Genomic DNA, 72089 nt, shown 5'->3' with positions numbered 1-72089 from the left:
CCTCATCTTTGTATTTTTTTTAAAGATTTTATTTATTTATTGGAGAGAGAGAGTGAGAGAGAGAATAGGCAGGGCCAGAGGGAGAGGGAGAAGCAGACTCCCCGCTGAGCAGGGAGCCCTATGCAGTGCTGTATCCCAGGACCCCGAGATCATGACCTGAGCCGAAGGCAGATGCTTAACCCAGTGAGCCACCCAGGTGCCCTTATCATTGTATTTCACTAATTAAAAAAAAAAAAAAAAAAAAAAACACCTTTAATCTCTAAGAATATTATAAGGAAAATCTCTAACATTTAGAAAATTTGTATTTTTTCTACTTTCTTCTCGTATATAAGCTTCCATCACAACATATATATTTGTAGGGTTTTCTAGATTGCCTTCTCAAACTTTTCCTGCAACAAATATAAATTGGAAGAGTTTTAAAAAAATTTCAGGTGAGCATAATTACAGTTATTACTAATATATAATTAAGCATGATAGGATAAATTTAAGTGTTGATAATTATTAAACCTAAAAAGTAAAGTTGCATTCAAAAAGTAGATATTGAAGGGTGCCTGGGTGGCTCAGTTGGTTAAGCGACTGCCTTCGGCTCAGGTCATTATCCCGGAGTCCTGGGATCGAGTCCCACATCAGGCTCCTGGCTCAGCGGGGAGCCTGCTTCTCCCTCTGACCTTCTCCCCTCTCATACTGTTTCTCTCTCTCTCTCTCAAATAAATAAATAAAATCTTTAAAAAAAAGTAGATATTGATGAGATGGATGAGGATATATTTATTTTAGAGTGATACAGGATTCAGCATCAATTTTATTTCTTCTACTCTAACAAACACATAAATATGTAGATAGAAATGGCAGGTGTTTTGTCAAGGCAGTAACAAAATTCCTTAATTCCTTAAACTCCTCCCCTGTCACATGCAGACAGTCACAATGATTGATCATCAGAAATGTTTTAATGGTCTAGTAGTTGATGACTGGTTTAGATACTCCTATATTGCGGTAAGAAAGAACTGAAAACTACTTGATTTGTAAAGTGAGTGTTACTCATTCATTAGAGCCCATTCACTTGCTTAAGCAGTATTTTGACTTGTCCTGTGGCTTGATGCTCCAGAGGTTTTTCAAATCATGGCATTGTCCCTCGGTAAGACTAGGGATGAGTGAGGGACATGCATTTCACTTATAAATTGGGAGAAAGGTGATTATGTAGAGGGAGTGGGCAAGGAAAACCAGCATCATCTTCAGCCCCAAGGATGTCTTCAGGTAGAACTATTTTAGGAAATACTACATATGAAATAAGAGAATCTGGAAATCATGTGCACCGTGAAAAGTCTTAATGTAAGCCAGTTGGAAGATCATTGTCCTAACTATCTTAAAATATGGGCTTTTCTCACCTCTGGACCTTTGAAATCAATTGAGTTAAGAACATGTGAGGAACACTGAAAAGTATACAAGCCCCAGATTTCATTTCTAATTAAATAAACATATTGTTTAAGGCTCAAGGAAGACTTTTCTTTCTCCAAATCAATGTATTAATTCATACCTTCTTTTAATTCTTATATTACAGTAGATATGATTTTGTAGTCTACATTTCAACTGTTTAAACATCTTTAAATGTTTGGTAGAATTCACCTTAGAATCTGTTTGGTCATTGACTTTTGTTCGGAGTTTTTTGATTACTGATTCTATTCATTACTAGTAATCGATCTGTTTAGATTTTGCATTTCTTTTTGACTCAGTGTTGGAATATTGTATGTTTCTCGTAATTTATCCATTTCTTCTAGGATTTGTTGGCATAGGATTGTTTGTACTATTCTTGTATGATCTTTTATATTTCTGTAGTATATTTACAACTTTCCTTTCTTATTTAATTATCTGGGTTCTTTCTCTTTTTTTTCTTGATGAGTCTGGCTGAAGGTTTATCAGTTTTGTTTATCCTCTCAAAGAACCATCTTAGTTTCATTGATCTTTTCTGTTGTTGTTTTTAGTCTCTATTTCATTTATTTTTGCTGTAATCTTTATTATTTCACTCCTTCTACTAAACTGTGTCTGTTTCTTTCATCTGATTAGGGAAATTTTCATCCAATATTTCTTCATATAGTTTTTCTCTCCCTTTTTCTCTCCCTCCTTCTGGGACTCCTATTATGTGAATGTTAGTACCATTGATGTTCTTCCAGAGTTCCCTTAAGCTAGCCTCTTTTTTTTTTCATATTTTTCTTTTTGCTGTTTTGATTGGGTGATTTCCATCAGACTGTCTTTCAGATCACTGATTGGTCTTTCTGCGTCATCTAATCTGCTATTGATTGCCTCTAGTGTATTTTTCATTTCAGTTTTTGTATTCTTCAACTCCGATTGGTTCTTTTTTATAGAACTGTGTTCATTAATTCTTTTGTTGAGGTCAGCGAGTATCTTTATGACCATTACCTTGAACTCTTTATGTGATAGGGTAGCTTATCTTGGTTTTAATTCTTGTTCTGAAGTTTTTTTCTTGTTCTTTTATTTGGAACATATCCCTGTGTCTCCTCATTTTACCTAAGTTTCTGTTTCTTTGTGTTTGTTAGATCAGTTATGTCTCTCCATCTTAAAGGAGTGACTTTGTGCAGAAACACGAATGGGTTCAGTAACACAAACCCATCTTGTAACCTGAGCCAGCTGCCCCAGGAGCCCCTGTTTGGGCTGAATGCACCTTCCTGTTGTGGCTGGGTTGTGATTGGTGCAGACTCACTGTTGTGTAGGACTCTTCTGTCTGTGCAGAAGTGTGACAAAATTAAAAAAATTTCCTAAGACACTAAATGAAGGGTTTTATGATCTGCAATGTTTGTGAGGTTTGGCCTGATAGCTATTGGGCACTAGTAATTGGGGCTGGACCCTGGCTTCTCTCTCTGAGAGGCCTGGCTGCAACTGTTGTGGGCCCACTTGGATGTGGTGCTAACCCTTGGTATAGCTGGCTACAGGCCTGGCTGTGACTACTATAGCATACTGGTGAGCAAGACAGGCCTCCAGTGGCGCTTGCTACGAGGTCTGGCTGCAACTCCTGTAGGTGTTTTAACGCGCTGGGCTGGACTCTGGGGGCACGGATGTTTAGGAAGTGTTCTGGTGCTGGCTGAGGCCACCTGCTGGGAATGGTAGGATGATAAGCCACTTTAAAAGGGCTCTGGTGATGGCCATGGGTGCCTGTCAGGTGTGGCAGGGTGGTGAGTTGTTTAGGAGGGGCTCTGGGTCACGTGGGTGGGATGGGCCAGTGAGTCCACAGGGAACTCTGGGGCAAGTAAATAGATAGTGTCCGAAACAGCTCCACGAGATCCAGGCCTGCTAGTGCTTTCATCCTTAGAAAACTTTTCAGCAGATCCCCATAATATATCAAGTTCCTACCTATACTTGGGTCAATTTCTTGCCTTTATTCTGTTCACTAGTTTATTTATTGTCATGGTGCTATATAAGTTATTGATACCTGGTAAGACCTGTTGTTTGAACATTTTTTTTTTGAAAATAATTTTCTTTCCAATATAACCTATGACACTGATCTTTTTTGGTTTTAAAGTCTTCACAGCTTAAAAGGTAGCAGGTGTATAAATACCAGTATGTAGTTTGGTCATTCATCTGCCCTCAGACAAAAGATTTTAGCAACTGTGTATTGAATAGCATTATTTTGCATAGTTTTACAAAATTGTGACGAAGTTTACAGGAACAGTCACTGTGCATGAAACCCTTTAGGACTATATGCCACCATAGACAAGTGTTTTAACAAATAATGTACTGGGACTGGTGACAGGGGATCAATTTTCCAATAAAGTTCACTTATCTTCTATTCGTCACTCTATTTAATCACTTTTTTGTCGGCTGCTTGTGCAAAATCATTACATGTCTAGATTTTCTTGCTCTAGCTTGTTCAGATTCACTTTCTGTATTTACAGAGTTCTAGGAACTCTGGAAAACTAAAAATCTAAGAGCAGAATTAAAGATACTACTAGGTGTTTCACACCCTATTTATATCTACTTTTATTATGAATCACAGTACTTACATTACCATTTTCATCACTCCTTTTAACCTTTAATGAACTACTTCATGCTATGGATATGTTTTCTTTGAATTAGGATGATAATGAAAAATTCAAATTTAACAAATTTAAATGACAATACTCAATTGACTTGAAAACACCATGAACAGACAATATTTCAATGTAGCTGAATGTTAAGCAAGATTTTGTGATCAGTCCAAATAGCACATGTACAACTCTAAAAGTTTAGAAATTGTTAGAACATAACGAGATTTTAGCAAAAATAAAAATTCACCTTAAATTTCAAATTTGTGAAATACATGCAAACAGTTGTAAGCATTAAAAAAAATGTTTTAATTGCCAAACAGATGGAGGATCCTTCATAGATTCAGGAACTGCCCAGGGTCTGAGGAAAACACTTTGAAACACACTGTCCTAAGGCATTTACTTCAGAGATTAAAAGCTCCATATTGTGTTTCAGAAAAGCAGAACTCAAACAATCCAAAGACACGTAAGTTGACAAAAGACTTGTACTAACAGCCTCAAATGTAGACAGATCTAGATTCTGACCAGTACTACCTTAAATTTCACTTTGTTACCCAGGAAATCCCCTATGATGTATCATCATTACTATCCATATGTGTTCTGTGAAGAATAGCCATTTATCAAAGGCTAGTCATTTTTGTGATCTGAAAAGTTTGTGTAGATGTAGTAATTGTATTTTTCAGTTTTTAGGATAATCATGCTCCTGTTTTAAAAATTTTCTTAAGGAAAGGCTTCAAAAAAACCCCACACAGTTCCCATGACCCTCATACTCAGATCCCACTCTTCAAAAGCAACTACGTTAAACTGTAAGATTTTGTCCTGGCATTTACCACTATATTTCTGTATATTTATTGCTTTCTCATAATTCATCAATTTTAAGTATTTTTTTATTTTTATAGCAGATAATAATTTTTGCCCTCTTATGTCTTTCATCCACCTAATTTTTCCAATATGGTGCAATCACAAGTTTTAGTTAAATTCATGTAGTGTTTCAATTAGTATGCTCAAATATTTCTCTTAAATGGACCAGTAGTGCACAGTGACATTTTTCATATGACTTTGCCCAATTTCCCTACCAGGAGTGGTTTCATGTTTTATTTGCTTTCATTCTGCAGTCTTTTTTGTCTTTTCCAAATTATTTTTTAGTTCAGTCTTTCTGCCACTGCTGGGAGTCAGTGTTCGCATCCAGGTTTGATACTCTAAATAAAACCAAACCAAACAAAATAAACCTTTTCTCTCTTGTTGTTCGTTAGTTTTTCTGTTCTACCTTCTTGATGATTTCCTAGACTCACTTTCCAATTCTCCTAGTAGTATCTTTAATTCTGCTCTTAGATTTTTAATTTTCCAGAGTTCCTCGTTCTCAGGATTTTAAAAAATGGAACCTAGTTCTTTGGCTGTGGTTGTGAAAATATTTTCCCTGCATTTTTCTTTTCCCCTCACTTGCTCCCTCCCCAGCACCTTTTAAGCTCAGGGTAGGGTTGGGGGGTGGGTAGGATAGAGGTGGGGGTTTGGTTTCCTTCATGAAGTGTTGTCTCCTCCAGGAGTAGTTATCTATAGGTTCTCTGGGCCAGTTTTTGACTGGAGACCTGGGTTCTTACGGCTTCATAGGTAATGAGCCTCTATTTAGTTGCCAGAATCACTCAGGCTTCTCTTGATACCTTGTTACTCCCATTCCTGAGGCTTTCAGAAATGCTTCAGGGCAAATTGACTTGCTTTCTACTGTATCTACCTTCACCTGCATTGGATGTTTCTTTATCTGGTAAATGCATGACCATTCCATTATTCACTTCTGATTTTAACATGGTTTAGGGAATGTGAATTTATTTTAGTGTCATCAAAAATTGACTTTCTCTTTGTTTTGTACTCATTCCTGGGCTGATTTTAAAGGGAATAAGGAGTCAAAAAATATCTTCTTTGCCATTTTGTTCTCATAGTGGGATTAGTCTTGTCTGAGCCAATAATGCCTCTGCTGAACTGTCCAGAGTTAAACTCAAGGGCATAATTTCAACCCAGGAGAAGAGGTGATTTGGGTATAAAAGACTCATTCAGATTTCTCAGCTAATTAACCCAGATGTCCCATGATTTTTAATAATTCAAGGAAGTATTCACAGTATGCTGCACTAAAAACCTCAAAAAGAATCCTTAAAATACTCATGGAAATTCTGTTCCTGGGTTCTCAGAACTTTTTAAGACTTGGAATACTTATTCTCAGGCATGAACAGCACTATTAAGCTGTGAATGACTGAGGCCATTCACTAGGGCATGTATAGGCACCATAGACTTCTTTTCTTTTCTTTTTTCTTTTCTTCTCTTTTTTCTTCCCTTCCCTTCCCTCTTCCCTTCCCTCCCCTTCCCTTCCCTTCCCTCCCCTCCCCTCCCCTCCCCTCCCCTCCCCTTCCCTTCTTTTTTATTTTTTATTTGAGAGAGAGAGAGAGAGAGAGAGTGCACGAGAGGGGGAAGTGTCAAAGGGAGAAGCAGACTCCCTGCTCAGTGGGGCGCCTGATGCGGGATGCTATCCTGGGACTCTGGAATCATGACTTGAGCCCAAGGCAGATGCTTAACCTTAACTGACAGAGCCACCCAGGGGCCTAGGCACCGTAGATTCCTAATAAAGAAGTGGGAAGCACATCCCTCAGAAGGCCAGGAGGAAGTATTCTCTGAATCATCAAATCACTGATTTCCCACCCCAAGATCTTTGATTAGATAAGGGTGTATTTTAAGGGCCTCAAGAATCCAATAGGCACTTTAAAATCATTTGAATTTAAGCATTGTATCTATATCTCTGGTATATTTGACCCTGCTGGGAAATAAAGGTATGTATCTGTAAGTGTATTTTCCAGTTAACTTTATTAATTGTTTATAGATTGCTATATATTTTCTTGTTTTCCAAAAATATTTTATGTAGACTAAAAGATCTATATGATAACCAACCTTTCAGTGTCTCAGTTTTTAATCACCTCTAAGTGTATATAATAGTACCTACTGCATAGCATAATTATGAGAAATAATTGAGTTAATATTTGTAAAGTTCTTAGAACAGCATCTAGCACGTGGTAAATTCCATACAAGTTTTTAAAAATAAAACAACATAGCAAAAAGAGATAAAATAAGTGAGGATGAGGCACCTAGAAAACAAAGGGTTTGGAAACAAAATCCAGTACACAAAAATATGCCCATGAAATCCCTTACCATTACTAAGAAGTGGAGGGGCACCTGGCTTGCTCAGTCTGAGGAGCATGCAAACCTTGATCTCAGGGTCACGAGATCAAGCCCCACGTTGGGTGTAGAAAATACTTAAAGAAATTTTTTAAAAGTAGTGGAATCACTAGTTAGTTTTGAGCTTTGTGTAAAATAGGAAAGGCAATCAGTTATATGATTCATAGAGCCCATAATTTAAAAACCAGAGATAATACTGTGCCTTATATTAAGAGCAGAGAGGGGCGCCTGGGTGGCTCAGTCGTTAAACGTCTGCCTTGGGCTCAGGTCATGATCCCAGAGTCCTGGGATCGAGTCCCGCATCGGTCTCCCTTCTCAGCGGGAAGCCTGCTTCTCCCTCTCCCACTCCCCCTGCTTGTGTTCCCTCTCTTGCTGTGTCTCTCTCTGTCAAATAAATAAATAAAATCTACAAAAAAAAAAAAAAAGAGCAGAGAGAAAAGTACATCCCCAGGTCCTAATATCTATCGTTGCCACTAAGTTTCTCACAGTTACTGAAGCAGTAGGTTTTACTGGGCTGTCCTTTTCTGTCACGTCATAAACAGTCCATGGAGAGCAGCCTGGGGGTGTGGCAGACCTGCAGAAGGGAGAAAGCTGTGGGCTGGTTTGGTGACATACTATCTTTACGTCCTGGCTTAGTCCAGGATTAACTTGGAGAATATCCTGAGGATCATAGCTGATCTTCCAGCGCTCAGTTATCTAAAATTAAAAACAAAAGGCAGGGGGTGGGAGTGGAGCTTGGCACATGATAAACACTCAAAATCCATTTAATAAAGGAATGAATGAAATCCTTTATTTCAGCTATTTTTATTGGAAAACATTACATAATGGGCAGTACAGATTTTGCCTTCTTATTTGGTGAACTCAAAATATAATTTCACCTATTCTCGAGGACTCGGTTCCACTGTCATGAACATCCCAGATACAGAATACAGTATTATGCTGAGTAAGCTGTCAGAGGGAGAGCTTTCTTGTAAAATATTTCAAGAGCAGGAGATTGCAGAAGTATTTCTGGGAAAGTCCTCTTGTTAGACATACATAATAGATTAGTTAAGCAAGAGTTCCAGGTAAGTGGGGACTAGATAAACCAGACCGTAGCACCGAGTCATCCAATGTAGGAGACAGAGGTGTTGAAGGCTTAGGGCTTAGAGATTGAATGTTCTAGATACCTATCTGTACCCATTTGAAACATTGCTTGCCTGTTCTTAGAGCAAGTGTTTGGGGTTAGACATTGCCTCTCTTTATCATTTTCATATTCTATGGGTAGAGTAAAAAGAACGCTCCTTGATTCTCTGAATTTTTGGTATATTACATCTGATTTTCACTTAGCAATTTCATTGTTTACCCTTATCATTTTTAGTTACCTAGAGATTTTTCGGAATGGCACAACAAAATGTGTAGACAATAAAACAATATGACCTTAAGGAATTCAATTTTAGCATGATAAACAAGAGTAACTGAAATCAGTTTAATTTTATAAGTGCATCAGTGTAGTTCAGTAAACTTAAGAAGCAGAGTAAGATTCTCAAGAGAATAGGGATATATAGTCTGTAATGAAGAAGTAAATCCTTGAGATTTTTTTTTTTCTGGCCAAAGAAGTGTTATGAACATATTATTGGCACAGTCAGAAAAGAATCCATTAAGGGTATATTAAAATCTTATAAAATTTAGACCACATTTCTCACCTATTTGGATATATTATTTTTCCCATTTTAATAATTTGCTAGCAATTAAGCTTGTTGATGCTCCTGCCAACTTGATTAATGAAATGGAGTGTTGGGAACACTGACACATTTATTCCTCAGAAAACAAATGCTTTATCTTTGTTTCTGCAATTTCTTTCCACGCTTCTACCATCTTGGTCCCTATCAAGTTCTACCCAAGACCTAAATGCATCTTTCCTGTAAAAAATGGGCTTCATAATGGGTGATCATTGCATTATTAATGGGCTTGTTCAATTTACTTTAAAGTCATGTTATCACTACATTATCCCAACTATAAATAAATTGCTTAGATTGAGGTCAAAGGTAGCCCAAGGAAGTAACCTTCTTCAGTGAGCCACCTGAGCCCACTCCCAGCATTCATTGACCTGCATACCCAACACATGTTAACAATCGATTCAAATTGCCCTTCAGTGAAACAGCCTCCTGCCTCTTTCTTCCTAACCTCATCATTCAGAGAGCTTGGGAGCCCTCAGGACTCTCTATATTGATAAATGGCAGCAAGGCTTACACTGGGGATGGGAGCTAGGAAAGAAGACTGAATTTTTGCTCATGGAGAATAGGAGGTGTATGGACTTCTCTCCATTGCACCAAAAAGTGAGGCAGGAGGAAGTTCTTAGGAAAAACTGCAATCTTCTAATATGCTTTTCTTCTGGCCCTAGAAGAACCCATATATTTACCATCTGGGATTTTCTAAGTCCCCACTAAGGTAAATTGTCTTTATAAGAATACTAAAATATATAGTGACCTAGAAATTTTTAAGCATCAGGAGAATATTTTGGAGTTTTCCAAGTCTACCTAATGACACTATTAAAAAATGAAGAGTTGAGAACAGTTTCACCAAAGTTAATTTGTTTTAGTTACTGTAAAAATGATTCACATTTCTATTTTATACAGAGCACTATAGAAAAATGTTGAGATTTTTACAGTAATCTTGCTATTGATGAACAACAAGAGATGCTTGAAACTGTTTCTAAATTAACACAGGTTAAAAGTCCACTCAATTCTGTATTTTGTGCAACTTGTTTTGGTAACCATTTGGGAAAAAAAAGCCAAAAAACTAACAGTGATAAGGGACACAATAACTGTTGTTAAGACTCATCATGAAGAAGAGATATTTTTCTGCCCCTTGACATAGGTTGTAAATTCCAAGAAGACATGATTATACAGTCTGAAACACTTAACAGTCTCATCTAAATGATTTCAGTAGATTAATTTCAGTTGGAATTGATGAAGAGCTGAAAAGATATGACACTGTAAGATAAGCATGTAGATTTATAATCAGTGAAAGTTGTGTTTGGATTTATGATCTTGCCTTGCATATTGAAGACTTGTGTCTGTTCTATGTGGGGTGTGTGTGTGTGTGATGTACATGTTAGACATGAACTAGTACTTATCTTACTATTTGAAGGGAGTTCTTTCCCCAAATGAGGCATTTCTTTCTTTCCCTTAGGAAAGTGTAGATAGGATAACTTTGCTAGCTAGATGATAATTTACTGCATTTAAAGTTTTAAAAGTAAGTTAAAATAATTTGAAATAAAATATTGGTCAAAACAATGTTTTTTTATCTGTCAGATGGTGTTTTCCAAAGATATCTAAAGATAACTCTAATCCTACATGATCGTCTACATACGATTTTGATACTCCCTCATCAAGAGATGGTTTATTTCTCCATTTCCTTATATTTGGATAAGCCCTGTGATGGCTCTAACTTATGGAATGTAGTGGAAGTAAGTGATGCTCTGCTGGTTTCTGGTATAGACCTTAACTCCATTTGATTGATCTTCGCTGGGCATTAGGAAACTGCTTTTGTACTCTGCTCACTCTTTTTTTTTTTTTTAAGATTTTATTTATTTATTTGATAGAAGTGAGAGAGCACAAGCAGGGGGAGCAGGAGAGGGAGAAGGAGAAGCTGGCTCCCCGCTGAGCAGGGAGCCTGATGCGGGACTGGATCCCAGGACCCTGGGATCATGACCTGAGCAAAAGGCAGACACGTAACAAACTGAGCCATGCAGGTCCCCCCAAGTGAGCATTTAGATTACTGTATTCCCAGGTGACCCCTAACCACCACTGCATGAGAGAGCTCAAAGAAGAACCACCCCGCTGGGTCCAGCTAATCCATAGAACCATGACAGAAAGTACTTTACATTATTGAAACTATGAATAGACAGTCTAGAAATGAAATGTTGCTATATGAAAACTGTGTTAGCCCATTTAAAAACATTTCCTTTTTAAAGTTGAGCACTAAGGGTTGCACATAATATTCCTCATTGCTAGACTTTAAGTTTCTCTAGGTAAGGAAATAAGACTATTTATCTTCGAATCTCTAGCATTCGACAGTATTTTGTAGTTAGTAGGTACTCAAGAAATGTTTGCTATCTGAGTAACTCTTCCCTTTAACATTACACTCCATCCAATTCTTCTACTCATTAGGATCCCTCTTCCATTGCAGGGAGTTACTTTATAAAGTGAACTTATAGTCCTATCCCATGATTGCCAAAGAATGTGGTTATGACGAGTTGACAAATTTCAACATGTTTTTGTGAGGTGGTTAGTAATGTTGATATTTGTATAAGACTTTATTTTTTGTAATGATTTTACTTATTTGAGAGAGAGAAAGAGTGGGGGAGGGGCAGGGGGAGAGGGACAAACAGACTCCCTGCTGAGCAGAGATCCCAATGCAGGACTCTATCCCAGGACCCTGGGATCATGACCTGAGCCGAAGGCAGACGCTCAACCGACTGAGCTACCTAGGCACCCTTTTAATAAGATTTTATTGATGTTATACACATACATGGGTTTATATCAGTATTTACACAGAGAACAGCCTAAATATTTTTAAATTTTGACCCTGTTGATTCAAACAGGGATGGTGAAGTTCATTTTTATAGTAACTGACCAAAGTATTTAAGTAAGATTATAGATATGTGATTTACCTTCTTATGACAACATCCTCAAATATTTTAGATGCAAACAAAATAATTTGTAATATTTATTCATAAAGGAATGATTTTAATAGGCTACTTATCTAGACTTTCTTAGCATTTTCTTTTAAGTAGGTGCTATAATTTAATGTAAATCATATAGCAACAGTAAAACACAATTGGACTGGAGCATGGTTTCACATGGCAAGCATGGACTTTAGAATCTCAGTGAACCTGGATGCTAATGTAAGCTTCACCTCTCACTGCTTGGTGATCACACTCTAATTAGTCAACCTCTGTTCATTTTCCTCAAACCACATAGAGTTTGCAAGTTGCTTGCACTGACATAATAGATGATCAACAAATCCCTTTGCTTCCCCTCTGCTGGGTGTAAGATCAGCCCATTTCTAGTATTAACTTCATCTCTTTCACACAGCCTCCATCTTGGTAGTCCTAATAGGTTAGTGTCAGAAAAAGTGGTTACCATGAGCCTGGAGTCTTTATGATGATAATGGTTACATCTGTCACCTTATTCTTCACTCCTTCCTCTTTTGTTTCTTCTAATTTCAGTCCTAGTTCTACTCTTGTGGCATCACTAAGTTGAATTTAAGCTTGTTTTCCTCCCTCCCTTTTTTCCTTCCTTTACTTCTTTTCCTTCCTTTCCTTCCCTCCCTCCCTCCCTCTTAGAGCCTGAAAAAAGTGGGCACCAATGTCCTAGAGCTCTAAAATCCCAAAACTTTATGGAAGTCTTTGATGAAGTGAAGGAGAGGCTGCCTGCCCATTTTGTGTTGTTTCCCTATCTGTCCTAAGCTGGGCCAGAGAGATTGCTCCTAGGGATGTAAACTCTCCATGGGTAGCTGGAACTACAACTTGGTGAGGTGGCCATGTTCAACTAAGAGTTCCTGTGAAGTAGAGAAAGCAGCCTGCAGAGTGAGAGTGAAAAAAGTACTTGTAGAATCAAAAGCAGAGATGAGACCCTAATGACTTTCCAGGTACTCTTCAGCCTTATGGGCCTGACCCCACCCTGCCCTTGGGGTTCTGTAAGCTTCCTCTGAAACCTTAGAAGAAATCTCCCACTTCTCCCTTGGTGCTTGCAGTAGCTCAAATTGAATTTTGTTGAGGAAATCATAGAGTCTTGATCAGTTATTACCCTTTCCAATGCCCAAGGCAATGTATAATAAATTTTAAAAGCAAATATATAAAAGGAGGATGTGATGTTTAATTTCATATGTCAACTTGAGTGGACTAAAGATGTCCGGAGAGTTGTACAACATTATTTCTGGATGTGTCTGTGTGAGTGTATCTGGAAGAAATTAGCTTTTGATTCAGTAGAACGAGTAAAGAGATCCATCCTCACCAATGTGGGTCGACATCATTTAATCCATTGGGACCTGAATAAAACAAAAAGATGGAGGAAGGGTGAATTCTCTCTCTTCACGCACTGGGACATCCATCTTCTCCTGCCCTTGGATATTGGAGCTGCTGGTTCTTGGACCTTCAGAGTCTGGGACTTACACCAGCTGTCCCCTGGTTCTCAGGCGTTTGAACTCAGACTAAATTCTCCCACTGGCTTTCCCAGTATTCTAATGTGCAGATGGCAGATGGTGGGACCTTTCAACCTCCATAACTGCATGAGCCAATTTCTATAACAAATTCCCTGCCCACCCCCCAAACCCCCAACACCTAACATTTGAACAACGCAGGGTCTGGGGGTCCCAACTCCCAACACAGTAAAAAATCCTCATATAACTTTGCCCCAGAAGTTAACTACTAATAGCCTACTGTTGACTGAAAGATCATGATCTGAGCCAAAGGCAGAGACTTAACCAACTGAGCCACCCAGGTGTCCCTATATCCTGTATTCTTAAGTGAGAGAAAATGTTAAGAAAATCCTAAATGGACCCATGCAGTTCAAACTTGTGTTGTTTAAGGGTCAACTGTAGATATTTACATATATATAATGTATGTATACACACACATATGGCCATATATGCAGCACATCTATATCGATTCATATTTATATATGTACATGTGGTTATTCCATTGGTTCTATTTCAGGAAGAACCCTGACTGATACAGAGGATATCTGATTATTCCAAACCACTGCTTTTCTTCATAAATATCTCTGGCCTTCCCTACATTCCCTCCAGTCCACGTCTTTTTTTTTTTTTTTTTTTTTTTTTTTAGCGGTATACAATTTTTTCAGTCATGGCTCCTATACTGTTTACTTTCTTGTCACTTTCTCCTTCCCAATGCTATTATTTTTGTAGTCCTTTTAACATCTTTTCATTAACCTTTGTCCATGTTGCTTTCTTATTGAGTCTGTGTGCAGTTTCTTACAACTCCTCTCCTCTCACTTGATATATTTGAAAAAAATTCTAAGATCAGAGAATGGGAGGACTTGCTCAGTGGCCATGGTGAGCCTCTTGCCTTTTGTCATTCTCTACTATCAGCCATTCTGAAAAGTTAAGAATGCTTAACTGGGCTAGTCTGGAAGGGATCTACAGACAAGAGCTAAGGGTATGATGCAAGCATCGCAGGCCCTGTCTCCAAACCCTCTAAGTGCAACCCAGTCAATGAAAACATTTTAGAGTGTCCTTTCCCAAAGTTGGATACTCCACTGGGACTCTTATTCGCTGAGGTGTAGAATACAGGACCAGAAGTCTGTAGCAGTAATTTCCACTGGTAGAAGCTTTGCTTCAGAGTTTTTCCTGTCCCTCCAGGTCCTTCCAGGCCACTCTTAATTCCTGAAGTTCTGTCCAGGGCAAATGGTTGCTTGCAAGTCAGGATTACTCTCTTAGTAGGGGCCTTGAGATTTCTGGGGCAGCACAGTGAGGAGGCAAGCCAGAGTCACCTGGTATACACAACCTTTGCATTTGGTCTCACTCCTTCTTCTAGGAGACATGAGTACAGAATTCATCTCCCTTATGGGATTCTGGAATGTTCACAGGGGCATAAATGCAAATTCAGTTCTAGGAATAGCTCAAGGGTTTGCCAGTTCCCAAAGATGAACATACAATTCTCCATCTCAGGTACATTTTTGAGTAACCTGTTGATTGCTAGGTCTATACTTGGTAATGTGCTAAGAACTTTAGATGTGGTAACACATTTAACTCTTACAATGAGTGTTTGAGGTGCAAAGTTCTAATAGGATCTCTGTTTTAAAGATGACGATATAGTTTGGCATTATCTAAGCTGTATAACTAGCAAAGTTGGTGGATTTGAGTCCCACACTATGTGATTCCAGAGTCTATAATCTTGACCACTATGCTATGCTATTTGTTCTACTTTAATGTAGTGTGTATAAAATAAGCATTTCCACACAAATGGACCTTTAATAATGGTCCTGTGGCCTAAAATGTCATCAATATCCATTCCATATTTGTCATTCTGGTTTGTGATCTCTTCCTCTACTCTTGCCACCCTCCCTTCCAGCTCCCCAAATATACTTTGACCTCTCTTTCGACCTCTAAATGTCAACCAAATTTCCAATTTAACAGAACACTGACAATCTTTATTTTGTGCCATCCCAAGTTATTTTACTACTCTTTCTTTTTCCTTCCCAAGAAGGAAGATGAACATTCATGTGGTAATTCTGGCTTAGAATTCATCCCTTGTACTTAGAGTGAGCAAATGATTAGCTTTCTTCTCAGTCTTCAGTGCACCAGTGACCAACAATGTATTAATGGCATTGCTTTTTGGCATGTCACAGGAAGACCTTGCTAGAAAATAAATTTGTTGTTCCCTTTAGTAATTACTACCTTGCTGTTTCCCATGTGAAATCTTTGAAAACCTTTTGTGTCATCAAGTAGCCCTGTTGCCCTTGGCAGTGCCAAATTATTTTATTTTTATTGATGTATAATTGATATACAATATTAGTTTCAGGTATACATGATAAGTGATTTGATATTTTTACATTATGATATCCTTATGATAGGTCTATTTACTATCTGTCACCGTACAAATTATGATCATACTATTGACTTTACTCCCTGTGCTGTTATTACATCCCCATGACTCATTTACTTTATACCTGGAAGTTTGTGCTTCTCAATCTCCCTCACCTATTTTGCCTGACCCCCAGCCCCCTCCCCTCTCTGGTAACCAACAATTTGTTGCCTGTATCCGTAAGTCTGTCTTTGTTTTGCTTTTTAGATTCCATATAGAAGAGAAATCTTATGGTATTTGTCTTTCTCTATCTCACTTATTTCATTTAGTGTAATACCCACTAGGTCCGTGTCTGTTGTTACAAGTGACAAGATTTCATTCTTCGTATGACTGATACTCTGTTGTATATATATATATATACTACATTCTTCTTTATCCCTTCATCTATTGAGGAGCACTTGGATTGCTTCCACACCTTGGCTATTGTAAATAATGGTACAGTGAACATAGCGATGTATATATCCCTTTGAATTGGTGTTTTTTTTTTTTTTTTTTTTTAAGATAAATACGCAGAAGTGGAATCTCTGGCTCTTATAGTGGTTCTATTTTTAATTTTTTGAGGAACTTCCATATTGTTTTCTATAGTGGCTGCACCAACTTCCCACCAATGGTGCACAAGTTTCCCTTTTCTGTACATCCTTGCCAAACTTTTGTCTTTTTGGTAATAGCCAATTTGATAGATGTCATGCTATATCTCACTGTGGTTTTGACTTACATGTGCATGATGATCGATAATATTGAGCACTTTTCATGTACCTGTTGGTCATCTGTATATCTTCTTTGGAAAAGTTCTCTGCCCATTAAAACTTTTGTTTGTTTGTTTAGTATTAAGTTGAGTGAGTTCTTTGTATATTTTGGATTTCAACTCCTTATCATGAGTATGATTTGCAAATATCTTCACCCATTTAGTGAGTTGCCTTTTTGTTTTGTTCATGGTTTCCTTCACTGTGCAAAAGCTTTTTAGTTTGATATACTTCCATTTGTTTATTTTAGCTTTGGTTGTCCTTTCCTGAGGATACTCGTCCATAAAAATACCACTAAGTCTGGTGTCAAAGAACTTATTGTCTATGTTTTCTTCGAGGAGTGTTATGGTTTCAGGTCTTACATTCAAGTCTTTAATCTACTTTGATATTATGTTTCTATATGCTTTAAGAGGTGGTCCTGTTTCATTGTTTTGCATGTAGCTATCCACTTTTCCCAAGATCATTTATTGGAGAGACTCTTTTTCCCCCATTGTATATTTTTGCTTCCCTTGTCATAGATATATTGACCACATAAGCATGGGTTTATTTTTGGGCTCTCTATTTTGTTCCATTGGTCTGTGTGTCTGTTTTCATGCCAGGACCACACTGTTTTGATCACTATCGTTTTGTGCTATAGTTTGAAATCAGGGAGAGTGATACCTCTGGCTTTGTTCTTCCTCAAGATTGCTTTGGCTAGTTGGAGTGTTTTGTGGTTCCACACAAATTTTAAGATTATTTGTTCTAGTTCTGTGAAAAATACTATTGGTATTTTGCATTCAATTGCATTAAATCTGTAGATTGCTTTGGATAGGAAAAACATTTAGCAATATTCTTCCAATCCATGAGCACAGAATATCTTTGTATCTATTTGTGTCCTATAGTTTTTAGTATGTAGGTCTTTCACCTTCATGGTTAAATTTGGTCCTAGGTATTTTATTTTTTGATGCAATTGTAAATGGGATTGTTTTTCTTCTTTTCTGTTGTTGTTGAGGATGGATTGCTCATCTTTATTTTTATTTTTTGGTATCTCCATGTTTCATTTTGTTTAAATACAATTAACAGTATTATTTTAGTTTCATGTATACAACATAATAATTCAACAATTCTATACATTAGTGCTTACCATAATAAGTGTGTCACCATCTAGCACCATACAAAGTTATTACAGTATTACTATATTCCCTATTCTGTACTTTTCATCTCTGTGATATACTTATTTTATAACTGGAACTTTGTACATTTTAAGCCCTGTATCTATTTCACCCATCCTGCCAGCCATCTCCCCTCTGACAACCACTTTTTCCTCTGTATTTAAGAGTCTGGGTTTTTAAAAATCCTTTAAAAAAAGGGGTGCCTGGGTGGCTCAGTTGGTTAAGTGTCTGCCTTTGGCTTAGGTCATGATCCTGGAGTCCTGGGATCAAGCCCTGCATCAGGCTCCCCTGCTTCTCCCTCTCCCTCTACAGCTCCCCCTGCTTGTACTCTCTTTCTCTTTCTCAAATAAATAAAATCTTAAAAAAAAAGTCTGTTTTTTTTTCTTTGTTCCTATTGTGAATATGAAGATGTCCTTTTTATGGCTGAGTAATATTCCATTGTGTGTTTGTATGTATATGTGTATACTTTGCAGTGTATCTTCAAATCAGGGATTGTGAGACCTCCAGTTTATTTATATATATATATATATATATATATATATATATATATATATATATATCACAGCTGCTTTATTCATCTGTGGATGAACACTTGAGTTGCTTCCATATTGTGGCTATTGTAAATAATGCTACAATAAACCTAGTGGTACACCTATATTTTTGAAATAGTGTTGTTGTTATTTTTAGGTAGATACCCAGTAGTGGAATTACTGGACCATGTGGTATTTCCATTTTTAATTTTTTGGGGAACCTCCATACTATTTTCCGTATTGGCTGCACCAACTTATATTCTCACCAGTGGTGCATGAGGGTTCCTTTTTCTTCACTACCTTGTTATTTCTTGTCTTTTTGAGTTTAGCCATTCTGACAGGTATAAGGTGATATCCCATTGTGATTTTGATTTGCTTTTCTTTGATGGGTAATGATGTTGAGCATCTTTTTATGTGTCTATTGTCCATCTGGATGTCTTTAGAAAAATGTCTATTCAGATCCTTTGCTAATTTTTTTCCCCAGAGCCCACTGTGGCTTAATCCTGCTGCAGCCACCTGTATCATAAGTTAAGTTGATCTCCAAGTGTATTACAGAAACATCATGGCAATATCAGTAAATTGCCAGAGTGGATTTCCCTGTGGTCATGCATTTAGTTAGCCAAAAAAATGGCCTTGTTTCCAGCAGTTAGCAGATGTTATCAGGTGTAGGATTTGCTATTTTTTTTTTTTAAAGATTTTATTTATTTGTCAGGGAGAGAGCAAGAGAGAGCACAAGCAGGGGGAGTGGCAGGCAGAGGGAGAAGCAGGCTCCCCACCAAGCAGGGAGCCGGATGTGGGGCTCAATCCCAGGACCCTGGGATCATGACCTGAGCTGAAGGCAGATGCTTAACAGACTGAGCCACCCAGGTGCTCAAGATTTGCTGTTTTTTAATTGGATTGTTTTGTGTGTGTGTCAAGCTGTGTAAGATTTTTTATGTATTTTGGATTTTAATACCTTATCAAATATATCATTTGCAAATATCTTCCCCCATTCTGTAGGTTGCCTTTTCATTTTGTTGATCATTTGCATTGCTGTGCAAAACCCCAATAGTTTATTTTTGCTTTTGTTTCCCTTACCTGAGGAGACATATCTACGAAAATGTTATGGCCAATGCTGAAGAAATTACTTTCTGTGTTTTCTTGTAGGAGTTTTATAGTTTCTAGTCTCACATTTAGGTCTTTAATCCATTTTGAATTTATTTTTGTGCTTGCTGTAAGAAAGTGGTCCAGTTTCATCCTTCTGCACATAGCTGTCCAGTTTTCCCAACACCATTTGTTGAAGAGCCTGTCTTTCTCCCATTGGATATTCCTGCATCTTTTGCCATAGATTAATTGACCATGTAAGTGTGAATTTCTCTCTGGGCTTTGTATTCCGTTCCATTGATCTATGTGTCTATATTTGTGACAGTGCCATACAGTTTTGATTACTGTAGCTTTGCAGTGTATCTTGAAATCAGGGACTGTGAGACCTCCAGCTTTGTTTTTCTTCCTCAAGATTGCTTTGGCTATTCAGAGTCTTTTGTGGTTCCATACAAATTTCAGGATTATGTGTTCTAATTCTGTGAAAAATGCTGTCGGTTTTTAATAGTGATTGCACTGAATCTGTAGATTGATTTGTTTGTTTTTTAAGATTTTATTTATTTGGCAGAGAGAGAGAGAAAGAGAGAGAGAATGAGTGGGAGGAAGGGCAGAGGGAGAAACAGACTCCCCACTGAGCAGGGAGCCCAATGGGGGATTCAATCCCAGGACCCTAGGATCATGACCTGAGCCGAAGGCACATGTTCAATTCATGAGCATGGAATTTTTTTTTTTTTTTTTTTTTAATTCATTTGAGACAGAGAGATGTAGAGAGAGAGAGCACGAGCAGGGGGAGGTGCAGAGGCAGAGGGAGAAGCAGGCTCTCCACCGAGCAGGGAGCTGGACGTGGGACCCGATCCCAGGACCCTGGGACCATGACCCGAGCCGAAGGCAGAGGCTCAACCATCTGAGCCACCCAGGAGCCCTGGAATGTTTTTTATACGTGTGTCATCTTCAATTTCTTTCATTGTTGTTTTATAGTTTTCAGATTACAGGTCTTTCACCTCCTTGGTTAAGTTTATTCCTATGTGTTTTATTTGGTGCAATTGTAAATGGATTGCTTTCTTAATTTGTTTTTCTGATAGCTTGTTATTAGTGTATGGAAATGCAACCAATTTCTGTTTGTCCATTTGTTTGTCCTGTGACTTTACTGAATTCATTTATTCTAGTAGTTTATTTTTTTGTTTGTTTTTTTAGTGGGGTCTTTAGTGTTTCCTGTATATATGATTGTGTCATCTGAGAATAGGGGTACTTTTTTTCCCTTGGCAATTTGGATGCCTTTTTTTTTTCTTCTTTCTTTTTTGGCTAAATACTACGGCTAGAACTTTCAGTACTACACTGAATAAAGGTGGCTAGAGTGAGTATCCTTGTCTTGCTCCAAATGTTAGAGGAAAAGCTTTCAGCTTTTCATTATTTAGTATGATCTTATCTGTGGGTTTGTCATAAATGGACTTGGTTATGTTGAGGTACATTACTTTTATACCCACTTGAGAGTTTTTATCACAAATGAATGTTGAACTTTCAAATGCTTTTTCTGCATCTATTGAGATGATCATAGAACTTTTATCCTTTTTGTTATTGTGGAGTATCATGTTGATTGATTTGCAGATGTTGAACCATCCTTGCATCTCTGAGATAAATCCCACTTGATCATGGTGTATGATTCTTTTAATGTATTGTTGAATTTGGTAATATTTTGTTGAGGATTTTTGCATCTGTGTTCATCAGGATTATCGGTGTATAGTTTTCTATTTGGTGGTATCTTTGCCTTGCTTTGGTATCAGGATAATGCTGGCCTTGTAAAATGAGTTTAGAAGCATTTCTTCCTACTAAATTTTTTGGAATAATTCGAGAAGGATAGGTACTAACACCTAAATATTTCGTAGAATTCACCTGTGAAGCTGTCTGGTCCTAAAATGTTATTTGTTAGGAATTTTAAAAGTAGTGACTTAATTTTGTTTCTTGTGTGGGTTTATTCGGGTTTTTTATTTTTTGTGATTCATTCTTGGAAGGTTATGTGTTCATAGAAATTAATGATTTCTAAATTTTCCAACTTGTTGGCAATAATTGTAGTAACCACTCATGATCCTTTATATTAGTTGTAAGTTCTTTCATTTTTTTTTTTTTTTAATTTATTTGGGGCCTCTCATTTTTTCTTGATGAGTCTGGCTAGAGGTTTACCAATTTTGTTTATCTTCTCAATGAACGAGCTTTTAGTTTCATTGATATTTCTATTATTTTTTTAAATCTTTATTTTTATTCTGATCTTTATGAATTCCTTCCTTTTACTGACTGTGAGCTTTACCTTTCTTTTCCTAGTTCCTTTAGGTATAAAGTAGATAATTTGAGATTTTTCTTTATCCTTGAGGTAAGGCCTGTATCACTATGAACTTAGAACTGCTTTTACTGCATTACATAGATTTTGATAAGTTGTGTTTACATTTTCATTAGTCTCAAGGTATTTTTTGATTTCCTTTTTGATTTCTTCACTGACACAGTAGTTGTTCAGTTATGTATTGTTGAGTCTACATATGTTTGTGTTTTTTGTTTTGTTTTGTTTTTATCTTGCAATTAATTTCTGCTTTCATAATGTTGTGGTCAGAAAAGACGCTTGATAGGATTTCGGTCTTCTTGAATGTATTCTTCTTTTGTGGTCTACCATGTAATCTGTACTGGAGAGTGTTCCGTGTGCACTTGAAAAATAGGTCTATTTTGCAGTTTGGGATGGAATGTCCTATATGTATCTACTAAGTCAGTCTGGTCTAATGAGTCATTTAAGGCCAATGTCTCCTTACTGATTTTCTGTCTGGGTGATTTATCCATTGATGTAAGTGGGGTTTATTAAAGTCCCCTACTGTTACTGTATTACTGTCAATTTTCCATTTATGTCGGTTAATATTTGTTTCACATATTTAGGTGCTGCTGCTATATTAGTGATTGAGATGATAATTTTTTTTAATATGTCATTTATGGCAAGTGCAGTTCCTACTTGGTTAATTTGTGTATGGTTTTGTCTTATGTATTCCATCTGGTAGCAGAGTGCCTTTTTCTTTTCTTTTTTCCTGGAGTTGGGAGTTTTCATTATAATAACTTAAAAAAAGTTGGAGGGTCATTGAACTGTCCTCCATGAAGAACTCTCAATTAGAAAACTTGGCTCCATTTTCTTCTTGCTGGAGTTTGATGGACATACTTTAATATATGTTAGCTGACCAGACTGGTTTGTTCACTTGGTTTGAACATCATCATAACCAGGGAAGGGTGAACATTCCACTTGTGTAGGATCTGTTAGCGTATCCTCCTGGGCTGTAGATGCCCCCTCTCCTTATACATCTACATGTTACTCATAAGAAACACAAACACTTCTGCACTCCAAGCATGCTTCATATTTTGGGTACAGAAGGCTGTATATCCTATTATTTAGTTGATAGTGTTACACATCTTGTTTACTTGGTAGAGTAGTAAGTTTAGAGGAAAATAGTTTAAAAAATAATGTTGTGAATATGCCTTTTCCATTTGGAAGACAGAAAATGAATGAAAGGAGAAACAATATGGTGAGCTAGGCAGTCAGATAAGGAACCACGAACTGCTTTTTCTTTTTCTTTCTTTTGTCTTTCCTTCCTTCCTTTCCTTTCTTCTTTCTCCTCTCCCATTGCTTCCGTTTTCCCTTCCTCCCTCCCTCCCTCCCTTTTTCTTTCTCCCCTCCCCTTCCTTTCCTTTTTCCTTTCCCCATTCCCTTTCCTTTCCTCTCCTTCCTTCCTTCCTTCTTTCCTTCCTTGCTCCCTCCCTCCCTCCTCTTCCTCCCCCGCTTCCATCCCCTCCCCTCCCCTCCCTTTCCCTGCCCTCCCCTCCCCTCCCCTCCCCTCCTCTCCTTTCCTTGTCTTATTTATTACATTCTCTGAGGCAGGGAGATGCTCCTTGGTACACATGCAAAGACCTTGCTAGTTTGTTCCTGCTGTTCCCAGAAACAAAGTATCTTTTCTCAGAAAGGACTGCTGCAATCTAAGACTGCATTAGTCCAACTGCCTTCAGGCAGTAGAATGCTAAATGTTATGGCTACCAAAAAAAAAAAAAAAAAAAAGAAAAAATAATCAGATAACAGGATTCTTAGGGTTTGTTAAAGTCTCCGTTTGCTGTTTAAGACAATAAAGACCTCTTCGTTAGGTTTTTAGGTAGTCACTTAAATTTCAATCCCTGAAAAGCTGGGGTTCTGGACAGAGTACACTGCAAGAGAAATTTTGACTTCTAAGCATAGACTTCATTTTGATGTGGATTATTTCTTAGTATTCATTTAGTACCAGCTTATGCATTAGGTAGTCAGTGGCATTATCACGGTCATCTAATTTTGTGTTTCAGATGACTTTTATTTTTAATTCTGAACTACAGATAAACACTAAGAGTATGGATTAAACCTTCTATTTAAGGAATGATTATGTAGGTTTCCTCCAGCTGGAATTTGTCCCATTTAGTATTTGACTTAGTAGCAATAAATGATTTCCTTTGCCTTAAGTTCGGGTTTCTTTTTCAAGTTTTGCTACCCTTTGGCATGTTTCTTTTCTTTTCTTTTTTTTTTTTTTAAAGACACATTTATTCAGCGTCATGATCAGACTATTACATTTAGCAATCAACAGCATGGGTGCAAAACAAAAAAAAATCTACATTAAAACCCTTTGTTGGAATGCTTTACACTTTCCACAGAACAGAAACTAAAATAACCTGTTATACAATTAGTCACAAATACAGTCCTCGAGTTTTTTTGCCCATACACATGAGTATTGTCTAAAACATGTCTTCTTTGTAGCAGCTAGGCCCTGCCACCACTGTGCTTCGCTGAGTTCACAAATCTGTTGTAACCTGTAGCTTCCCTGTCACTTCTCTGGCTCTCCTCTCCTGCTAAGCTTTGTTTCCTGGCAGTAATTAAAACCTTCGGCCACTGCCATAGCTACTGCTCTGCTGGAACCACCATAGCCACCTTGGTTTCGTGGTTTGGCAAAGTATCGGCCTCCACCACCGTAGGGGCCAGAGCTTCTGCCTCCAAAATGTCCTCCTTTCATGGGTCCAAAATTTGAGGATTGATTGTTGTAATGGCCAAAATCATTATAGCTTCCGCCACCTCCAGAGTTGCTTCCATCATTACCAGATCCATTATAGCCATCCCCACTGCCACCATAGCCACCACCGCCTCGACTGCCACCAAAGCCACCTCGCCCACTGAAGTTCCCTCCACGACCAAAGTTGTCATTCCCACCAAAACCACCTCCACGACCACCACCAAAGTTTGCAGAACCACTTCGACCTCTTTGGCTGGATGAAGCACTAGCCATCTCTTGCATAGATAGGGCTTTCCTTACTTCACAGTTGTGGCCATTCACAGTACGGTATTTTTGAATGACCATCTTGTCTACAGAGTCATGGTCATCAAATGTTACAAAAGCAAAACCTCTCTTTTTGCCACTGCCTCGGTCAGTCATGATCTCGATCACTTCAATTTTCCCATACTGTTCAAAATAATCTCTTAGGTGATGTTCTTCAGTGTCTTCTTTAATGCCACCAACAAAAATCTTTTTCACAGTTAAGTGGGCACTAGGTCTTTGAGAATCTTGAGACAGCCCTCTTTGGTTCCACAACTCTTCCATCCACCTTGTGTGGCCTTGCATTCATGACTGCATTCACCTCCTCCACAGTGGCATACGTGACAAACCCAAAGCCTCTGGAGCGCTTGGTGTTTGGATCTCTCATTACCACACAGCCCGTAAGCGTTCCCCATTGCTCAAAATGGCTCCTCAGACTCTCATCGGTTGTTTCAAAGCTCAAACCTCCGATGAAGAGCTTCTGCAGCTGTTCAGGCTCTTTGGGAGACTCTGACTTAGACATGATGGCGGTGGGAGGGGAGACTTTAACGATGCTTACTCTGCAGCGTCCAAGGGCAGAAAGGCCCCTTCGGCATGTTTCTTGCACAAAGAGCAAGTTGAGATCTTGTGATATCTCTTTTTAGAACACCCGAGAAAAGGAGATTTACAAGTTCCCAAAGCCAAAAAAAAAAAAAAAAAAAAAATCGTGCCCCCAAGTCTTTCCCACCAGAGGGAAGTTGTTGCAGTCCACGCTATCTTAAAAGAACTATAGTGCAGTTCCCATGTCTGCAAGTCACCAAAACTATTACTGAAGACAAGACCTTTGGGATGATACCAGTGGACCAGTTTCACAGCCATTGATTTATTTGAAATTGCTTTAAACTTAAAAATGAAAAACTACAAGAAAGATGTAGTTTAGAAAATAAGTGAGTTTATGGGCAGGTTGTACAATGTGTTGTTAGTAATCGCCAAGGGTTTGGCACAAACACACCCTCGCTCCCTTTCTTCTGCTCCTGTCTTCTGCAGCTCTTCCAGCAGGCGTCACTATAATCACAGAACAGACATTCCACAGCATGGTATGTAACTTTATTTTTCTAGCATAATAATTTAAAGTATTTACACACCGCACACTCACTGTTTTACACAGATACTTATTCATATGCCTATGAACCACATCTAAAGGTTTCTTTGCAAAGACTCGACACACTGGGAATTTCCAAGCATAACAAAGAGAAGAAAAGGACAAAAAAAAAATGTTCTGAGTCTTTTAAAGACAGCCATGTGGAGCATCTGTGAAAACCAGTGTTTTCCCCCAAGTTTTAAGCTCCCCCAGGAGACCTTTGAATAGTTACAGCCTATCCACATGTTGGTATAACCTGAATCTCTGTGGACTAAGGAGGATTTAAAGAACCAAAATGTACAAGTACTATTTTCTCTAGAAGTCCTAGAAAAGAAAAGGAAAAATAACCTGGTCCTTCTCTAGAGAAGCATCTGTATTTGTCAGTTATCTGTGGGGACTGTAAATGTGGTACAGGGACACTGATTGTAAAGGGACAATAGCCAAATACACTGGTACAAATACTAGTGCTACAGAACGCTTTTAAGTGGCTTTCCCAGCTCTATGATGCGGCCACACAGCCTAAGTGTCTTTCCCCAACTATTCCCTGAAAAGGACAAAGGTTCTATTAACCATATACACTCTAAAGCCAGGTACTGTAGAAATTTCTACTGCTTTTACTTCACTTTTATACTGTTTGCACAAGAATAGTGGTTATAAGTACTCTATTTTTCCTCCTTTGTTCTACTCAATTACATAACGAAGTTACTAGCTAACTCTAGCTTCTGAACATGGCACACGGTTCCATAGGTGAACAAAAACAGCCCCAGTTCAGAGACGATGGCAGGTAGGCTCCAGTCCAGTTTTTATAAAAAGTTAACCGGTTTAGGTTTCAATTCTCTGGTGTTACATCTTTATCAAGTAAGTGGCAGGATGCCTTTGTGATCTTCCCAGACTTGCCATGATGATTCTCACACCAGAAAACGAGAGGAGGGTTGCCACCTGTAGACGAACCCACAGCTCCATCCTGTGATCGGATGATAGCTCAGTTCACTGAGAAATAGAATTTCACAAAACGAAATCCTTTTTTCCTGCCAGTCAGGGCCTCTGGCAGTAAGCCTAATCAATGGGACATGGCAAAAGGCAGAAATTACGGGGCCATCTAAAACTGAGCACAGTCTGGATCCAAATTGCTGTGGTATTTAAAGTTCATTGACTTTTCCTTGCACTTAGGTAAGGTACAAATTGTATCCTTTCTCCTTGGTACCAAACATTTACATAGATAGAAGAGAAATTTACCTACCCTAGAACTCACTTCCTCATGGTGCTTGCATTTTGTTGGTGGTGCTTTCCTTTTGCAAGGGGATGCAACAGTGAAAGGGACGAGGCAAGGAGAGACTTTAGAGGAATTTTACCAGTTACGTGAGCAACTGACAAAATAATACTACAGATGGTAAGAGGGAGAGTGTCTGATGAAAGAGAGAGACCGCCTGGGGAGCAACATTGCTTAGTGAGAACGTCTGGATTTACCAGCACCCAATTAGTCGCATAGTGGGTTGGGCCAGGAAAGCGTTCCTGTCGTCTAACACCCTATTCATTCCATCATGCAACAGATACATCGGCGACTGTGAGGAAGACCGTGGTGTGGAGGGCAAGGAAGAGTGGCACACTTTGTGACGGGAGCTGGGCCTTGATATGAAGCAAGGATCCAACAAACCCTAATCTCTGGGTTCATAAGGTGAGATTAAGGAAGCTTTATGGGGGGGGGGTAGAGACAGGGAACAGTGTGTTTCTGAGCGCCAGCAGCCAAGGACTGGAAGGCTAAGAATAAGAACTTGGGTTTGCACAATTAGAAGAGCAACGTGTGATAGTTTCAACAGGGACATGGGATGAGGGCAAGTCTGAGAGCTCCTCGGGTCTAGCCACACGCCTGGTATTTATCTGTGAAATTGCCACCTCTAGACCCTTCTGACCGATCAAAACAGCAGTTTTGTCTGCCTCAACCCCACATACGGTAAGTGCTCAGATAAAACGATCCTAGTTCATAAAGCTGTGGTAATATTCTCCCTGCCCTCTGACAAAGTGACAGCTGTGGAGGAGGAGGGTGAGGGTGCCTTCGAGATGCAGTTTCACAAGAGCCCAAGCACCTGTCGGGGGAGTTCGCGGTCCGTCCACCTCGAGTGAGGGCAGGAGGCGGCTAAGGACACCCCCTGCCTCACAGGAAGGATGCAGCTGCCCCCAGAAGGTGGCGAGTGAAAGCTGTGCCCCTGGGGTGGCAGATCAGTAGCCAGGGGCCGAGGCAGGATCGAGCGGCCAGGAACAGCTCCACACACCGTCCCTGGTCCTCGTCGAAGGGAGCGCTGCGTCTGGTGTCTGGGTATATGTACTATACGTACTGACCAGGTACACACATAAATATTTAATATATAAAAAATAAAGTGCTTTCTAACAGGTCCCCAGGCAGGGACGTTATAAAATATTTCACAAAACGGCAAAACAAAAATCAATACAATCAAAGAACACTACATCCAACATCCACGAAGACAGTCGAACACAATATGTACACTCTGGTGGGGGCCCCCGGACACACACCCTGTCATATACATGGTATATACATATATATAGATATATATACTCTCTTACTCAATATATTATGACAATATATATTTTAAAATTCTGTTATAGACAAGAAATAAAAAAAACACAAGACGCCCCCTACAAAAACACAACGAGGATCAAGCATGGGAGTCCGAGAGCGACAGCCCCGGGGCCGCCTCCGTGGGGCACCCCCTGGCTGCCGCTGGGGAAAATGTGCCAGCGCTCGCGGCGCGGGTGCAGAGCCTCCACGTCCCCCAAGGCACTGTGCGCAGCGGCTGTGAAGTTGGCGTCCCCAGTGGTGAGCAGGTCGAAGACGCAGGACTGGAAATAGATGTCCTTCACGGGCATCCTCTCGTGGCACTGAGCACTGGCAGCCTCCAGGGTGTAGCCCGGCCAGGCTGGTGCCAGAGAGGTGTGAGGCGTGCTGGGCCCCAGGATGGCAGACACCTGGCCCTGCCCGTCATCGATGCGCTCGCTCAGGGGGCAGCCGTTGACACACAGCTGCAAGTCCTGGCTTTCCTCGTAGGACATTGCCAGGGCCTCGGGCATGCGGATGGCGAGCGTCAGATAGCGGCCCAGCTGCCGCACGAACACCGTGGTCCCGATGTAGCGGGCGTGCATCTCCACAGAGCGGCCACTCTCCCTCTCCACGATCAGCAGGCTCCTGGGGTCGCCAGCCCCGCCGCTGGTGCTGCCATCCACAAAGGCCGCCGGCAGGTCATCGGTCACAGCTTGGTACACTTTCTGCTCTGTACACTCCCGGTGAGCTTTGAAGATGATGGTTATCTGCGGGCAGGGACACACACAAATTTAAGCAGGCGGGCAGGGACACAGCCGGTGCTCCCCTCCAGTCTGGAGCCCAACGGCTGGAGACCATCACTAACCTCAGCCCACAGGCTTGGCCTCACCAATGAAAGGTGTCTCTGTTAAGGAAAAAGAAAAAGTCCTCTAGGTTTAGAATAAAAATTTGCTGCAAATCTAGGGAATGTACATCAAGAAAAATTCTCTTTCCTAAAACAGAACTATGTATGCTGTTGGGGTACAGGTAACTTTTACTGATAGTCTGGTGTCTTGTCTTCTTCCCCGGACAGACGAGTGGTGGTACAGCTCCAAGAGAAAAAGACTCCAAGTCATGTAGAAACGTTAGGGCGTAGTTAATAATATACCCATTGGAACTTTGATTTCTAAAAAGATTCTTCATCTACAAACATTCTGACAAACGCTGGGGAGCGAAGCAGAGTCGAGGAGGGGGCCATCCCTCCCACAGCCACCAATCACGTGCCTCAGCCAAGATTTCTCTAAGTCTCTTCATCAAATGTCTCACATGACTGGCTAATCCCTGTGACTGGGAAATCACTTGGCAAATACAGCTCCCAGGCACTGGCAGAGAATAAATACCCTCAACCTAGTTACAGCAAATGTTTTCCCCAAACAGCACCACGGCCCTTGAACTTCTCAAGTTTTTTTTTTTTTTTTTCCTCGAGCCAACTCTCAATTCTCCAAATTAAGCAGAAAAAACTGATACTACAGAAGCTTTCCTTGAGTCAACCCATTTTCCTTCCTTATTTAGAACAATTAGAAGACACTGAACCTTCCCCTCCGACATACTCCACACCCTCCGGTACGCGTGGTGCAAGGGAAGAGGGCTATGCGGACAGACGGGGCCTTCTGGGTCACACAAGGTGGGAAGAAAGACAACATTTTGAGATTGGGGTTACTGTCAGGAACTGAGGTGATGGCTTATTTTTCCTTCTTCTTAAAGAAAAAAAAAGTCTCAGTCAAGGAAGAAGGCAGGCAGGCCACTGTACAAACTTCCCTGGATAGAGGAAACCTCCTACCTCCTGCAAGGGAACGGATCCAAACAATAGACCCTTGTTACAAAGGCCAGAAAATGCTCTGCCTGTCCCCTCCCCACCCCTCTACAAGTCCTCACCACCACCCTCCAGCTTACGTCTGTAGTTTTTTTTCCTCAACCAGGCCACCATTTACTCACACTATTTAACTCCACATGTTCCCACTGGTGTTACTTGACTGGAATTTTCCAGCCATTTCATTTTACTTCAGCCAGTTATAAAGCTAGATCTGAACCAGCTGCACGGGAGCAACTGGTTTAGTTCATACCCGTTGTTTGCAGCTGCAACTAAAAGCCAGACAATGTACCATGAAAATGCTGGGTTTTCGCCCTTCCTAATTACCCTGACCCACAATTTCATTTCACTACCAGCCGTCTCGCATTTCAACACCTTCTTAACAACCCAAGGGAGGTGGACCAGAGATGACTGCAGGAAATTTGTTGTGCATCCAACCATAGGACCTTCCAGAGTGAATGGGATTTTGAGCGAGATATCTAATGGGACTATAAAATAGATTTATTTGGTGGCTCTAGAGACAGTTTGACACGTGCTTTTTTTTAGGGCAAGCTAGGATCCCTTGGAAGTGAAAAGATTAATTCAACTAAATTCTGCACGTGAAAGACTTGAAAGCGAACACAGATGGCTCCAACAAGGGCGAATAAGACTTCTCATATAATCGTCCTCATTTTCAACTGGGGCATTCACACTCAAAGACTGTCTTTCTAGCCTAACAAACCTCAAATTTAAACTAAATTCACACTACTTGTAAGAATTAAGTACTTTTTTGTTCATCTTAGGAAAAACAAAGAGGAACTAGTTTTGTTGAGACAACAGATCCGATTCCAAACAAGTTCCCAAACGGAGCAAGGGTCGATATGAACATGAGTGGAATAGCTCCACATGCCTTACCAAGCCTAGTGCTTTCACAAAGCACACCAATTCCAACTCAGGAGTCATTTCAAACACCTCATGCATTACTGTCCTCTGTTAGGCCTGTACCACTAACACTAACTCCCATCCCTCTAGAAGATCGAATAGCACTCAAAGCTTGAGTTCTGCACCAGGATCTTCACCGACCCAAGATCCCAGGTTACTTAACAGATTTTTGTCCAGTTTTCTAGGAGTCATTTTCTCTATGAGACAGTGAAGCTGGTGTTTCTTTTTGTCTCTCTTCTGGGTGAAAATTCTCACGCAGAGCAAGTAAATGTACACAATTAGCCCTTGCATCAAAATACTGAGGGTGAGGATGAATCGATCTCAAACCACAGAGAGGGGTTTCCTGAGTGGTCCTCTGTAGTTTTGAGTATGTAGTGAAGAGGTATCTAGGGATACAATGTAGGTAGAGAAAACACTAGGCAACAGTTGTACCTGACTTAACATTCTGTAATGTTAATTTCATTCCTCATACAATTACAACTCAAGCTCTTAAAAAAAGGCATTCAGCCTCAGCCAGATAGGGCCAGAAATTCATTTTCAGAAAAACAAAATTTGTTCATTATTAAGTCTTAAAAAAATCAAAACTTAAAATTTTTGGCAATTCTAAATATTTTCTCTTTATGCTCTGATAGCAAAGGAGGATATTCAAAACTGTATTTTAATGCTTTCAAACTGATAATTTAAAAACACCAGCCATGCTGTTTACTTTCCCCTTCCATGAACTGATCCATATGCTGTAATAACTCAATTTGGCACATCTATTCTATGCCACACCATTTATTATTGATGGATGCCATTTCTGTGCATTTAAAACATCAATGCCTTTTGTTAAACCTTTCCCACCAAGTCCCTCTCAACCCCTACCTCAGACAAACTACTCTAGTTCTCCTCATTCATTTTTAATGTTTCACTCCCTGAGATCTTTACCACCCACAAGGTCTATTAGGAAGACAGAGCAGCTACAAATCAATCTTTCCACATGTGATAGAAGGATTTAAAGTTCACTGTGAAAAATAAAAGTTTAGACGCACCTGCCTCTCCTTTCCACCATGCAAAGAAAATGCATTAAAAAAGAAAATGAGGTAGCCAAGGAAGGAAAACCAAGGCACTGCTTTGCCAAGAGACAGATGCAGCTTCCCTAGGGCTCGACAGCTTTGCAAAGTGCTGGGCATAGGTTTTTCAAACAGCAGAATTCCCCGAAGGCTGTACGCTTAACTACTTGTGCTTCTTGTATTTTGGAAGAAACAATTATCAGGGTTCAGTCAGACTATTTGGCGCTGCATGTGCAGGACCTCCCCAGGGTCGATAGGAACCTGAGGATTCACCAGAATCCTCAAATTCCAGATCAAGGGACTCTTAGCTCTTGGATTAAAATGGGCCAACAAAAGCAAGCTGAAATAGTCACAGAAATTAGGTTGGAACAGAGAGAAACACAATTTTGATAGTACCTGGTTAAAATTCTGCTTGTGGTAAAGGAAGCTAAAATGAATTCTATTTCATATAATTAGGTGACATGTCTACTGCATCAGATCCTCTGGTGTGCTAGTAGGGTGCAGTTATAGGTTGGAAAAAAATAAGCACCTCTGGGAGGCTGAGAGAATACTGCTCATAGCCCCTTTTAGGTCAGTGGCATCCAGCCTCTACAGTAAGTCCCCAAGTGTGAGCAAAATCAACCACTCCAGTAAGGCTACATGCTTCAAAGGAAAAAAATTCACATGCTCTATCGCTAGGTCTAGAACATCTCGTCTTTACTTCTGATGGTCAATTTTCTCTCATATCAGGAATAAAATAAAGATGTCTACTTTTGCCACAGCAATCAGACAAGAAAAAGGAATCATTCCAAATTGGTAATGAATAGGTACAACTGTCACTATTTGCAGATGACACTGATACGACTTCACCAAAAACCCTATTAGAATAAATCAGTAAAGTTACAGGACACAAAATTAATATACAGAGATCTGTTGCCTTTTTATACACTAAGAAGCTATTAGAGAGTAATTAAGAAAACTATCCCATTTATAATAGCACCAAAATGAATAAAATACCTAGGAATACATTTAACCGACTAGGTGACACACCTCTACTCTGAAAACTATAAAACAATGATGAAAGAAATTTAAGACACAAATAAATAAATAGATGTACAAATACTGAAGATATACCATGCTCATGGCCTGGAAAAATACTGTTAAACTGTCCACACTACCCAAAGCAATCTACAAATTAAACGTAATCTCCATCAAAATACCAACAGCATTTTTCACGGAACTACAACAAATAATCCTAAAGTTTCTATGAAATCACCAAAGACCCTGGATAGCTAAAGCAATCTTAAGAAGAACAAAGCTGAAGGCATCACAATCCCTAATTTCAAGCTATAGTACAAAGGTGAAGTAATCAAAACAGTACAGTACTGGTACAAAAACAGACACACAGATAAATAGAACAGAATAGACAGCCCGGAAACTCACTCATGCTTATATGGTCCATTAATCTATGACAAAAAGAGAACAAGAACATACAATGGAGAAAAGAGTCTCTCCAATAAATGGTGTTGGGAAAAGTAGACCACTTTCTTACACAATATAAAATCAAAATGGATTAAAGACCTAAATGTGAGACTGGAAACCATAAAACTCTTAGAAGAAAACGTAGGCAAGAATCTCTTGAATATTGGACTTAACACTTTTCTCCATATGTCTCCTCAGGCAAGGAAAACAAAAGCAAAAATAAACTACTGGGCCTACATCAAACTAAAAAGGTTTTGCATAGTGAAGGAAACCAACAAACAAAAAGGCAATCTACTGAATGGGAGAAGATATTTGCAAATGATGTACCTGGTAATAGAATTATTTTCAAAATATATAAAAGACACCAAAATAAATCCAGTTTAAAAATGGGCAGAGGAAAGTTTTTAAAAATACAGATTCAAAGGGGGTACATGCACCCCGATGTTTACAGCAGCATATCAACAACAGCCAAACTATGGAACTAGCCCAAGTGTCCATCGACCAATGAATGGATAAAGACGATGTGCTATGTATGTATACATCGGATCATTACTAGGCCAACAAAAAGAATGAAATCTTGCCATCTGCAGCAATGTGGATGGAGCTGGAATGTGTTACGCTAAGCAAAATAAGTCAGTCAGAGGAAGACAAATATCCTATGATTTCACTCATACGTGGAATTTAAGAAAAATAGATGAATGTTTGGGAAGGGAGAGAAAAGAGAAGGGGGGAGGCAAACCCTAAGAGACTCTTAACAACAGAATGAGGGTTGAGGGAGGGATGGTGGGTGGGGGATGGGTTAAATGGGTGATGGGTATTAAGGGCACTTGTGATAAGCACTGGGTATTATATGTAAGTGATGAATCACTGAATTCTACTCCTTAAACCAATATTACACTCTATGTTAACTAACTAGAATTTAAATAAGAATTTGGAAGAAAAAAAAATGGGCAGAGGACCTGAATAGGCATTTTTCCAGAGAAGACCTACAGATGGCCAACAGACACGTGAAAAGAAGTTCAATTATCACTAATCATCTGGTAAATGCAAATGAAACCACAATGAGAGATTACCTCACACCAGTCAGAATGGCTAGTACCAAAAAGACAAGAAATAACAAGTACTGGTGAGGATGTGGAGAAAAGGAAACCCTGGTGCACTGTTGGTGGGAATGTGAACTGGTGCAGCCACTTTCTAGAGCCGCTGTGGAAAACAGCATAGAAGTTCCTCAAAAAATTAAAAATAGAAATAGCAAACCACCCAGTAATTCCAGTGCCGAGTCTTTACCCAAAGAAAATAAAAATTAATTTGAAGAGATACATGCATCCTGATGTTTATTGCAGCATTATTTACAATCAACAAAATATGGAAGCAACCTGTCTATTGGAAGTAGAATGGATAAAGATGCGCGCATGCGCACACACGCGCGCACGCACACACGGTGTTGCCATTTGCAAGAACATGGAGGGATGTAGGTGTTGGACTAAGGAAGTCAGAGAAAGAGATACCATATGATTTCACTTGTATGTGGAATCTAAACAAACGAACTCAAAATACAGAGACCAAACTGGGGGTTGGGGGCTGGGGGCCGGGGGGTGGGAGGATGGAGGAAAGGGATAAAGGGGATTGAGAGGTACAAACTTCCAGTTATAAAGTAACTCCTGGAGATGAAAAGTACAACAGAGGGGATATAGACAGGAAGGCTGTAATAACACTGTACAGTTACAGACTGTCTAACTGTGGTGAGCATTTTATAATGTATGGAATTGTTGAATCACTATGTTGTACACCTGAAACTAATGTAACATTGAAAGAGGATACCTGAATTGAAAAACAAAACAAAAACATACTTATATATACAGTATTTAGGGCAAAGGTTGCGATGGTTACTAACTGAAATGTAATTTTACAATTATGACATAACCTATACATCAAGTATTCACCTACAGGAAGGCTGAACTTCAGACCTAGAAAAGTGTATTTTGTTAGACGCTAACAGATAGTACATGTGTTAAAGGGGAGGGCAGCAGATGAAAAATCTTATCCTAGACTCCTCTTAGGCTGGAATGAGCCCTTAAGGGCCTGATACCTCCAAAAGAGGTCTCAAAGTAGGTTTCTCTACCCTCAGAATCTCTGCACAGAGCTCTGTTCTAGGAGCACTTCCAGGATTCCAGAGAGATGGAATGGATCAGCCTTATTTAGTCTTCAGTGTTGCCCCAGGTAATACATGCAGGAACAAGGGCTGCCTTGGCTGCTGGAGGGCTTCTTGGCAACAGACAGAGAAAGAAGAAACCAAAGCAGAGGCGAAGGACACCCACGGCTGAGGCTCCTAGGGTGGTCCAGAGCAGAAGCATGAAGCTCACTGGCTGGAAAGAAAATGCAAGAGTGAAAAGGAAGCAGGCCCAGGGACGATACATGAAAGAGGCACAAAAATGTCAACTTCCAAAGAGTAATTTCTGTAGACAGAAGACAAGAAAGGCTGGAAGTATAAATAGGCTCTGAGACAGTGAAACTTGCCAGCTTCCTTGTACAGACCAGAGCCATGCTGCGCTGGGCATGCGGAGGAAAGGCCTTGAGTCCTCGAGTCTTAGCCACTCAGAGGACTCAACACGGAACATGTCTGTTTGCTGTGTTCAGACTTCACATTGTAAGGAGGCCGGCACGTGTAGGGACTCATGATGCTTCTAGATGGGAAGTTGGGTATGTGTGGACAGTATTACAGGCCTCAGCTGCCACTGTGCTTCTGACCAGAGGCCAGAAGTATTTTGAAAGGTGAGAACCAGGGCTGGAGGCAGTAACTCTAGGGGCCAGAATCTGCCCTAGCAGGTCTTGCCTTCAGGGATCCCCTGGGGGAGGGGGCAGTGCCACAGATCCCGAGGCCCTAGGAGCAGGACCTCTGGTAAACAGCTCTAGGCCTTGGTTCAGCATAGCTGTTGCCCGAAGCAATGGGGATTAGGAAATCACAGCCTCCGATCACTTTAAATCACCTCTCAAAACTGAAAAAAGTAAAAGGGCTTGAGGGTCTTTACAGTACACTCACACCCTACCACTTCTAGGTTCAATTTCAAGTTCCCAGGGCTATTAAAAAAAAAAAAAAAAGCCCATTCAGGAAAGAGGAGGTTAGAGGCAATAACCCTCTATTTTAAGCCAGTTAACTGAAATGCTACAAAACAATATCCTCGGTCTTCATCTGCCTGAGGCAGCGAGAGAGGAAGACAGCAAGAGCACACAAGCACAGAGGGCGACACAGGGACGCACTCTCACACGCCTTTCGGTGTAGACGTTAAACACGGACGCCGTATATTTCAGGAGCCAATGCAGAGCAGAGGAGAATTGAGTGTTTAAATGCCGTCCTATCAATCTATCCACGGTACACAGACTGTGTTCTAACACTCAAACAACCCCACCAGAATTAGCCAAACATTCTTTTGGCTTCCACTCCTAAAATAACCAGCTAACTTGGACACAAAGAACTCCTCTCGCCACAGACCCAGTTTCGCCGAAAGCTCTTTGTACAAGCAACAGTGCCGTGTTTTCACAGTTCAAGTCTGCACCTTAGATGTGTGTTGCTATTCTTGTTAGTTATCACTTACAAGTTGAGCAGTTTAAAAAGTCCTTCCGTTACCCCACCCACGAGAACACAAAATTCAAAACAGTGGAAGAGCAAGTTCTACTGCAGTGCGAACAAATCCGACAGAATGGGGAAGGTAGATTGCGCATTGTTCACTACTGTAGGTCACTTTTTACGGGCCACATGCTGCGCTGGCAAAACTGTCTGGTTAGCATTAATTGAAGCCAACAGAAATGTACCAACCATCCAATGTTTCCTTCTCGCCCCTTCCTCTCAAAATGTTGACTCAAAGAAAATATAGCAGGGCAGAGAGAGACACTGGGAAATGTGACAGTAAAAGAAGTCGAAACGCTCAGCTGTGTATCAGACTGGGCCTGTGCCGCTGGTTTCAACCATGCAGGAGAGCATGGTTGAAACCAGCAGAGCATGCAGAGCATGACTCTGTTTTAAAGAGGCCCACCAGCAGGCAGGCGCAGCGATGGAAACTTGCCTGGCTTGGACAGGAGATGGGTTATTTTCATTTACAAATGCGGGATATTCTGAAAGTCTCCTCCTCCTCCTAAACCACAGCTGGGACAGAGGGAGTGGCACAGTGAAGGACGATTCAAAATACAGAACTTAGTAGATACACAGATATAAACTGTACATAATTTTAGATGGTTTCTACTAACATCTTTAAGTCTCTTCATTCTAGAGAATGAAGATGGTAAAAGACTCATTAGCCAGGGTATTTAAATGCACATGGACAACATGATGATGTAGCCTGTACAGAAAAGTACAGTATAGCAGCGTCTGGGTGGTTCCGCTGGTTAAGCATCTGCCTGAGGCTCGGCTCAGGTCATGGTCCCAGGGTCCCGGGATCCAGCTCCACGTTGGGCTCCTTGCTCAGTAGGGGGTGTGCTCTCTGCCCCCCAGCACCCTGCTCATGCACGCATGCTCAAATAATATAAATAAAACCTTAAAAAAAAAAAGTACATCATAAACAATAACCAAGGTAGGACCATTTATCTTACAAAATGATCTTTCATGCTTCGGGATATACCATATAGCTAATAATTTCTCCTCCATTTTCTGCCCCCCCCCCCCCCCCCCCATACTTGGAAATCCTTTTACCTCCACAGAAAATTTGCTGAACCTGTATGAAACAAAGTTAGGTAGTTCCTGAGCCTAAAACCTTATACCCAATACAAACAGGAGCTATGCAGGAAATGGAAAAGGTTAAAATAAGAACATTACCACCTGGATTTGGAGCTGACTTCTCTTCTAAAAACTTTTCTTTACTGTTTCAATATTGTTTCTACAATAAGTAAATTCAGGGAGGAGAAGGTCATTGATGACATGCTTTCATGCGTTTTAAAAATGAGACAGGACCCAGAAAAATGAATTTAAGAATTGGAGACTCTGACAGTCAAATTCTAGAAAGCTGTTGGTATTAAAGACCAACAACCTTTTAAAAGTGGCAGTCAGGTTCTAGACCCTGCTGGAAATAAGGAAATCTAGGTGTAAGCAAGGGTTCTAGACCCTATGGGAATAAGGAAATCCAGGTGTAAGTGAGGGGCCACTTTGACTGTGGTAGGTGGAAAGGGACACCATGCCAAATCCCAGGAGTAAAAACACTGACCTGTGACAGCGACCAGGGGGAGAGATATGCCCTGGGTACATCAGCCCCTCTCTCTGGCCCCTTCTTGACACCTGTGACAACAATGATCTGTGACAGGGACCAGGGGGAGAGATATGCCCTGGGTACATCAGCCCCTCTCTCTGGCCCCTTCTTGATACCTGTGACAACTTGCTAAGTAGAAACACCCAAACCAGCTTACAAATGTTCTAGAAACACCTAGAATCAGCCTACCAATGTTCTAGAAAGAAACCTCGAATGGCTAGTTTTACACACAAGCCCCACAATGCTCCACCGATTGCTGCAGGTTTGTTATGTGCTTAGATTGAGACGGAGACTGAAATCACCTCTGCATCTCCCTCACCGTCCCCCCACCCCGAAAGGAGGCCATGTGATGTGCAGCAGTGCTGTGTTAATCATACGTTTTTATCAGAGAAATGATTACACTGAAGAGGAAGCTACAACTGCAAACTTCCTCCCCATCTGTTCCCCAATATGCCTCAATCAGTCTTTTTTTTGGTAACCATTTTTGCAAAAAATGAGGACCAAGACAAGGAGCTATTATAAAGAGATGGCAAGAATATCCTGCATTAACAGGTAATCCCAAAAAAGAAAGAGCAATTTTAGCCTTTAAAAGTTAGTTACAATATATCTGCCAGAAAGTTTGTGATCTCTGGAAGGAAAGGGCTCTATATTCTTAAAGAAAATGTCACTGTCCCCTCCGTAACAATGCAACATGCAAGAACAGTGTCCATATATCCAAAATACAATCCTGCCGTCAAAGTACGAGGCATCTTCTTTAGTTGATAAAAATAAGAATGATCACCATTGTGTAGCTCAGACGATGTCCATAAAGATACTAAAAACATAATGGGGGACAAAAACTTGGCCACAAAGAAAATGCACGAGGCCTGGAGTCCAAAGAGGATGGTTTCTCCAACCTTGATCCACAGACTGCTTAAAATGACAGTGGAAAGCCTTTGAAACGCAGGCACGTCAGGCTTTGCTTTTGTCACCAACGGAGAAAGGGTCCAGAACACTGGTTTACCTGCCCATATACTGTATGGACTAACAGCTACATGCAAAGGGGCATCAGAAGAGAGGAGAGTGCCCAAGTCAGGCTCTAGGACCCCACAAGGGAGTACGATGTATCACGAGGAAACACCTTGGGTTACACAGTTTGAAGGAGACAGAAAGCAAGAATGAACCAAACAATCTAAAGTCTTCCTACATCTCTAGTTTCATCAACCAGCCCAAGTTTTCAGGCATTTCCCAGAAAGTAGCTGGAATCTGGATTTTAGGGATAATTATGGAGTTCAAAAAATAGTTAACTGCCGGGCCTGCCCTCTTCCCATGCTTTGGAGAGGCACTGGTGCTCCTGCCCATGGCATTACCAGGAGCTGGAAGCCCAGAGCCGTAGCAGGGGCGTGCAAGGCACGTCAGAGCGCTCACCCACCTGGCCTGCAGTCACCTGGCTTGGGCAAGACAAACAACACCCCTCTTTCCCAAACGCAAACCCTTTAAGGTAAACCACCTTTTCTCACTGAAGGAGGAAGCATGGAAAATTCTGTAGCCTACCTCTAAAGGAACCTGCTGTCAACCCCCATCTCCCCTCCTACTCCTAATTTGGTTTTCCTGAGACTGAAGGAGAGGATGACAAAGCTGGAGTGATGCAAAAGGACACGAGTCCGTTAAAACAGAGAGAAAACTAAACCAAAGGTAGCCAAAGTACTTGTAAAAAAATAAGTTTAAAAAGTATTCCCATTGTTTAGGTGTACAATAAATGCATTTCTGAAATTTTTTGGAAAGGAATCACTTTAAATATGTATCCGAGAGACTGGCAATCTTAATACAGGCTGCTAGGAATATATCTGTAAAGAATCTTCCCAGAAAATTCACTCCAAAATCACTTTCTGTAATCATGGCATATAAGTCCACTTAAACAGAAATACACAGATACACAGAGTGAAGTTAAGAGGAGATGAAGGGGCTGGCAAACAGAATGTGCAGGAGGTGGTACAGAAGACAATGATCTGCACGGGTGATCTAGCCTATTTACCTGAGGCCCAAGGGAGCTAGGCACACATGTCCTCTTTGGAACCTAAATAGTTTCCTCCTCCCCCCAAAACAAAACCTGCCTCTCTTTCCTATTTAGCCAACTCTGCCAGTTCTAAGCTTGTCCCTCTCATCTCTTTTCTCTAGGCCCTGCAGGCCTGAAGCCGCCGCTCACAACCAAAGGTGGGGAAGATGGCCCAGAGCTGGTGTGGATCTCATCCGAGACATGGAGGTGTGCCAGAAAGCCCCGCAGCCCCTGGGGTGGAAATAAAAAGCTAGCCCTGGCCTCCCCTTTAGGAATACACCTACCTGGCGAAGTAGCAACCGCACAAGACTCCTCTGGAGAGAGGAAGCCAAACAGGCCCCTGGGGGGCCTAACAGCACGAGTGGCCTTGAGGAAGCACACCTGTATGCCCTGTGACCAACTGGAAAACCACACCAAGTTCCCCAGGGAAGGGGGGACAGAAAGCAGATGGGCGGGAGCTAAGGCCACATTGCTGAGTGCTGCAGGTCTAGCTGCCCTGAACTCACTGCTTGCTATGTGGACAAAGGAAAAGGCTTAGCTAAGAAATGGCCCCTTGAATACAGAGGACTTCACTTTCTTTCATTCCGTTTAGATTCCCCCCCCCCCTTTGGTCTTTTTGTGGTGAGAGAAAGGTACTCAGGGGCACCTAGGGATCACAAAGAGGACCTTGAAGATGGCTTGCTCAAGAACCCACGTTCCCAGGACTGAGGAACTGTCTTAAGGACCTCACTGGGCCTAACAACCGGGACCAGTGATTTAGTTCAGTGCTAAAGGTAGTGAAATGAATGAGTGCTTACAGACAATTTTAGCAGCACAGTTGGCCAACCTCTACCATAGCACCGGTCAGCTTTTCAATCTAGTGACACTGAGCACATGGGTCATTAAAAATGCTTGACCCCAAGGATGATATGGTATCTGCCGAGTGCAGTGCTAAGTTACCAAGTAGCTGGCCTATGTATGTGTTTGAGGGCTCAGTCAAGCAGAGGCTCATACAAAAAAAAAAACCTTCTGAAAGATTTTTTTAAAAAGTATTGCAGTAGACATAAAAAAAAAAAAATCAGATCTTTTGGGAACTTATTTCATATGTACTTTTGCCTCAGAGCATTTTTATCACCGTCATTTTTTCATTGCTTAGAATTTTTAAAAGGTTTCATTTTGGCCCTGGGTAGGTAAAAGGAAATTACGCTACAAAATTTTAGGCCTTTAGTTGTGTTTCACCGGCATAGGTCATACCAGCACTGAGATAGGTCTTCAGCAGTAACCTTCCAGATGCTTTTGGGACCTTTGCAGAGAGTTGCAGAAACAAAAACAAAAACAAAAACAAAAAAACCAAAAAAAAAAAACAAAAGGACAAAAACCTCACAACTACCAGAGGTCCTGAAGCCACAGAGTCATCTGTTCCTGAACAGCGTGGTCACCAGGTGTGGGAACTACTTTCCAAAAGTGCACTTCAAGACGAGTATTCTCACTGTCTGCTGGAATTTAAGTCAGAGGACAACTTGCCTCCCACATCCGTTTTGCAAAGGTGAAACTTTTGATCCTTATCTAACCTGCAGGGGAGGGGGGAAACAAAGCTGTACTTCTCACTCATTTGCTAAAAACAAAGAACGATGATAGACCTGATCACAACTGAAATGGACTGACCTAAAGTACTTCAGTGTCAATTGTTCCATTCATATAATATCGATACTTAAAAGGTAACTGGATGTCCCCAAATAATTCCACCATGATCAGTAAAAAGTACAGAATTTTGAAAGGCTGATTAACAAGCAGAAGTGACACATGACTAGATGGAAGGCATGGAAAATTAAATTTAGGGCTTGTGAAAAGAACCAATACTTTCCCATGCACAAAGCACCTGCTAATCTCCAAAGTACTGCTGACGGTCATCCAAGCCCTCAGTTATCTACACCGTCAATTACGACTTTCTCCATTCCCAGTGGAACTGCCTTCTTGAATTTTCAGTCTCACATTTTCCTGAAGACTATTCCCAGGTTTTATGCCCTAGGACGCTGCAGCAATGATGGATTTTTGGCCATGGTTTGTCTTGTAACTTCATAATTGGGTAACTTTCTACCATAACTTACAGCCAACACATATTTTAATATACAAATAGGAAAAATTATTTAAATACTTATAAAAACCAGAGGAGGGAAGGCTTGAGATGTAGGATTTGGAAAGGCAAGCCTGGGGTTTTATTGGGAGTTGAAGTGTAAACATTTTTGAGTTCCCCTAAGATGTCTGGACTAATGTAATAGACTTCTTTGTTCAGAGCAATGACTTCTAATCTTAGATTTGTGACACCCCCGGGTGTCTCCAGATATCTCCGGAGGTGCTGTAAAATTACCTCCTCAAAATGCCAAGTAAAATAATTTAAATTCGCTTAAAAAATAGGCCACACATGTTTAGAGGCAAGGGAGGGTGTCTTGGAATCAAAAGAACAGTCATAAATATTACACAAGCTTGATCCTTTTCAATTACATTTTAGTCTACAGCAACTGATGAATAAAGGAAATGGAGCAAGATGACAGTCTGTGTGATTTTTGTGATTAGGGGAGACTGGGAAGGAGCTAGTTACTTGGGACAGTCTTTTTTCTGACCTCTACATTTACTTACTGATGCCTGAATTAGCACTCACTGGCAAATGGGAACCTCGTTCCTAGCCCTTCACCCACTTGCACTGACATTGGTGCCTCAAAGTTGGTTTAAATGCTATTAAGTATGTGTTTCTTTAAAACAAACAAACAAGAAAACAGACAGGGGCAGCTAGGCAGGGTAAGCTGAAGTTAATTTTGTCAGTTTTCCGCTCAGCGTCTTCATTCAGTTGTTATCCTCAGATTACATACATCACTGCTCTACAATATCCAATTCTAAAATTGCTTAGTCACAACAAGGTTAAGAACGAAAACACAATTGTGGGTTTGCAACTAGGAAGCTGGCTTATGGCCATTATATTTTACTACAGTTTCCAAATTTCCAATAAATTATGTTTCCTGATGGGCTATTGCCCCAGGTTTCAGAACTTTCTTTACTCTGAACACTCGAGTTATCCGAAAAATCGGAATATCGATTTAGAAATCAAAGTGACAAGAGTCACCCTCAAAAAAGACATCACAGATAAAAAAAAAAAATACATAAGTATACATTTTTCCATTAAACAGGCCTGTCTTTTCATAAAAACCTCAGCTTGTGTTTTTAATTTTCATATCACTGCTTAAACTTAGACCCACATTTTACATAAGCCCTAGGATTCCAGTGAGAAATTCTTTACTAAATAATTTTCGTTTACTCCTCCATTCACCCTGTTAATTGCTTGTCAAGAACAAGAAAAAGTTCCTTTTAAACTAGGTCTTTTGTATCATACTTCAAAAATCGTCTGAAGAAAAAAAACTGTCTGAAGAATCAAAACAGTTCTAAGTCAGAAGGAAAAAAGTATACTTGCCTTATTTGTAGCGGTAGCACTGGATCCAGGGACCACAGGCACATTCGTCACTTGAACTGAAAGATAATTATTATCTATGAGTGGCCAGGCTCCTTCCACTTTGCACGTCTGAAAGTGATCCTTGAAAGTTCTAAGGTGAGGATCTCCGAACAAGCCACAGAAAAGGTAACTAGGAGGGTTCAGATCCCCTCCCCTGTGTTCTCTGGCTCCTGCGTGGCTGTGATAGTTACAAGGGTCATGGGTCACTTCAGGGTTGGTAGAAGATGTGGGTCCATCCTTAGAACAGTTCCTCTGGCTCATGAGGTCACTGATACCCAGCACAGCAGAATGGTACACCAGGTTACCACGGCAGGCTTTTGAAGTCCGCTGGGTGCAGCCAGCATAGGCGCGCAGAGCCTTGCAAAACTCCGAGTCAAAACCGTCAACGGCAGAGTTCAGGTGTGAAGTCAGAGACACAAAGTCCGTGGTACATTTCTGGATTCGACACTGGGCTGGCTGTTGGCAGTCACCTATGAGAAAGAAGATAAGACCCAACATTTCTGAATGCTTCATAACTGCCTGAGGTACCATGAGAAAATGACATTTTCCTTTGGGAACTGTTTGTTCGATTTCATATCCTCCTATTTTAAGAAGGCCTTCAGAAATAGGATTGCATTGTGCTTCTGTGTCTCTCACAAATTAAGCCACTGGGAGAAAAACTGCACGCAATTAGTTACCTTAAAACTTGAAATCAAGAGCTGCTGTGAGTGCACATGAGTCTAGCCCAGTATTCTTATGTTAAAATTACAAGGGAATGGCTAAATGGAGTATCTTATCAACTTTGCTATTGTTTACATTCTAAGAAAGATTCCTTTGCTCCAACTCCAAGGCCAAGCCAAAGATGTGAACTTTGTTTTGATTTTGAAAAGGGCATTAAGTCATTTGCTTTGGAAAGCAGGGGGTCTAAGCAGAAAACCACGATTAAGGTTCCACACCTTAGGTAGGGACTCCTAAATTACAGCATGATTAGTTAAAACACCTTTACGTGATTCTAGTACAGCTAAAGGATAATAAGAAAAAATCCAGGTACTAAGTTATTCTGCATTTCTCTAGGGGTGTTTATTAACAAACTGTATATAAACTGACAATCTCCTGGATGCTACAAAATGTAACTGTTCTCTTAAAAAAATAAAGTGACTCATTTATTTGATCAAGCTGTGTCATTACTTCTCCCTTAATATCCATCACCACTGGATCCCAGATCCCAAGCAGCCCATCAGGAAAGGTACAATGAATCAAAAAAGGACAACCAAATTGAAATCATGCTACACGGACAGATGATTCCACCGACTGTTTTATCAGAAAGAGAACCAGGGAACTACAACACACAGAATTCTTGAGTATACACAAATGACTTTTTTCCTTAAGTCGACAGTTCAGATACACCTAATGATTTAAGCAAAGCTAAAATGAATAATAAAAATAATAAACTATTACCGCCCCACTTTTTAAAGTCAATTTTCAAATGATGTTTTGTCACTAGCTTCTCATATAAAAAAATTAAGGGGTGCCTGGGTGGCTCAGTTGGTTGAGCACCCAACTCTTGATTTGGGCTCAGGTCACGATCTCATCATTTTGGGATTGAGCCCCGTGCTGGGCTCAGTGTGGAGTCTGCTAGTCCCTCTTCCTCTGCTCCTCCTGCACACACACCCCCCCCCCCCCGCCAGCCCCCGCGTGTGCACACTCTCTCTCAAATACAAAAATAAAATCTTTTTTTTTTTTAAATTAGAAACCTCTCAAAGCATAAAAAAGATGCAAGAATGGCCAATACTAGGTCAGTTGTGTGCACCAATCAGTTTTATATTCTGGTCCATAAAGTGGGAATGCTAGAATTACTGAAAAGGAAAATACTTTTCCTAATCATCCACCTCAAGTTTTATAGAAACTTACTTTAACACGTACTTTGTGTTATTTAAACATTCTTTTTAGGTCTCTACACTGGAGAAAGTTTCAATACTTTCAAGTCTTAAGATTCCTCAGCTGAGAAATGAGGAGGTTGTTTTTGTGATCTTTTCCAGGCATAAAAGATTTTATCATTCCTATTCTAGGTGAGGGGAAAAAATAATCAGAGTATTATTAAATATATAATTATTTTAAGATGTGGACATAGACTTCAAAATAATATCAAGATTTAGGACTCCATCTGAAGAAGACTTAAAACTAACCCTAATATCACTTTAGAAAAATACTTTAATCTTTTCAGTATTAAAGTGCTTTTAAACCTTAATGGAATAACCCGTAATCTCTGTTTCTGGCTTGAGTTCAGCAGAAAAGACTGGGGGATGACCACCTCTCAAGCCACCTCCCCCACTATTTTTACATTTCAAAGACCAAGAAGAGAAAAATGTAGTCTAGATTGGGTACTCTAACCTGGGGGGAGGAATACATACACATACACACACACACACACACACACACACACACACACACACTCTCTCTCTCTCTCTCTCTCTCTCTCTCTCTCAACTTTTTGGGGCTATGGACTTACAGCTATCATTAAATCACACTTAAAAAAAAATAACCACAAAAACACTTCATGTGTTTGGCCTATCTCATGTTGGCTCATTCTAGAGTTGACAAAAGCAGCTCCTATGTTTACAGAATTCCTCTCTCCAAAGTAGATCAAGTCATTTTCAGCTGTTTGACTCAAAAAACCAAAAGCCAACCAACAACCTCAAAGGCATTAAAGCCATTTTACAGATGGGAAAAATCAAGACAAAAGGCTATTAAAGGCCTTGTGGCTGGATTATAAATAGCTAGAACGAAGCCCAGGATAAAGTGCCTTTCTTCAAATCTCCTTTTCCTTCCTCAGGTCACATCTCTAAATTCCTGATTCTCACAACAATAGCTGATAGCTTAAAAGAAGACTTAACTATTGTATCAATTATTTTTTTCTTTTTAAATGAAATTCACAGCAAGCAGAAAGCAAGGAAATGAAAACTGGACCAAGATCAGTCAGTAATGAACAGCTCCTACACTACAAATAAATGACAGCACAAGAACTTTCCGCTAAACCTGCAATGCCTATTTGTTCTTTTTATGGTCTATAAAATCTATCCGAGCATACATTTACTTATAATTATTTTAAATAGTCATAAAATATCCAAAGTAAGAAAAGCATGAGATGCAGATGAAACTAACTGTTCAGAAGAGAATCAGAATATAGATTCCCACCTCCTTTTTCCTTCCCTGCCCCCCCCCCCCCTTTTCCTAGCAGGCAGGTGCTGATTCTTTTGATAAATGTCACATCAAAAAGAACTCCTTGGGTTCTTTTGTGTGGGATGAGGTTTCTAACAGCCTTTTCAAAGACAGATGATGGGAAAAGAGGATGGCTAACTAGAGAGTGCATCTGGGTCAGCAGTTTCAGCCCCATCACAGGCTCCTGTATAATGACTAATTTGCAGCATACAGAATACACCCAGAAATATCCAGGCTTCATGAATTTGTAATGACAGTGCACACTTTGCCTGTTACAGGCGGTAAAGTAAGCTTCCTGTCAAGATGCCAAGACAATGTAGAGCAGAAACAATCTCAAGGATGTAGCCAACAAAGCCATGAAGAGTATGAGTAAGCAAGTAACTCCCATATTGCATCTCCATTCAGGAATTGTAGAGGTTTGCTTGGGGCGGGGGGGGGGGGGGGGGGGGGAGTATGAAAGGACTTTTTTATTTCCTAGGGCAGAAAACAAAATCTGCAGTTACAGTTGTCTCCATTTTTCAAGTCAGATGATCTACGACTGGTGTGATAGTGTTTTCATGCCAGTTAATGAAAGTGCTAAAGGATCTGTGGGTCTACAGCCTTCGTTAATGATTCAAAGACCTCACCATTCAAGACCATTTCCTTGATGCCAGGACTGCACGTGTGAATTTGCAGCACAATCACCAGTTTATAATAAAAGAAATGAGATATGCTGAGGCTGAATAAAGTGAAATGCAGGGCCATATGGGGTGCTGAGGCAAATTATATTGATCCAGGCATAAAACATATGGTAGCCCATCTGCAAAGAGCACTACGCTAGGCTCTCTGAAGAGAAACAATCCTTGCATTTCATTGCAACACTCATCAAAGAAATCTTTCAAAAGGAGCCCGTTTTTTTCTGTAACCAAATTAATCGTTCCACCCCAACAAGTTGTTCACAGATATCACTCACCATGGAAACTCTAGGTAGAATCCAATGGTGACTTTAGTGAAGACACAGGAAGATATGGAGAAGAGTTTCACATCCCAAGGTCTTGAAATAAGGCACCTTACATTAAACATTAAAACAACTTTTTCATAACTGGCCAGAAAAGAAATCTTCAAGGACCACATTCCAATCTTGCCTTAGTACCCTCTGACAACGAAGGGAAACAATATCCAAGCCGTCATGAGGTACACACAGTCCTACCTAATACTTCAATTTCCATTTCAAGAAACATAACACTTTGACATCATGAAGACCAATTCTTCACACAAAACACTCCTGAATATATCTTTTGACACATCATTAAAAATTTCCATGTGACCATAAGCAGGTTGCCATTACTTCCTAAGATTCTAAGGTCATTTAAAGCCTTCATCACTGTAAAACTTAATGTTACACCCTATGTTTCCCCAAGTGAGTGTTAAAACGCAGCTGTTCCATCACAAAGCAAAGTTACGAAAAGTAAATTAAGTCTCCTCAAATGCCACATTTTCCCCCCATTACTTAAAAACCTCCCAGATTTTTAGCAAGGCTGGTATGACTTAATAAATAAATACCACTCCACGCAGGAGGGTGGCATTACAGTTCAGGATTCTCCGCATCAGAGAGCGCTGAGACTGCTGTCATAAAATACAGGACAAAAAAAGGTCTCTAAGAAAAATTTACCTAATGCTCTAGTTGTTCTCAAATAAGAGGTTCTCTTTCAATCTGGCATTAAATAAATTCTTTAGACAAACTCCTAGACGTGGTATTTATTAGACCATCCTAGATAGTCCCCCCTCCCCGCGCTTTGAGATGCAACTGACATAGATCATTGTGTTAATGCAACTTATTTCACAAGAAAAATAAGTATCACCTGCTAGAAGCCTCATTTGCAGGCCGACTTTTGCTAAGAACAGATAACTCACTCCTGCTTCCATAGAGGAAGCGACGGCCTCCAGAAAGCCTCGTGAGATCTGTCAACCCCTCCTGGAACCCGAAAACACGCGGCGAGCCACAAAGCACCGGTTTCTCCAAAGAGGGTGACAAGCTGAATTAAAAGCAGCTTTCGCTAATACGAAAGAAATCCCTGTTTAAAGACGTTTAAGTTACTTCGAGATTAACCCCCAGGTTTTCAAATTCCGGTGAAAATCTTTACCTCTGAGGCGATTTCTTCCCCTCATCGCCACCCCCAACCCCCAGAGAAGCAGCACAAGGCTCCTTGTCTGCCCTCGAAGGGGGCGGCGGCGGCGGAAACCTGATCCCAGCCTGACTTTCAGTAAACACCAATGCAGTGAGCAATAAAGCACCCGGAACATTTGTCTCGGGGGCGCAGCCCCCGTCGCCCCCGCCCTCTAAATCTTTGATAAGCGGCTGCTGGGAAGGAGATTTATCAACGGTCCCAGCCGAAGGCGGGGAAACTGGAGTGCTGGAGGGGGGGGAAGGGACAGAGAGGGAGGGGAAGAGGCCTCTCCACTGCGCCCTGGGCGCGCCGCGCGACTTGCGGGTGTGTTCCTGCCGCTGCGCCGCGAGCCCGGCAAAGGTGCAGGTCTGGAGCCCGTGAGGCCTCTCCTGTCTCACCACGCCACGCCACGCCGCCCTGCTGCCCCAGCGTGTGCTTTCGGGACCGGGGGTGTTTGGGAACAAAGCACTCGGCCCTGGGGCTGGCTCCCCTCGCGCGCGCGCCTCATACCTGCGTGGAGCAGCCCGAGGCTGAGCAGCAGCAGCAGCAGCAACGCCAGGGGCGGCGGGCAGAGTTGGGGGCGGCGGCGCTGCTCAGCCCCGGCGGCAGCAGCGGAGGCGGCGGCAGCGGCGCAGGAAGGTGCTGCTCTCAAGCCCATGCCCGTCCATGCAGGTCTCGTGAGCTCCGGCGAGGGCGGCGGCGCGGGCGCCGTGTCGGGCTCGTGGCTGTAGCTGCGGCATGGACCGTGGGACGCACCTCGCTTCCTCTTCTTCCTCCTTCAGGCACGCGTCGGATACGGGCCGCCGCCACCGCCGCAGCGAAAAGCGCGCCGCGGGCGGAGCGAAGCGGCGGCGGCGGCGGCGGCAACGGGGCGCAGTGGCATCGCGGCGGCCGGAGGCGGCGGGCGGGGCAGAGGGGGCGGGAGAAAAGACACAAAGACGGTGAGCTTAGTGCCGAGCCCGGCCCCAAAAGCGCGGGCGCCCCGGTCCCGGCCAGCGTGGGCTCAGCGGGCGTGGACCCACTGGAGGCGCGCCCAGGCAAAGCAGGCAGCAGCCGGCAGCCCGGATATCTCTGTGCGGCGGCCCCGCGGTCAATCAATCTCAGCCCCGCACTGCCGCTCCGCCCTCCCTGCGTGCGCCAATCCACGTCGTCCCCACCCCCGGCCGAGCCCCTCCCTCCCACTCCATTGGCCGTAAACGCGGGTCCTCTGGGCCCAGCCCGCCACTCGCAGGCCCAAAGTGCCCGCCCCCCACACCTCCTCCCGCCCTCAGCTTGCTCATTGTAATTCGAGTTCCGCGTCCGCCGGCTGTGAGTCCTGTCCGCCGTGCCCGGGCCCAGCCTCCCTCCTGCTCCTTCCTCTTCTCTCCCTTTCACCCCTTTCCGCGATCTGTTTCCTCGTGCCCTACAGAAACTGGCAACGGCAACTCTCTCTTGCCGGCGTTACAAAAGAACCGGCTTTCTTCTCCTTTAATTAATGTGGATTGGGTTCAACTTCCCCCTAAGGTTTTTTGGGTGTGTGTGTGTGTGTGTGTTTTAAATCACCCCCACTCTGTCCCTCCCGCTCCAGCTCCGGCTAATGAGAGGAAGTGGGCGCTTTTACCGAACGCCGTGCGGCAGGTCCCTTCGCAGCCAATCACATCTGCGGAACCGCGTTCCGAGCCTTTTCCGGACGTTTGGTAAAGCTAGCACCCAGCGGCGTTGGAAGTCCGAATGTGACCTGCGGTCCGGAACAGATCGGATGGGCTGGGAAGGTACCCACCAGCTCCCGGCGGAATTCGCTGGCAGCTGTGCGAGGCTCTGGCGTTATTGTTCCTCTGACATTTCCCTTCCTGAAAGCAGCGGGGAGGAGTCTGAGAGTGGGCGAACTTCAACGTGTTCGGTTACAATGTAATTAGATTAATGAGGATAGTGAGTTTTTAAAGCAGTGTAGAGTAATTATGCCATCATTTCTTGTTGCTCGGTGGCTTTTCCACAAAATTTCGTAGTCTATTAGTATATTGATTCAATGGCAGGTCACTTTCTACTTTTGTCACTTGGATGGATCCAAAGATGAGGGGAAAAAAACCCAATTGTGTGCCAGAACAGAGGTTGCCAAGTGTTGTTATAGGAAAGCATGCTGTGAGGTTGATGATAGGTTCCAATTTGTTATCAGTAGGTGTGAAGTGGTATCTAATCTCAAGAATGGCTTCAAAGGCTAGGAGCTACTTCGACTGCCCTTGCCTTTGCCATTCCTCCAAGGGGCTCAGGGCTGCCGTTTTAAATTCACTTATAGCCAAATTGCAGTTTGCATCTGTACCCGTTCACTACTCATAATCTCTAATTAGTAATTTCGTATCAACCGCGGACACGTTAATATTCCACACGTTACAATGTGCTAATCAATGGACTAGGATAATTGAGGGCAAACCTTCGATCACTCCAGCTTACTCATTAAGACACATTATGAACTGTACAAACCAACTAGGTCCCTAATGAAGGATGCCTATTTTTACTGTAACTTTTCATTACTTACCTATTACATACTATGATGACTCAAGTGGTAAACACACCTTTCCCTGCCCAAGATATAATCCAAACCTTGTGTATATCCATAATATGCTTAATAATAGCTTCAGAGTTGCCTGGAGAAAGGACTTTTTGCAGGCGGAGTTATCTGATACGATTTGTAGATAGTACTGTCGAATAAATACTATGAGACCAAAAATTTACTGTCTTGAAATGACTACATAAATCAATGAACTAAAGTTAGTGAAATACTGGTAAACATCTTTTAAAAGTAACCAAATCTGAGTCAAAGTATTTTGCTGAAAAGACTAACAGTAAGATGTTTCTTTTTCCTTAACCCAAGATTTAATTCGACCCCTATGAAAGAAGCATGCCACTTTATTGATCATACTTCAAACACATAACCGAAAGTTAAGGATCAAATTCAGGTTAGTTGGGGTCTTTTAGCTGTCATTACTTTCTCTGATTTATCCCCCTGCCACTTCTCCCCCACCTCTGTGTCCTGTTTCTTAAACACACAGTGCTCTAAATTATTTTATCAATAGAGGGCGTCCTTGAGTCGCTGCAAATTCTGGTATCGAAATGCAACTGTTCTTTTAGAGGGAAAACTTCATTTTTTTCTAAGGTGCTTTATTGCTCATCTGTTGTAAAATTTGACAAGCTCAAGATTTATAAGGCTAACAATTCATTTTTTATTACCACATAAGTGTTCAGCCGGCTAGAGTAAAATGTTAAGTTTCACAATTAAACCGCAAGGTGGTTCCTGTTTTCAAGTCTTTAGGTCAGTTGACAGACTCACAGGGTAAATTCGGACTGTTAGCAAGATCCCGAGTGGGCTTGGAAAGCAAGAGCTTGGTGAATGGTCGCTTATAGCGCATCCATTCCTCCAGCTCCAATGCTGCAAGTTAAGGAGGATTTTAAGATTCTATAAAGAAAAATCTAGGGATTTCCCCCCATAAAATCAATGACTTATAAAAGTTTTACATCTTAATCTGAAAAAAAAAAAATCATGAAGTGACAGCTTGCACAGCTCACGAACCCACCCTATTTCTTGCCACTTGTACTCTTTCTCTCTTCATCTTTGTTTTCAGGAAGGAAAGATGAGACCAGAACAGCACAATTAGAGGACACGGCAAAGCATCCCATGGTATGAACGTGCAAGTGAATAGAATTAAAACACATGCCAGCAACATGAACGGATTCTAAATAAGAGTTAGAGGTTTCTTTTCCCGAACGTATACGTGCGGTCTTAACCATTCCCCTGTTGATTTATCTCCATTTCCAGAAATCTAACACGAGGGTCTCACCTAGGACAGAGGAGCTAGGAAGCAGACCGCGGTAGGGATTTGTGCAACCCATTCTAGAGTAAGGGCCCCCCTCGCTGCTCCCCGGTCCAGGGTGTCCACAAAGCGGGGGCTGAAATAGCCCGGAGTTCGACAGCCCAGCAGCAAGCAGCTAGTGGATTGTACTTACATCATTCTTAACCCTTCCGATCCTGGAAGGGGCTTGACGGGATCAGGGGGCCCCCGAGTTCTGGAGCACGCAGGACCTGGGTGTGAGAGAAGACCCCAGAGCCTGGCGTGAGCGCTGCGCCCCCGGGAGGAGGGGTTCCGGGGCGTGAGTGGGTCTCATCACCCGAGCGTACACAGCCGGCCCCCACGATCCCTGCGGGCTCTGCAGCGGATCACACCGCTCAAAGCGGCAGGTGCAAAAAGCATTTGGGAGCCGCTTGCCAGCGCGCGGAGGTAATGCGCTTCCTGTCCATTTATCTCAGGAAACCAGCACAGCCTTCTCTTCCAAACAAAATTAACCTCTCATTAGCCAGCCACTCACTCCCGAGAAGGCCTTAAAAGCTTTACCAGTTCGCTAATGTATTTAGACTTTTCTTCCAGGCCAAGCAGCCCCGGTGGTGACTGTCATCAGCCCTGGGGGTTCCTCTGGGTTCCCCTGGGAGCCAACCGCTTACCGCCGCCCCTCCCCTAGCCTCAAGTCTGGGAAACTCTGACCAATTTGGATCCCAGTTTGGGGTACTCTGCAGACCCGATATGCCTGAAGGGACTTCACGCCACAAGTAGCCAAAACAAGTTCCCACTAGTTTCAAGAGCTCCCCTCATATCAAATACTCAGCTCTCCTACCCTCAAGAAACGGGGAAGGGTACCCTAGAGGTACTTCTGTGGCCAGCTGTCCCTGAGTCATAGGCTCTGACTGTCCTTTACAGCGCCAGCCCTGTACGCAACGGGTGCGGGAAGCAATGATCAGGGGTATGGGGAGTAGTGGAAGCTAGGATCTAGCCATTCCAGGAGTGGAGAATCAAACGTGGTTCTAGGGCTGCTAGAGTGGCCTTTTGGAGCCTTGGGGTTTTCTCACCCTGGCCCCCCGCCGCCGTGAGGCTGGCAGATTTATACCACACAGGTGGACCAAGACCTAAACAAAATAGTCCGGGCCTCTGCCTGCCGCTCGCCCCCCAGGTCCCCCTGGCCCACCGCAAACTTCGACAAAATAAACAACTCACCACAGGCATTCCCTTGTCTGCAGCGCGACGCTTGCCAGCTGGGAAAATAAGCCGCAAGCCACGCGGCGGGGGCGCAGAGGGAGGGCAGCGCGGCGCCCGCCTCTCTCCCCCAGGTGGGGGCAGCGATACCCGGGGGCAGGACGGAGGCTCCGCCTCGGGGGCCGCTTTCTCGCCTCCCTGACTGGTGAGTGAGCGCCGGGCGAGGGGCTGCGCCCTTCCAGCCAGCGCGATCTCTCGGCCACCTAGGGAAGGGGGCGGGGAGGCAAATCCTTCAATTCCCTCCCGCTTTCTCGAAGTGTCTTTCTCTCGCGTCAGGTCTCAAAGAAGGCCAAACCTAGGGGCCTTCTCCCCACCCCGCCAGCGCCACACCGCCCCCTGTCGGCACTACCCGGACCTTCCCAGCGCCGCCGAGGAGTGGCTGGTAGCGGCGCCCCAGAATCCCAGCCTCCAGGTCCCGGCTCAGCTCTCTCCATTCTCACCGCCTCCTCACCCCCAAGTCCCGCACAAAGACGCCTTTCATGCGCCAGCGCCACCCTCCGCGCCGCTCTCCACCCCGCGGTGTTGCCTTTGCCCACTCGTGGCACCAACCAGCGGTCTTGGGGCAGGCCGGCAGCGGACACGTCCAGGCTGTTCCCACTCCGCGCCTCGGCACGGGCACGGATGCAGTACCCCGCCCCCCTTTCCACGATTTTCACCAACTGTGCAGCAGCAGCAGCCACAAAATGCACCCCTTCTACAGAAATGATCTGTGAGGGTCTTCCGAGTGTGTATAAATGGTGGGTGTTTGTGGCGGGGCCGGGGGCGGGGGTTGGCCTAAGTGGCGGGCATGGTCTCCGGACTTTCGCTGAAATAAGGAGTCCAGCGATCTTTCCTGTCCACCCAAGGTGCCAATGTGGATGTTTACAGCTTACAAAAGCCCAGGATAACGATTTGCGAATTGTGAGGGGGGGTGGGGGGAGAATTGAAAAAGACGTCTAAGACTCAGGTGAGGAAATGTGTTGTAAAGAACAGGCCCACGAAATGTTCGTGGAACGACAGCCACTTGAATCAGAGTGGAAGGTGAGGAGAGCAAGAGGGAAGGGATTCACTTTCTTCCCCTAGGCTGATCTTCCAAAGTTGAAAGTAAGCCTCATAGGTATTCAGCGGGAGCTGTTTTGTGCGTTCAATGCCTGGGACGAGCAGGGTGCTTTATTTTTTATTTTATTTTATTTTTTTGTCCAGGGAAAGGTTCCAGCATCTTGACTTAGGTATTCCACTTTTTTTTTTTTTTTTTTGCCTCCTTAGAAATATCTTTGACCCTCTCCAGCTTTTCTCCTATTCTGTCCCCATTCTTCCTTATAATTTCCTGATCTAACGCTAGAGGCAGCATAGGGCAGCGTAAGGAGGACAAAAGTGGCAATCAGGAGAGGCCGATCTTGACCTGACTTTCTGAGTGCGACTCTTGGGCAACTGATTTAATGTCTTTGAACCTAGGGGACACTATCAAGAAAGAGTGTGTTAGGGGCAGTGGTCTGGTTTCTTCTGGTTCTGAAATTAGGTGACAAGGGAAGCCTCCTCACACCTTCTATAGATTCCCTTTTAAGGTGTTTTCTCACTTTGCTTTATCCTCTCCAAGGGCCAATCAAATTGGAAAAAATAAATATTAGGGATATTTTAAGGTAAATGTAAGATACATTGAAAAATCCTTTTCTTGATACTTAGAATTAAAAACAACAACAACAAAAAAGGCAAACCAAAACAAAAGCCCCTCATCTCCTGGTTCATAGAAACAAGAAATTTCAACGTTCCCACTTGCTTTGCTTTTGACAAGCCACACCAGCAATCAGCAGAGCAGAGCTTTGATTTAGAATCTAAAGGCCAGTCTTATGTTTTTCTTTTTCTTTTTCCTTCTACCAGCACAAAGACAAGCTGACACATAAAGTAGTGGTGAACAAGAGTTCAAAGCAAGCTTAGTGGTCTATTTCCTAACGAGGACCGTGTCCTTCCCTTCTCCCCTGCTAAAGTGGCCCTGGGCAGCACAGAAATAGTAGGCACAAGCTGCCAGAATCCCCTTCCCCTCCCCTTCCCAGAAATATTGGGCAGTGGAACCTGGGTGACTTGTCAATCATCATGTAAATGCATTCATTAAATTAATACATTTACCTTTTCCTTAGCCTCATGATACCTTCCAGGATTTTTGATTCACTATTCACTTTGGAACCCTCAGCCTTAGTTTTCCCTCTGGGCAAACCTGGCTGTTTTCTGTGGAATCTTTTCTGAAACCAAGACAAAAAGGGGTGAATTTTCATAATGAATTCTTAAACATAATGAATTCTCAAATCTCTTGCTTCTTCAATTTCAACAAGAATTTCAGAATTGCTTAGCTTTCATAGCAATGCACACTTTAAAAAATTATCCATTAGAGAGAACTCTTAAGTATACTTTCATTGGGGAAAATAAGATTCTTTATCTTATTTTATTTTTTTTTAAAGATTTTATTTATTTATTTGAGAGAGGATGAGAGATAGAGAGCACGAGAGGGAAGAGGGTCAGAGGGAGAAGCAGACTCCCCGCTGAGCAGGGAGCCTGATGTGGGACTCGATCCCGGGACTCCAGGATCATGACCTGAGCCGAAGGCAGTCGCTCAACCAACTGAGCCACCCAGGCGCCCAAATAAGATTCTTTAAACAGTAGTGGTGGAAACATATTTTGAGATTATCTAATTTGGTTGCTTTCATTTGTATTTGTCACCCCGCCCTCCGCAGTTCCATTCATACATGCTAAAGTTTCTAATTGGGCCTTGGATGTTCCATTAGTAAAAGGACATAGCTTATTTTTTCTCCCCAAATTCTTTATCTTGCTCAATGCTCTACTACTTTTTTCTCTTATCTCACTTTAATCTTTCTTTTTTTCTCATACCAACCAATATAAACCAAAGATGGGAATAGAAAAGGGACAAGAAATAACTTTCCAGTAAAATCAACTTAGCATTTGTCTGTTGACTTAAACCTGATGATGCAATGTGTATTTGCACCATCTTCTGAATTTCCACTTAAATGTGATAGAATTTCAGCTTTTAAAATATTCAACTAATGTATACATCCAACTCTCCAGTTGTTAAGATCATACATAGTTTGCTTACTTTTGATGTTTTTAAATTTTTCCTTTTGCAATTTGGGGGAGTCATCTCAATTATCTAGTAACATATGAATTTGTTTTCTGGTATTTCTTGTTTTGGTTTTCCTGTGTATTTTGTTGAAATTCTTCTCTAGTTTCAGACTGACTCTCAATTTGACAGTTTCTTTATGTATTTATAATGTTTGAGTATTATTATTATTGCTAATAAATTATACCTATTTTAAATATTAATAGTACTTATAATAAGATTGGTAAGAAATAGAATATTTATAAAAATGTTAGGAGAAATGCTATTTTCTACATGTGATTAATAAAAATAGTTTATTTAGTTAAATATTATTGAAGTTCATCAAGACCTGTTTTGTTTGAGAGAATCATTGTTAAAATTGGGTAACATCATAAAGGATCCAAGACCTACTTTAAAAGAATGAGAATTTGCTCTGCTTTTTCCCTCTATATGAAGATGTAAGACTGCTTTCTTGAACCATCAACTCATATGACAGTTAAGGTAAAGAAATCTGGTAAATTGCAGATTTTAAAAATGAAACCTCTGGACTCAGAACTATTGAGCAAAGAAAACAAATAAACAAAAGAATATCAGAACATGAAAACTATTTCATTCTGTCAACAATGTAAGTCTAATTTTCTAGAGAAATCCTACAGTACTAAAGTATCCCTACATATGTATACAATAAAGTAGGTAAATTAATGCATATCAAATTCATTTTATTTAATAAAAATTAAATAAAGTCAATAATCATGAAAAAATACGATAAAAAATGGACCATAATCTCCTTGAAGTGTCAGGAGAAAAGCCATATTTTTTTGTCTGCTTGCTATTAGAAAATCTTTTGTCATGAACCTTTTAGCCATTCAGCACAGGGGAGAAGAGTAGAACATGAAACTGCAGGGACTGGCCTTTTCCCTATTGTATTTGTTGATTATTTTAATTGCAGTCATTATACACACACACAGACTATCTTTTCTAGATCTTATAAGTTTTACGAGGCAAAGTATATATCCACTCTTACGTTACATTTGCTCTATAAAAAATAAACTTCCAGAAGTTGGAAAATTATCTTTTTAGAGAGGTAAATAACTGCAAAGTTATTCTTCTGTGAACCAGTTTAGACCTACCGTGGTAATTTATAGTTTCTTTTAGAGGCAAAATCTCTATCCAGACACTAACTTGTATACACAGTGGCAAGAACAGTATAAGAACATTACGGAATGGAATATACTACAATCCTTGAAATTCCATGAAATCTAAGATATATGGGAAATTGGATACCCTCTATTCTAATAGTCAACATACCAATTAAGATTTTTAATTGCTGTGTTCTAATATAATAGATGATTATGTTTATACTTTATCAATGTTAAGAGAAAATTCCAAAAATATACATTTTAACTCAATTTAATAAATTGGAACAATAATGGGACCAAAAGAGTCTGTTCAAATAATCACAAGTACAAAAATAATAAGTCTTCTCTTCCTTCTCTTCTCATATTTTATCATCCTATCTTTTCAAATCATCCAAGCCATATAAAGAGGCTCAGGTAGTGTTTGTGCCAGAAGCAAAGCTAGACTCAAGCCTGAGAGTGAATCCAGGGATGAAAACTGCATGTTTATCAGAAGCTTGAGTGAAATAAATCTGGCTGAATTCAGGAGTGGGGTTTGTTTCAAAAAAAGAGGATAGTTTAGGAGTAGGAAAGAATCCTCAGAGGTCAGGCTCTTGCTGTTGAGTAGTTAATGTGCTCTTCAGCTGTCCCAGTTGGGACTGTCCATCAACAAAGAATGTGAGGAATGGATGAGTGATGCAGGAATCTATGTGAACTAGATGAAGCTTCCCTTTCCCCTGCACTCTGGGGGTGGAGTCCATGGGGGAGAGGAGATACATGCCCCAGACCCCCCAGTAAGCCATCAGCATCCAGGATACTTGCTCCTCCTTAAAGGAAGGATCTGATACTGACGAGATACAAATTCTTCCTTTTAATTCTTTTATTAAGCAACTGATTTTTGAGCACTCACTAATGAGCCTACCAATCTTCTAAGTCCTGGGGATACTGCTGTAAACAATTCAGACAAGGCCCTTAAGAATGTGCATTCTGGTGGTGGTGGAGAATAAAGAGATAAACAATTAACAAACAAAATAGCTTTAATAATGCTATAGAGTTTAAGGAAGAGGGTGCTATGATAAAGATTAAGAAGGCCGAGAAGATGCCATCATTACTGGAAGGGACTTTCTGAGATACCACCCCTGTAATGAAGGCCTGTAATGAAAAGGGACAAAGGGTTCTAGGCAGAGGTCAAAGTCTCAAGGTATGACCAATCTTGGAGTGTTCAAGGAACAGAAAAACCTGTGGCAGAAAGTACCTAAACCTGGGAGAAGATTTAGCAATTTAAGCAGAGTTCTTTAATTCCCAGTTGGCATTTGAATGAGGGAGACTTCTTGATTGGTCCCAAACCTCAGGAAGATAAAAAATGAAGGCAGCATATATTTAATTACGAGTGGGAACAACACCTGGTATCTGACTCCCTGGAGATCTATCTGCACCCTTACAACCTCTCTGAAGCACAGATTATTGTTCTCAGTTTCTAGATGAGGGAATTTAAGTTAAAAGATTTAAAAACATGCCCAAATATACATAAGTGGTTGGCACAGGGTTTGAACTGAGTCTTTCTGATTCTAAGCTCCAGTTGTTTCCTTCAGACTTAATTATTCTAGATTATTTACTGGACAGTGTTGTTAGAATGCACACAAATTCATCCTCAAGTTTTTGAGCCACTGGCAAATAAAATCAGTGTAATTAATAGGTGAATTGAAAATGAACTGGTTGGGAAAAAAGCCTTAAGTCTTATTTTTAGAGGGGCACCTGGGTGGCTCAGTTGGTTAAGCATCTGACTCTTGGTTTCGGCTCAGGTCATGATTTCCTGATTGTGGGAGCAAGCCCCACATCCCGCTCTGAGCTCAGCGTGTAGTCTGTTTCAGATTCTCTCTCCCTCTCCCTCCCTCCTGCTCACTCTCTCTCTCAAATAAATAAATAAAATCTTTCTTTTTAAATATTTTTAGAAATTTTAAATAAAACCTGTAGTCCTCTTCTAGCCCATTCAAGAATCTCTCCTTAATGGTGCAGAGAGCTGAAGAGTCTCTAATTTCCCCAACTCACATTCTGCTACTCTTTACAGATCTTATCAAGACCTGAATGAACATTCTTGACTTGATTGAATGCCCAGTAGCCTATGGCTTGATCTTGGAAGTACAGGTTTTGATACACACTCCTTCAGCAGGTCACCTGTAAGTTTCTAATGAATTCACAAACAGAATTATCTTATGGACATACTCTTACTGTTTCACAACTTAGCTCATGCCATTTCCTTATTATTTAGGGCTATGTGAGTATGATAATGCATAAGAAGTGTCCATGGTGCCAGATACACAGTAATACTAGTGTTTCCTACCACTTTCAGAGCCTGGAAAGAGAACTAGGGGTAATGATGTGGAAAAAGTCCAACAGAATCATAATGGAAAATAATCCAGGTCATCAGTGCATAGCTTCATTACTGTACTCATTATTACTACAGAGAGATAGCTAGTATTATTTTTTTTTTTTTTAAGATTTTATTTATTTGACAGAGAGAGAGAGAGCACATGAGAGGGGGTTGGGTCAGAGGGAGAAGCAGACTCCCTGCTGAGCAGGGAGCCCGATGTGGGACTCAATCCCGGGACTCCAGGATCATGACCTGAGCCGAAGGCAGTCGCCTAACTGAGCGACCCAGGCGCCCGATAGCTAGTATTGTTATGTCCACTTACTCATTCAATCAGTCGAGTTAGTTATCTGGCCTATCAATGTCTCAAAAAATATTTAGTGAACTACCTACTATGTGCCAAAACTCTTCTAGGTACTACGGATATATCAATGAAAGAGAAAAGAGTTAGGAACTAAGAAATATATCAATGAATAAAACATAAAAATGCTTCTCCCTCCTAGAGAGAGAGAGAGAGACAATAAACATAAACATGAAGACATTCTAGAGTGTATTTAGAGGAGTAAAATGCTCTGGGAAAAGTAGAACATGATAGTGGGATGTGGAATGCTGGTTCATATGCCCAATTTTTTAAAGGGTGGTTAAGGTGGGCTTCACTGAGAAAGTGACACTTGAACAAATACTTGGAGGAGTTGACTGAATGACTTAACGTATCTTATCTGAAGGAAGGGAGCTCAAGGTAGAGGCAATGGCCAGGGCAAAGATTCTGAGGCGGGAGCATGCTTGGCATATTCAAGAAAGAGAAAAGAGGCCAGTTTTGTTTGCCAGAATGGAGTGAGCAGGGGAGAGTAGTAGGTTAAGAAGTCAGAGATATTATGGGGGCCTGGACTGCAGAGAACTTCTAGGCCACTGTAAGGATTCTGACTGAATTTAGGAACCTGTGGGAAACTTTTGAACATGACATGATCTAAATTTCACAAGTTTGCTCATGTTGTTTTGTTGAGAATATCTGATAGCCAGGCAAGGGTGAAAGCTGAGAGTCCAGTCGGATGGTTATTTCAATAATCTGTATAAGAGATGATAGTGGTTAAGATCAATGGTAGTGAAGAAGGTGTTCAGCAGTGGCTAGATTCTGGATATGTTTTGATGTTCGAATCAAAAGGATTTCTTGATAGATCAGATGGGGATGTTTGAGGGAAAGAGAGGAACCAGAGATGACCCTAAGGCTTGTGACCTGAGCCACTATCAAGATGGACTACCATCAATTGAGCTAAGAGTTAGAACAGGTTTCTGGTGTGTGAAAAACAAAGTGCACCAGACAATTAAGGAGATGATTTTATTCAGCCTGTTGCAAATAGGGAGAAAGATCATTAATAACAAGGACCATCTCAAGAAGAAAGAAAGGAGCTTTGAGGGGGAGGCCGGTAGGCAAGGGAGTCATCAGGTTGTCTAATGGAAGTCATGAGGAAGGATGGAGAGGGCTCTTATCTGAGTCCTTGAGGAAGGGTGGAGATGGGTTATCTTGGAATATTTGAGTGCAGGGTGGTGCTTTGGGTTATCCATTTCTTTGAATGCAAAAGGGTGGGAGCAGAGGGCTCAGGTAAAGTTAAATTTTGTCTGGGGGGAAAAGCAAGAATTCCGTTTTGGATTTATTAGGTTTAAGATTATTGTTAGACTTCCTAGTGAAAATCTCGTCTATATTTTCTTGTCTGACATCAAGGTATTTGCTGTATCTAGCCCTAAATTCTCATATTGCCTGTAAAAATATGGGACTGAATAATCAATTTTATTTCAGAAATCAGAGGAAGTCTCTGAATTATTTTTCTTATGTAAGCATTTTCATCTTCAACAGCATTTATATTACTAAATGATCTGTTTTAATGAAATTGGAGCCAAGTTTTCCTTCATCTGACACTTCAGATATTCTGGGTCTCAGTGACAGGATTCATGAATGACGAAGGACTGCTGGGAGCTGTCAGGATTGATTTCGTATTCACACCTCTCACATGTATCATATGTTTTCTCCCCTGTGGGCACTTAGGAGTCCAGTGAATTAAAAAAAACCGTACCTTTCTTTAGTAAGTTCTCCTAAAGATACATGAAAATCTTTTTGATGACTATACACAACAAAATACACAAAATGGCACATTTGGTTATAGTGTTAGAGCTTACTTTCACCAAATATCTTAACCTCATGGAGTGCCTCACATTTTATATGAAGTTCTGGGCAGCCACCATTTGATCAAAGTAGTTAGAGAAGTAACAAGAAATGTAGGCCTTTTGAGAAAGACACTGGAAATAGTAGACTTAAAATTATATGTTTGAGGAATGAGAAGAGAGTGAGGATATAAAGGTTTTAGGTAGGAAAGAACACATTATGTTTAGAAATCTTAAAAGGTAAAAAGGACAAAAAGAGCAAGAGCAAACTATAGCCCAAACTTGTGAAATGTAATAAAATATTTTAAATAAGCTTTGTTTGCAAGTTTGGGAATCTGATTTAGACCATTCCCTTTATTTTGGGTAAAAGACGACTTGGTTTTAAAATAATCCATAGTTGGGAGGTAGACTAGTATTTCCTGTTTTCACTTTAGAAAAGCACTATTGTAACTAAATTCAATCTCTTTTTTAAAAAGAGATTTATGTATTTATTTATTTTAGAGAGAGGGAGAGAGAGAGCACAAGCAGGAGGGTCAGGGAGAGGGAGAGAGAATCTCAAGCAGATTCTGCACTGCATGTAGGGCCGGTTGTGGGGGTCGATCTCACAACCCTGGGATCAGGACCTGAGCTGAAACCAAGAGTGCGATGCTTAAAGAACTGTACCGCTTAGGTGCTCGTATAACTAAATGTTCTTAATTAACAAAGGCAATGAGACTCAGAAACCAGGGCAAGCTCTTACTAATCTATTTTCCCACTTATTCTCATAACAGACCTACAAACCTAAGTATTATTATTTTCTGCATTCTACAGATCAGGAAATTGAGAAGGTGAGGTAACTTACCAAGACATGCTCTTTTCTGTGAACAGTAGGAAGTTGAAGACGTAGGATTCAAACCCACGTCTCTCTCTCTCTCTCTGTCTATAAAGTCTCTTAACCATCACACCAACCACCTTCCATGTATAAATTATTCAAGAGTTCTATCATTTTCACTTTGCCTTCTTTTTTCTGGACTAACAAATTCCTGTAATCTTCATATTGAAGGTATTTCTTTCCTAACCTTCTACTAATTCTTCTCTTCAAAATGTTACTATCAGTGTCTCTTTTATTATATAATTCTCCCAGAATGAACTTCACTTGGTACTAAACAGAGCAATGCAAATAAAATTCACTCAATTGTGTTAAATACTATACTTAATGTAGGATAAAATGTATTATAGAATTTTTGTGTTGGTAACACATTATTGGCATCTTTCATTTCTCTCATGCTCTTTTGTGTTCTGTTCTCATTAGCGTTTTGTAGTACTCACTGTTTCTGTGCAAACCACGTCACTGTCTTCCTTTATTGAATGAATCATTTTTCTTGTTTTTAACCTGTGTCTCCAACTTCGCAGGCTCATATTCTACTTTAATTCTAATTTTTAAAAACAGTGTAATTCTTCTAATCATTTATAAGCTTGATTACTATTAATATCTTCACTCTGAGCTCTTAATGAAAGTTTTAATTAATACTAGCTTCTAAAGGACTTTGTGAAACTCTAGGTAGTGTTTTCTCCCGGTTAGGATATTTTACATTTATAATCACTTTCTGGGCTTGTTTTTATTCTGAAATGGCTTTTCTTTTTCTTTTTTAAGCAATGTTGTCTCCAGTAGTTCAATTTCAGTTTCTCCCATCTCTTGTCGCAGAAGAAATTATACACCCTATGTATTGGCTTGAATAGTAATTCCTAGGTAGAGCTATTTTGGCTGCAGGGGCTTTTGGTCATTTTGCCTTAGCTGTCAAAATGCTAATAACCTCCAAGGTTTTCCTGCAAGGGCTAACTTTAGAAACATATTGGACTGTGTGCACCAGCAATACTCAGAACCTGCTGACTTCAACGACGCAGTTCCAGCCTGAATCCTGGAGCTGGTCAACACTGTAATCCATGAAGTGAGTCAATAATGAAATCAGAAGCTGGTTGCATGCTATAGCTCAAATTTATGAGAAAGAGATAATTCAAAATTTAGCATGTCATTGAGGTCATCCCCCCAAATTTACCTTTTTAACATTTATTACAAAGAATCTAAGCCTTGGTATATCCTTTGGTTCTTCTATACTTCTTTGCAAGGCACTCAATGTTAACTTACTGATTTTCTTAAACTGTTAAGACTGATGGCAAGCAAAATGTCAATCAAATGCCATTTTCTAATGTGGAAACTTCTAGTTCATGTTTGGGTTTCTGCCAGAATAGATTTAGTATGAGTAAGTCTTCAAGTCAATCTTTCTCTTCTCTTTTCTTAAAAATAATAAAATGCAAATTTGAAGAGAACCTACCTTCCTTCCTTCCTTCCTTCCTTCCCTCTTTCCTTCCTTCCTTCCTTCTTTTGTGATTCTTCAGAGACTATTTCTTATCAGAAGGCTTAAAAAACAATTTGACATTTTATTTCTTTCTTTATTTTTTAAAAAAAAATTATATTTATTTATTTGAGAGAGAGAGTGCACAAGCAGGGGGAGAAGCAGACTCCTCACTAAGTAGGGGACTCCAGAATCATGACCTGAGCTGAAGGCAGACACTTAACCGACTGAGCCACCCAGGCGCCCCTGATTTGACATTTTAAATCAAGTAGGAAAAGGACCTCTGTTAGGTACCTTTTATTACTGTCCTTTATTCAGAAAATATCAGGTAGTTGGTAGAACACTTAGAGATTTCCAATGATCTACCTCTCATGTCTGGTTTGACAATATGCAGTTTGCATCTTCATACTGTAATTTAGAGCTGTAAGAATCCATGCTATTTTTAGATGAATTGTTCTATAATTATTTTAGGGTTTTTTTATTTTTTTATTTTTTTAAATTTTATTTATTTATTAGAGAGAGAGGGAAAGAGAGTATGAGCAAGAGGAAGGGCAGAAGGAGAGGGAGAAACAGACTTCCAGCTGAGCAAGGAGCCCGATGTGGGACTAGATTCCAGGACCCTGAGATCATGATCTGAGCCAAAGGCAGATGCTTAACCAACTGAGCCATCCAGGCCCCCCTTTTTAGCGTTTTTTTTATAAAAGACCTTGATTATATCATAACACTGAATTTTTTTTTAAGATTTTATTTATTTATTTATTTATTTCAGAGAGAGAGAGAATGAGAGATAGAAAGCACGAGAGGGAAGAGGGTCAGAGGGAGATGCAGACTCCCTGCTGAGCAGGAAGCCTGATGTGGGACTCCATCCCGGGACTCCAGGATCATGACCTGAGCCGAAGGCAGTCACTTAACCAGCTGAGCCACCCAGGTGCCCCATAACACTGAATTTTTAACTGATTCATAGAAGCTTGGTAGTTTTTTTTAAACTACATTATAGACAGTTAATCATCTATTATTTTGTAGTTCCTGGACATCACCAATGACTTTATTTATTGAGTAAATAAGTATTAATATAGGGAAAAACAAACTTCCTGGTTTACTAAACATATTTTACAAATAAAACTATTTAAATAATCATTCTTAGGATGATAAACAGCAAAAGGAAACGAATGATGTCACATCAGAAATATATATATAACAGATGAAGTGTAATGTATCTGTCAACTTTTTGGTATGCAGATGAGCCTGAAGGAAGTATATTATTCAGAAAAATGCTTACTGAGAAACACTTGGTGCTGGAAGAGCAATTCACTTTACTTTCTATTTATGGTACTCAACTCTCTACTTTTTAGTAGCATATATTTTTATTAGCCTGTATTATGCAGCATGTTCACAAGCAAGAGATACAAAGATGCACTGAAAGCAGACAAGAAAGTGGATAGGCAGATATACAGTGAAAACAAAAGAATTCAGAATATTCAAGATCTTACTCAGTAGAGAGACTGGTTACATGCTGTAGTAAAATCTTTGAGAAGGAGATAATTCAATATTTAACATAAACTTTTCTTAATGAAACTTATCGGGGCTGGCTCCAATGTTCCAGATTAATTTCCCTCTCACCAAAGCGCATTTTCTGGCTTGTCATTGTCATATTTTTCCTTCCTGGAATAAGCTGCCTTTTAGCTAGCATTTTCCTGTTGAGACCATACGTAACTATGTGCCTAGATGGAATTCAGGGGAGAATGAAAAGAGATGAAAATTTTTCTGCATAAGGCAAGTCAAAACTAGAAAGTCTGTGCTCTCAAGAGCAGAGCCCACAGTTCATGTGTTTTCTCCTTGTTGGATAGCAGAAGTGGATCCAAAGTGTCATCCCTGAACAAGCAAGCAGCATCAGCATCAACAGGGAACTTGTTAAAAATGTAAATTCTCCGGTCTTACCATGGACTTACTGAATCAGAATCTCTGAGCATGGGGTCCAGCAAACCCTGTGTTTTAACAAAGCCCCTCCCAGGGCTTCTGGTGCATGTTTTGAGAACTTTTGGGCTACCTCTTGCTACTCACAGTGTGGTTCTTAACCCAGCAGCAAAGGTATACCTGGAAGGTATTAAGAAATACAGACCTCAGACCCATGAAATCAATAAACATTTTAACTAGATCTTCAGATGATTCCTCTGCTCGTTAAAGTTTGGGAAGCACAGGGCTAGCCATTCTGCTCCAGTGTTCAGCCTTGGGTACACAGTGAAACCACGTGGGGATGTTTAAGACTACCTTCAGAGATTCTGATTTAATTGGTCTGGGATGTTGTCTGGATACCAGGGATTTTCTTCAAAGCTGCCCAGGTAATTCTAATGGGCAGGCAAGGTTGAGAACTACTGCTTTGAGCCCTCAAACAGAGTTTATTTACTAATAAGCTTCTTAATATGATTTCCAACATTGTAGGAGATCTTAATCTTTAGCTAAATTACTAGAAGAAGATCCCAGGTAAGAGAGGTGATTATTTCACCTTTTTCTGAATGATCAGATCACACTCAAAGCACTGCCTTCAGCTATGGGCTCCCTCCTGGAGAAGAATGTAGAAAAACTAGAACATGTTTAGAGGGGTGGGACCAAGAGAAGCAATGCAAATCATTCTTGTGAGAAATGGTTACAGGAATTTGTAAAGTTTAGGCAGCAAGAAGGTTCTTTTAATTATAAATCAGATGTTACTACACTCATGCCTTTCACTTGCCATTGCATTTGGAAAGAAATCTAAGCCTTTTACCAAGTCCCTACATGATCCGGTACTTCCTACCTCTCCACCTTATCTCATAACCCCTGCTCCTCCCATTTCTCACTCTCTCCAGCCACAGTTGCTTCCTTCATATTCCTTGATCATTTTGAGAGTTTTGTTATTTAAGAGTGCATTCACATTCTGTTCCTTCCGCTTACAGTGCTTTCCCCTCAGCTTTCCCCATGGGTGGAGCTTCAACTTTCACGTCTACTCAGATATGGTGCCTTCCCTATATACTCAGTCTCTCCCGGTACCTTCCTGTAACAAAAGCCTACTTCAGTTCTTCCTGACACCTTGTTTATTATGTTTCCTGACATTTGTTTATTATCTTCCTCACTAAAATGTGATTTTGATGAGGACAGAGACCTTCTTAATCTTATTTATTACTATATTACCAGTGTCTAGAGCAGTGCCCAGCACAAAGTAGGGGGTAAATAATGATTCATTGATTGAATGAAAAAATGAAGGAACAGAGAAGATTTTGGGTACTATGATAGTTATTTTTAAAATATTTTGAGAATTATAACTGGAAAGATGTTTAGATTTGTTTGGCTTCAAGGGCTATCCCTAAAACCAAAAACATTGTAGGGGAACTAATAGAAAGAAATTTGCAAAACTGAAAGGAGCAATAAGCAGCCAGAGGGAGAAGTTGTCTTAAGTGTGTGGGTACAAGTTTCAACTGAATGACATTTGATAGAGTTGTCATTGAAATGACTTGAGCATCAGAAGGTCATTGGTTTCAAGGATCCCTGACATCTTATTCAAGCTCATGATTCTAGGAGAATAAGAATGGAGGAGGGCTGCTATGGACAGAGGTACTGTCCATATTGAGAAGACAGAGCACATTGCTGTATTGCAGTGGAGAAAGGCAGAAACATTTTAAAACTCAGGCACAAGACCTGAAAAGGACTAGAAGGCAGGCCGATTTTTTTGTGTGTGTGTTAGAGCAAACAGCGCTATGCTCATCACCACTGTGTCATTGTACAATATCACAATTAATATTTTCATAGTAACATTTTCCTTTTTAAAAAGTGTGACATGTTCCTTGTCATTTTTCACCTTGTAAAAATATTGTAAATGTTGTATATTTTATTCATTTATCTGTACTATTTTGATGGTTTTTGAGTATACATCTTATAAATAATTACTTATGAAACCAACATTATATGAATATCCTTGTAGTAAAATTTAAGACTATGTCATAAAGACAAATTCCTAGTAATGCAAATGTTAACTTAAAGGGTATTCAAATATTCAAGACTTTAATAATTGTTATTTATCATGATAAACTTGAGTCAATATTCTTTGTATAAGGAGTCAGGCAAATAAGTGATTTATTTTGGAAAGAATTCCACCCAAGATAGTTAAAATAAAAGAGTTTGGGTATATAAAATTTTGAAGTCAACTTTCACAAAAAATGTCAGCCATCTGGAAATTTCTATTCACCGAGGGTCCCATACCCAAGATGCTACACTCTATGTCTAAATTTGGGTACCTGAATTTATATTATTTGAATAGAAATGGTTAATACTAGAGATAATCTACATATAATCTCATTGGCTTTATTGGCACTGTCCACCCTGTCAGTAGAAATACATTGTCATAATTAAACTTTGCTTCTTTCTAGTAATGAAAAAGAGATTAGTGGGCTAAGATATTTCACTCACTGATCTGTACAGTATGTATATATCGAATACATGTTTTGATGTCTGCTTCATTCTGATATTTAGATTTTTTTTCCTGATACTTAGATTTATTCCTGATATTTCTAGTCAGCAAATCTCATCAGAAATGTTCAGTGGAAATTCCATAGGAAGGCCTGGGACCTTAAGTAATTAGTGAGACAATGATACCAACTAATTATTAAGATAATTTCTAGAAGGTAGTTCTACCCTACGTTGGATATTCAGTGTTTCTTTTTTGTTGTTACCATATGCTTTGTTATCATTAAGTTGTTTATCAATAAGCTCAGTGCTTGCAACTAATTTGGGCAATTAATTACAGGAATAGCTGATGGTAGCCCTAACTGAGCATTAGAGTCTGGCTAATCAACGTGTTCACAGCAGTTAAATTATAGTTTACCATTGCCACTGCCAGTTACATTGTTAGAACTTTGGAGGAGGATTTCTTAACCAGCTGGTAACATGCTCTTTGCTTTTTTTCTGTACCCTAATGACATCATCAGTTGTCTCTCTGAGTCCCCCTATCTTCTAGGTTACATTTAATTATCTGTGTTCTTCACTCTATGTAGTCCTTTGCCAAAATTTTTTTTTTCTACTTTCTCTTCTAAATTTGGTCTTCTTTTTTTCCTGTAACTATAGTTCTCCATCATATTCTCTTTACCACTTGCTTGAATTATCAACTTATACAAAACTTATTGGAAATTAAATTGAAAAACTAATAATTATTGAGGACTTTCTGTAAGCTAAGCATCATAGGAACATGTTTCAAATATTTGCTTTTCAGCACAGTCATGAAAGTTGTATTATTATTACATATGGGGAAACCAAGATATTTTATACTGTGGTTAAGTAGCTAATTGGAACCGAGTTGGACTTGCTTTACAGCTCTCTCCATAGCACCATACTCACTCTCTCTACAATTACTTTGAGTACCTTTTATGTTCCAGAAATTAAACTGTGTAGGCTCTATGAATATGAAATAGATAAAACATAATCCCTTGCCTGGGAGAGCTCATATTTCAGAAGGGAAACAGGCCTACACACAAATAAGACAATTCTGGAACATAAATTCAAGTATTTGGAAAAAGGTAGAATGAGCAGACTCATAGAAAAAAAGGAGGATGGTTGTGAGGACCAGGAATCATTCATAGATGAGGGAGCAAAAGAGGAAGGGGTGTATCAGTAAGAACTGACAAGAGCAGAGAAAGTTAAAGATTGTGTGTAATATGGGGGAAAAATCCTAAGGTTCCCCTTACTTTGCTGAAAGCTGTGTGTCAAAATAGCACTGTGGGGCAGACACATGGTCCATCTGGATTCAGGGGCTCAACCAATGCCAGCCAGAGCTGGGGTTTCTCTTTCTCTCATGTCTGCATTGTTTTGGTTGACTTTGATCCTAAGAGGGCTCTCCCCTTGTGATCAGCAGCAGCTGTTAATCTTTTGTGGTTGGTCTTCAAATCCCTCATGCAAAAGAGTGAGTACCTCTGACCCCTGATTTTCAAAATTATTTTTGTCTCTAATTGGGTCAGGTGCCCATCACTGAACTAATTGTTATTGCCCAGGGTGATGTGCCATGCCAACTGGCTTCGGTCTGTGTTGCACACTATCCTTAAGCTATCTGTGGAGGCTCACCTGGAACCCACGTGCTGAGAGGGAGGGGAACTACATCAGGGCACTCTTACCAGGAGAAACATGAGTAGGCTCTGGGGGGTAAAAACAGCCCTTTACCAAAGTCATTGTTCTCCATACATGTTGGCTTTTCTCGTGTTCCCTTTTCATTTCAGATC

General features: G+C 40.8%; 1 protein-coding gene and 1 long non-coding RNA gene across 4 annotated transcripts; one reads left to right on the top strand and one right to left on the bottom strand.

Moving 5' to 3' along the window:
• Positions 1-25320: 25320 nt before the first annotated feature.
• On the bottom strand, positions 25321-55229 carry RGMB (repulsive guidance molecule BMP co-receptor b). 3 transcript variants are annotated; one of them, XM_027606462.2, is made up of 6 exons: positions 55151-55229; positions 54757-54998; positions 53717-53792; positions 50249-50514; positions 44355-44863; positions 25322-29127 (listed from the first exon to the last, which is right to left on the bottom strand). In XM_027606462.2, the coding sequence occupies exons 3-6, from the start codon at positions 53719-53721 to the stop codon at positions 28459-28461; spliced, it is 1449 nt and encodes a 482-aa protein (XP_027462263.1). In that variant the 5' UTR covers positions 53722-53792; positions 54757-54998; positions 55151-55229; the 3' UTR covers positions 25322-28458. The 3 variants fall into 3 exon arrangements, with proteins under 3 accessions (XP_027462264.1, XP_027462263.1, XP_027462265.1); XM_027606464.2 differs by lacking the exons at positions 53717-53792; positions 54757-54998; positions 55151-55229 and adding an exon at positions 51339-51501; XM_027606463.1 differs by lacking the exons at positions 50249-50514; positions 53717-53792; positions 54757-54998; positions 55151-55229 and adding an exon at positions 49715-49754 and having other exon boundaries at positions 25321-29127.
• Positions 51352-53518, top strand: LOC113929515. The gene is made up of 3 exons (XR_003522224.1): positions 51352-51489; positions 52587-52671; positions 53335-53518. It is a non-coding gene; the product is annotated as an uncharacterized LOC113929515 (long non-coding RNA).
• Positions 55230-72089: the final 16860 nt, after the last annotated feature.

Source organism: Zalophus californianus, chromosome 5 (genome assembly GCF_009762305.2).
Source record: "Zalophus californianus isolate mZalCal1 chromosome 5, mZalCal1.pri.v2, whole genome shotgun sequence".
NCBI classification, from domain to species: Eukaryota; Metazoa; Chordata; class Mammalia; order Carnivora; family Otariidae; genus Zalophus; species Zalophus californianus.
The sequence above is the reverse complement of the archived record's forward strand: the minus strand, read 5'-3'. Positions and strand labels throughout refer to the sequence as shown.

Excerpts from the sequence above, each read along its gene's own strand:
- RGMB (XM_027606462.2), bottom strand. Across the intron at positions 44,864-50,248 it reads CCTCGGGCTGCTCCACGCAG|GTGACTGCCAACAGCCAGCC; the intron begins GTATGAGGCGCG and ends TCTTTCTCATAG. Across the intron at positions 29,128-44,354 it reads GTGCTACCGCTACAAATAAG|ATAACCATCATCTTCAAAGC; the intron begins GCAAGTATACTT and ends CCCTGCCCGCAG.